Source organism: Eptatretus burgeri, chromosome 26, assembly GCF_056783735.1.
Source record: "Eptatretus burgeri isolate ZD-2024b chromosome 26, Ebu_testis_v1, whole genome shotgun sequence".
Classification (NCBI taxonomy): Eukaryota; Metazoa; Chordata; class Myxini; order Myxiniformes; family Myxinidae; genus Eptatretus; species Eptatretus burgeri.
In genome coordinates this window covers 1-72089 of record NC_140986.1, presented here as the reverse complement: position 1 = coordinate 72089, position 72089 = coordinate 1, and the positions used below count along the sequence as shown (strand labels likewise).

Genomic DNA, 72089 nt, shown 5'->3' with positions numbered 1-72089 from the left:
GGTTGAGGTGACCGGGGCACTGATGCTGCCCGTGTTGAACCTGGTTCCAATTGGTCCGACGGTGACAGGACCAATGCCAGTGGAGGTTGAGATGACCGGGGCGCTGATGCTGCCCATGTTGGGCCTGGTTTCGGTTGGTCCGACGGTGACAGGACCAATGCCAGTGGAGGTCGAGGTGATCAGGGCACTGATCGGGTGTCGAGTTGAGTCCACTCGTGCTACCCTCGCATCGCACGCGTATGCCGGTGAAGCGCTGCCGGCGGTTGGCGGGGCGCACGTCTTGGTTGCCCAGCGGGGTCAGCGGGTTGCGCTCCCGCGGTTCGTGGTGCGAGGGGTGGGGCTCGCAGTTCCTGTTTCGGAGTTCGTACCTCCAGGTGCACCGGTGCCTCCCTCGGAGCACGTACCTCCGTGTGGACCCGGGCCTCCCTCGAGACGCGAGGGTGAGGTTCCGGCGACGGGGGCCGCGGCGATGCAACGTGAGCTGCCGTTCATTGCTTCCTGCAACGTTGATGTGCGGTTCGGGAGCAACGTGAGCCATGCCAGCCACGATGAGCTCTCGCGCTTCGGCTGCGCTCATGATGCAATGCGCGCCTGTGTCGTTCAGGTGATTTCAACGGGGAGTTGCAGCGAGCCCGTCGCGTTCAAGAAGTTCGCGGATCGCGACTGTCAACGACAAGCAGGTCATCGCAACGTCGCGACGACAACCGGGAGACGGACACGTGATGTGGTTCATGGGTTGCTGTTCATTGCGTCTTTGATTTTCATTGCTCAAATGATGCAGTTTAACGTTGTTGAAATAAATGCCGACAGTTCGTATGTGAGAATATGTTTGGCTGGGATCAATCAATGGGATTTTCGTTATAACGGATGTGATGTGAAGGCTTTGGGGGCGATCATGGCAAATAAAGAGGTTTTATTGGCCTCCCGCTGCCACGGGCCACGGGTTGTTACTTTGTCGTGTGCGGGGATTTTATCGAGGAAACGCGCTGTACGAAAAAAGAAGTTTGCCATTGCGCAGATGATGTTCTTATTGATTTATGACAGGCCTGGGTTTGATGTGTGGTTTGTATGGAATTGCTACCGTCTAATTGCCGTGTGGGTCTCGGAGATCGACTCAGAGCCGGGGCTGGGTCGCTGTTCAGCGTTACCCCCACCTCTGGTTTCGGCAAAGTCAGACGTGCCTGGCGCCTGGGGCGCAACTCTCTGTTCTCGCCAGAGGCCGTTTGGGCATACGTTGGAATCTCAGCTGATGGTAATGCGTGGGTTGTTATGGGGTGGTTGGTACACACAGCCGACGGCGCTGTTCAGCGTCCCCACCCAAGGTCAGTCGGGTTTGGCATTGGCACCACGGCTTCCAGACAGCGGGCTTCCGGCCTCGGAATGTTTATCTGCTTCGGTTCTGTCTGGGGGAGATGTGCCGCCTTGTCGGCCGGGGGGGCGTTTGATGGTGCCGGGGGTTCGCCGGAAGGCGTGTAAGCATGAGCTGCCTGGGGGCGCTTCTGTAAGCATGAGCCGCCTGGGGGCGCTTCTGCTGCGTAGTGATGCTGTGCTTCCCGTCTTGCTTCTTGATATCTGTAATGCGGTCAGGGTTTTTGTGGGTTCGTTATGCAACTCAGTCTTCGGAGCCTGGCCATTGCAGTTCCGCTCGCTCGCATCGACACGTTATATGGTGTGATGACCTATGCTTTTTCTTTTTGGGGCTATTATCGTTTTTGTACCTTATCTGCTTTTATATCATAATATCCTATGCTGATTATGCTTATTATGATGATGGTCATTTAATAATCATGGTTTTAGGAGGGAGGAGTGTGGTGTAGTGGGCCTGCAGGGGCAGGGCATGATGTGGGGGAGCGTGGTGGAGGAGTGGTCGGCGTGATCACGTGCGTGCACGGGATATAGGAGTGCGCGCCGGCTGAGGCGTGGTAGTGGTTGCTGTAGCCATTGTGGCCTGGGAGCCTGTAAGTCGTGTGGCTCGTAGAGTGCATCGAGTACGTAATAAAGGGGAGTTACGGGCAACGTACGCTCACGCTCTCACTCGTGCAATAAAGCAGGGTTGAACTGTTCCCCGCTCGTGTCTGCCTTTGGAGCACCACTACCACGACACCACAGCTCCAGAGAGGGATACTCCAAAAAAGAGGACACTCCGGAGAGGGACACTCTGAAAAAGAGGACACTCCAGAGAGGAACACTCCGAAAAACAGGATATTCCGGCGAGAGGGAAACGGAGAGGGACACTCAAAGAGGACACTCCAGAAACACTCCGAAAAGAGAAACCCCAGAGAGGGACACTCCGAAAAACAGGATAAAAGAGGAAACCGGAGAGGGACACTCCGTAGAGGACACTCCAGAGGGACACTCCGAAAAAGAGGAAACTCCAGAGAGGGACACTCCGAAAAACAGGATATTCCGGAGAGCGACACTCCGAAAACGAGGAAACCGGAGAGGGACACTCCGTAAAAGAGGACACTCCAGAGAGGGACACTCCGAAAAAGAGGACACTCTGGAGAGGGACACTCTTTTCAAGAGTTTCCTTCACGTATTGAACAATCCTATCGGTGGTCTCATTAGTTGTGTTCCAACCTCGATTCATTTTGACTGCAAACCGCCGTTCTTGTCGAAATACTGAACATATTGTGCTTGTCCGAAAGCCTGGTGTTGGTGCAGTGGTTTGGGCAGTGGCTTGGGATCCAAAAGGTCCCGAGTTCAAGCCCCGTTGGACCACTGAATTAATACACCAGGGGGTTGACTCAGCCTGTCATCCTTCCGAGGTCGGCGAAATGAGTACCAGTATACTGGGCCGGTGTATACCCTGGTTAAAGTAGGTGTACCATATCCCTGTGTTGTAAGAGGCGACCAGGGTTGCGTCAGGAAGGGCATCCGGCGTAAAACATGTGCCAAATCACTATGCGGATCATACGGATGATCCGCTGTGGCGACCCCGAACGGGAGCAGCCGAAACAAGAAGAAGAAGAAGATTGTGCTTGTCCGAGTCCACATGAGATTGTGAATCGATACCATCTTTATTTTTTACACAGAGACCTCCAATCGTTCATACCAGTTCTACATAACTCGCACTCGGCTTCCCAATCTTCTCCACCTCTTCAAAAACACGGAGACATTGTTTTTTTGTTTTTAGATTTGCAGTTAATTTACACTTTCGTTTTGTTGTTGTAAAGAGCTGTTGAAGAAAATCAAACGAGTGTGTACAGTACGGTACGGACTCAGACAGGACAAGGAATCATGGAGTGAGCACCTCCACTGGATTCCATCACTGACAGGTTGGGACAGCGAGAGGATGCGCGACTGTTGATGTTCGAACACGTCCATTACGCCATGACGGAGTAGTTCGGACATGTACCAAACTGTCCTGGTCCAAACAGCACGGAACCAGATTTTATCACCAAAAGGAAATGTAAAAGAACGATTAAACCGTTTAAGTAATGTAAAAAGTATCCCACATCTTAACATTTATCCCTTTGAAAGCGCAAACGCCAAAAAAATAATCAAATAAATAAAAACTCAAAATGTCGGACATTTTCTGGAAATTATATAAACGAGTTCGAGTTGCGAACAAACCCCGTGGGATTTCATCCGTACAACTGTGAGGTGAGCGACGGCACGGACGAGGTATCGTTTTGATATTTGATAAGATTTTCATGGCGTCAGAACAAGAAACCAGAACACCTCACGAGAGTGAGGAGACTTTCATATCATCATTTGTGACTTCATTTTGCGTTGGGCGTCGCCCGGCGCATTTAATTTAAAAAAAAGAAAGAAAGTTTTACGCATTTTACATACAACACACTCAATTTGTACACATCTTTTCATTTTCACACATTTTATATTATACGTGTGATGATGACCCTCACCAATCCTGGCCAAGAATTGAGGGGAGTCAACTGAGGATTCTCGAATATACGGTTTATTGAAGTTCCACAGCACACTTACAAGCGGAGGTGGCACAGGGACCAACCACAGCAGTCAGAACCTGTACCACACTCAAGGTTACACTCCAAAGGTTTCATATATAAAACATATTCCTCGGTGGAGAAAAGCAAGGAAAGAAAGAAACAAAGATACAAGTGGGCTTTTTCCCGCTCCCTGCGGCCCTCGGGGAGAATTATCAGTAAACAGCTCCTTTGTCACGCTTCAGACAGCGAGAAAGCGCCGGCACATATTCATAAACAGGAGCAAATCCTTTGTAGATCTCCAAGACTTGTTGACACTCCACTGGAATTCATAACAGCCTGTAAAAGCTGCTCTCTGGCAAGGCCATGGCTGGCTTGTTGATATTACATTTTAACACATCCTACAGCAAATTGTAAAACGAGGCCAAAAGCTTGGAAACACAATTTGAAGCAACCAGGACAAAGGTTTGAATCCAGACACCTGATTAATGCAATTGATAAATGTTTAAATAAGTCAAATGTACAAATATGGGCCAATGGGGCCATCACCTAATATGTCATAACAGTATTCCCTCCTTGGTCACATTGTGGCCATATTTGGACATCAAACGACATAATTTAAATATTCTTGAGCAGGGGAAAAACATCACTAACAACCAATTCGATTTTACAGCCAAAAATTAAATTTATAAAACCCCAAATGATTATCTCACCCATGATCACCATACCCTGTTCCTGGAGGAGATAGATATGCATTACACCAGTCCAATTAACAATGGCAGTGAACGCTCAGAAAATACAGTCGAGGCACACCCCGTTGACCTGAGGGGAAGGTATATTTTTACAGGCAAGAACTTGGGCTTGTTGCTGGGTTGAAGGTTATGAAAAGGATCAGAGAGGTGACCCAGAGTCCCAGCCGAGTTCGGCCCCTTGTCGCAGCAGTTCAAAAGAGTTATGCATGTTGGATACAGTCACGGTGGCTGCACAAGCCCCCAGCCGCACCACTGAACACATGTTGCAGGGGACTCGCCGAGTGGCCGTCAGGGCCTTCGTTGTGCATTGAGGTAGCCACAGCAAGTGCACAATGTATTTGCAGAGCAGCACTCCACGTTTCCACACTTGTCTGGCCAGTCTCGCCTCACAAAACGGCGACGTCAGTTCTTGCCCAAGCTTCTCCTCAGTGGGGTTTTTTCACATTGTTCATCTAATCTCCTCAGGAAGGGGGTAGTTTAATGATCACGTGTTGAATGCCCAATCACCCAAATCTGGGTTCTCTCCATCGTCCAATCTTTTTGTTGAAATTCTTTCAAAGTTCCACTTGACGAAATCGTACAGTGCATCAAAGACTGCTTTCAACACTCCGAAACAAATAAAGCATCAATTAAACACCAATCAACAAACTTCGTGGGTTTATGTATTTCCACAACACTGACAAAGGTTCTTACAAAATGCATTCAACTTGCATTATTTGTCCTATCAATATTTTATCCCTTTCCTTGTTATTTTTTTCCTTTCCAAAACATGCTAAAATATACAGAAATCTCAGTTATACATATACTCAAAACATTCATCTCATTTGCTATTTCCATGTAAAAGCAAACAGTCTTTATCAGGGTTCCAATTTGTAATCAATAATTCTTTTCACCAAAAAAATATTCCATTATCTATACAAAAATATGAAAGTAAGCTACTTCTTTCAAGCACCGAAACCAACGCATTTCGATTTTTCACAGTTACCATTTTAACATTTGCAATCATTATCTGCTAAACAATCCACAGTTTCATTCACAAGCAGTTCCAGAGCAACTGCCATTATTTATTTATTTTTCCAGTTAACTTGGCACTTTTGTGCTGATGAAAGATGGTCGTCAGTGTTAGAAATACCTCAACTTACTAATGTAAACGTACAAGAAGTACCACTCAATAAAAATCATGCACTTGTCCAATAAATCAGAAGACAGATAACATAGGTAATATTTAAATTGGCTTGAAGCATCATTGCACTCTTTTCAATATATAATTCATATATTTTGACCGATTTAACATTTATTTCATCGTTATGTTTTCTGTACTCCGCATAATTCTCGTTTATTCTTTTATTTGTCTTTCCACAAATTGTAGAGTCATTTCATTTAAATTACAGTCAGGTCAGTATCATCTCCTAATCAGTGAGAGCAATACAGTAACAATACATGGTACAATTCCTAATTCCATTTAATTGATTTCATGATTTCTGTTGGTCTCGCCATTCTTTATCATCTTATATATTATTTCCGAGTTTGTGGTTTCGTGTCGCGCTATCTTCGACTTTGTTCAGCGCTCGAGTAACGTGATATTCGGCTTACATTATCTCAAAGACCATATGAGGTGCATGGTACAAAAAGTAAATAAAATGGTTCTGAAACAGTGAAATCGTATTCCACTTACTGCATTAAAGTAAAATTACTACTGATACTCTGCATCAGTTCCTTTCTCAAACACACCCACCCCAACATGTCTACGGTGTGTGTGCCGAGTGTCATCGGTCATCATAACAGTCATGGATGGCGGTGTACAAAGCGACCCTTGCCTCCCGGGTCGAGACCTTCTGCCGGTACGGTGTTTGGTACATGGCGTACACTTTAACGCCCCGGGTCAAGTCTTGCAGCCTGGGTACAGAGATCCCGGCGGCCCGGAACAGGAGATACTGCCGATGTTAAACCTGCCTTCAATTGGTCCGGAGGTGACAAGATCAATGGCAGGGGAGGTTGAGGTGACCGGGGCACTGATGCTGCCCGTGTTGAACCTGGTTCCAATTGGTCCGACGGTGACAGGACCAATGCCAGTGGAGGTTGAGATGACCGGGGCGCTGATGCTGCCCATGTTGGGCCTGGTTTCGGTTGGTCCGACGGTGACAGGACCAATGCCAGTGGAGGTCGAGGTGATCGGGGCACTGATCGGGTATCGAGTTGAGTCCACTCGTGCTCCCCTCGCATCGCACGCGTATGCCGGTGAAGCGCTACAGGCGGTTGGCGGGGCGCACGTCTTGGTTGCCCAGCGGGGTCAGCGGGTTGCGCTCCCGCGGTTCGTGGTGCGAGGGGTGGGGCTCGCAGTTCCTGTTTCGGAGTTCGTACCTCCAGGTGCACCGGTGCCTCCCTCGGAGCACGTACCTCCGTGTGGACCCGGGCCTCCCTCGAGACGCGAGGGTGAGGTTCCGGCGACGGGGGCCGCGGCGATGCAACGTGAGCTGCCGTTCATTGCTTCCTGCAACGTTGATGTGCGGTTCGGGAGCAACGGGAGCCATGCCAGCCGCGATGAGCTCTCGCGCTTCGGCTGCGCTCATGATGCAATGCGCGCCTGTGTCGTTCAGGCGATTTCAACGGGGAGTTGCAGCGAGCCCGTCGCGTTCAAGAAGTTCGCGGATCGCGACTGTCGACGACAAGCAGGTCATCGCAACGTCGCGACGACAACCGGGAGACGGACACGTGATGTGGTTCATGGGTTGCTGTTCATTGCGTCTTTGATTTTCATTGCTCAAATGATGCAGTTTAACGTTGTTGAAATAAATGCCGACAGTTCGTGTGTGAGAATATGTTTGGCTGGGATCAATCAATGGGATTTTCGTTATAACGGATGTGATGTGAAGGCTTTGGGGGCGATCATGGCAAATAAAGAGGTTTTATTGGCCTCCCGCTGCCACGGGCCACGGGTTGTTACTTTGTCGTGTGCGGGGATTTTATCGGGGAAACGCGCTGTACAAAAAAGAAGTTTGCCATTGCGCAGATGATGTTCTTATTGATTTATGACAGGCCTGGGTTTGATGTGTGGTTTGTATGGAATTGCTACCGTCTAATTGCCGTGTGGGTCTCGGAGATCGACTCAGAGCCGGGGCTGGGTCGCTGTTCAGCGTTACCCCCACCTCTGGTTTCGGCAAGGTCAGACGTGCCTGGCGCCTGGGGCGCAACTCTCTGTTCTCGCCAGAGGCCGTTTGGGCATACGTTGGAATCTCAGCTGATGGTAATGCGTGGGTTGTTATGGGGTGGTTGGTACACACAGCCAACGGCGCTGTTCAGCGTCCCCACCCAAGGTCAGTCGGGTTTGGCATTGGCACCACGGCTTCCAGACAGCGGGCTTCCGGCCTCGGAATGTTTATCTGCTTCGGTTCTGGCTGGGGAGATGTGCCGCCTTGTCGGCCGGGGGCGTTTGATGGTGCCGGGGAGGTTTGCTCGGGAGGTCGCCGCGACCTCGCCGGAAGGCGTGTAAGCATGAGCTGCCTGGGGCGCTTCTGTAAGCATGAGCCGCCTGGGGGCGCTTCTGCTGCGTAGTGATGCTGTGCTTCCCGTCTTGCTTCTTGATATCTGTAATGCGGTCAGGGTTTTTGTGGGTTCGTTATGCAACTCGGTCTTCGGAGCCTGGCCATTGCAGTTCCGCCGCTCGCATCGACACGTTATATGGTGTGATGACCTATGCTTTTTCTTTTTGGGGCTATTATCGTTTTTGTACCTTATCTGCTTTTATATCATGATATCCTATGCTGATTATGCTTATTATGATGATGGTCATTTAATAATCATGGTTTTAGGAGGGAGGAGTGTGGTGTAGCGGGCCTGCGGGGGCAGGGCATGATGTGGGGGAGCGTGGTGGAGGAGTGGTCGGCGTGATCACGTGCGTGCACGGGATATAGGAGTGCGCGCCGCCTGAGGCGTGGTAGTGGTTGCTGTAGCCGTTGTGGCCTGGGAGCCTGTAAGTCGTGTGGCTTGTAGAGTGCATCGAGTACGTAATAAAGGGGAGTTACGGGCAACGTACGCTCACGCTCTCACTCGTGCAATAAAGCAGGGTTGAACTGTTCCCCCGCTCGTGTCTGCCTTTGGAGCACCACTACCACGACACCACAGCTCCAGAGAGGGATACTCCAAAAAAGAGGACACTCCGGAGAGGGACACTCTGAAAAAGAGGACACTCCAGAGAGGAACACTCCGAAAAACAGGATATTCCGGAGAGGGACACTCCGAAAACGAGGAAACCGGAGAGGGACACTCCGTAAAAGAGGACACTCCAGAGAGGGACACTCCGAAAAAGAGGAAACTCCGGAGAGGGACACTCCGAAAAACAGGATATTCCGGAGAGCGACACTCCGAAAACGAGGAAACCGGAGAGGGACACTCCGTAAAAGAGGACACTCCAGAGAGGGACACTCCGAAAAAGAGGACACTCTGGAGAGGGACACTCTTTTCAAGAGTTTCCTTCACGTATTGAACAATCCTATCGGTGGTCTCATTAGTTGTGTTCCAACCTCGATTCATTTTGACTGCAAACCGCCGTTCTTGTCGAAATACTGAACATATTGTGCTTGTCCGAAAGCCTGGTGTTGGTGCAGTGGTTTGGGCAGTGGCTTGGGATCCAAAAGGTCCCGAGTTCAAGCCCCGTTGGACCACTGAATTAATACACCAGGGGTTGACTCAGCCTGTCATCCTTCCGAGGTCGGCGAAATGAGTACCAGTATACTGGGCCGGTGTATACCCTGGTTAAAATAGGTGTACCATATCCCTGTGTTGTAAGAGGCGACCAGGGTTGCGTCAGGAAGGGCATCCGGCGTAAAACATGTGCCAAATCACTATGCGGATCATACGGATGATCCGCTGTGGCGACCCCGAACGGGAGCAGCCGAAAGAAGAAGAAGAAGATTGTGCTTGTCCGAGTCCACATGAGATTGTGAATCGATACCATCTTTATTTTTTACACAGAGACCTCCAATCGTTCATACCAGTTCTACATAACTCGCACTCGGCTTCCCAATCTTCTCCACCTCTTCAAAAACACGGAGACATTGTTTTTTTGTTTTTAGATTTGCAGTGAATTTACACTTTCGTTTTGTTGTTGTAAAGAGCTGTTGAAGAAAATCAAACGAGTGTGTACAGTACGGTACGGACTCAGACAGGACAAGGAATCATGGAGTGAGCACCTCCACTGGATTCCATCACTGACAGGTTGGGACAGCGAGAGGATGCGCGACTGTTGATGTTCGAACACGTCCATTACGCCATGACGGAGTAGTTCGGACATGTACCAAACTGTCCTGGTCCAAACAGCACGGAACCAGATTTTATCACCGAAAGGAAATGTAAAAGAACGATTAAACCGTTTAAGTAATGTAAAAAGTATCCCAAATCTTAACATTTATCCCTTTGAAAGCGCAAACGCCAAAAAAATAATCAAATAAATAAAAACTCAAAATGTCGGACATTTTCTGGAAATTATATAAACGAGTTCGAGTTGCGAACAAACCCCGTGGGATTTCATCCGTACAACTGTGAGGTGAGCGACGGCACGGACGAGGTATCGTTTTGATATTTGATAAGATTTTCATGGCGTCAGAACAAGAAACCAGAACACCTCACGAGAGTGAGGAGACTTTCATATCATCATTTGTGACTTCATTTTGCGTTGGGCGTCGCCCGGCGCATTTAATTTAAAAAAAGAAAGAAAGTTTTACGCATTTTACATACAACACACTCAATTTGTACACATCTTTTCATTTTCACACATTTTATATTATACGTGTGATGATGACCCTCACCAATCCTGGCCAAGAATTGAGGGGAGTCAACTGAGGATTCTCGAATATACGGTTTATTGAAGTTCCACAGCACACTTACAAGTGGAGGTGGCACAGGGACCAACCACAGCAGTCAGAACCTGTACCACACTAAAGGTTACACTCCAAAGGTTTCATATATAAAACCTATTCCTAGGCGGAGAAAAGCAAGGAAAGAAAGAAACAAAGATGCAAGTGGGCTTTTTCCCGCTCCCTGCGGCCCTCGGGGAGAATTATCAGTAAACAGCTCCTTTGTCACGCTTCAGACAGCGAGAAAGCGCCGGCACGTGTTCATAAACAGGAGCAAATCCTTTGTAGATCTCCAAGACTTGTTGACACTCCACTGGAATTCATAACAGCCTGCAAAAGCTGCTCTCTGGCAAGGCCATGGCTGGCTTGTTGATATTACATTTTAACACATCGTACAGCAAATTGTAAAACGAGGGCAAAAGCTTGGAAACACAATTTGAAGCAACCAGGACAAAGGTTTGAATCCAGACACCTGATTAATGCAATTAATGAATGTTTAAATAAGTCAAATGTACAAATATGGGCCAATGGGGCCATCACCTAGTATGTCATAACAGTATTCCCTTCTTGGCCACATTGTGGCCATATTTGGACATTAAACGACATAATTTAAATATTCTTGAGCAAGGGAAAAACATCACTAACAAGCAATTCGATTTTATAGCCAAAAATTAAATTTATAAAACCCCAAATGATTATCTCACCCATGATCACCATACCCTGTTCCTAGAGGAGATAGATATGCATTACACCAGTCCAATTAACAATGGCAGTGAACGCTCAGAAAATACAGTCGAGACACACCCCGTTGACCTGAGGGGAAGGTATATTTTTACAGGCAAGAACTTGGGCTCGTTGCTGGGTTGAAGGTTATGAAAAGGATCAGAGAGGTGACCCAGAGTCCCAGCCGAGTTCGGCCCCTTGTCGCAGCAGTTCAAAAGAGCTATGCATGTTGGATACAGTCACGGTGGCTGCACAAGCCCCCAGCCGCACCACTGAACACATGTTGCAGGGGACTCGCCGAATGGCCGTCAGGGCCTTCGTTGTGCATTGAGGTAGCCACAGCAAGTGCACGATGTATTTGCAGAGCAGCACTCCACGTTTCCACACTTGTCTGGCCGGTCTGGCCTCACAAAACGGCGACGTCAGTTCTTGCCCAAGCTTCTCCTCAGTGGGGGTTTTTTCACATCGTTCATCTAATCTCCTCAGGAAGGGGGTAGCTTAATGATCACGTGTTGAATGCCCAATCACCCAAATCTGGGTTCTCTCCATCGTCCAATCTTTTGGTTGAAATTCTTTCAAAGCTCCACTTGACGAAATCGTACAGTGCATCAAAGACTGCTTTCAACACTCCGAAACAAATAAAGCATCAATTAAACACCAATCAACAAACTTCATGTATTTATGTATTTCCACAACACTGACAAAGGTTCTTACAAAATGCATTCAACTTGTATTATTTGTCCTATCAATATTTTATCCCTTTCCTTGTTATTTTTTCCTTTCCAAAACATGCTAAAATATATAGAAATCTCAGTTGTACATATACTCAAAACATTCATCTCATTTGCTATTTCCATGTAAAAGCAAACAGTCTTTATCAGGGTTCCAATTTGTAATCAATAATTCTTTTCACCAAAAAATATATTCCATTATCTATACAAAAATATGAAAGTTAGCTACTTCTTTCAAGTACCGAATCCAACGCATTTCGATTTTTCAGTTACCATTTTAACATTTGCAATCATTATCTGCAAAACAATCCACAGTTTCATTCACAAGCAGTTCCAGAGCAACTGCCATTATTTATTTATTTTTCCAGTTAACTTGGCACTTTTGTGCTGATGAAAGATGGTCGTCAGTGTTAGAAATACCTCAACTTACTTATGTAAACTTACAAGAAGTACCACTCAATAAAAATCTTGCACTTGTCCAATTAATCAGAAGACAGATAACAAAGGTAATATTTAAATTGGCTTGAAGCATCATTGCACTCTTTTCAATATATAATTCTTTTATTTTGATCGATTTAACATTTATTTCATCGTTATGTTTTCTGTACTCCGCATAATTCTCGTTTATTCTTTTGTTTGTCTTTCCACAAATTGTAGAGTCATTTTATTTAAATTACAGTCAGGTCAGTATCATCTCCTAATCAGTGAGAGCAATACAGCTACAATACATGGTACAATTCCTAATTCCATTCAATTGATTTCATGATTGCTGTTGGTCTCGCCATTCTTTATCATCTTATATATTATTTCCGAGTTTGTGGTTTCGTGTCGCGCTATCTTCGACTTTGTTCAGCGCTCGAGTAACGTGATATTCAGCTTACATTATCTCAAAGACCATATGAGGTGCAATGGCACAAAAAAGTAAATAAAATGGTTATGATACAGTGAAATCGTATTCCACTTACTGCATTAAAGTAAAATTACTACTGATACTCTGCATCAGTTCCTTTCTCAAACACACCCACCCCAACATGTTGCGTAGAGCGCGGGTTCTGCTAGTTCTGCATTATGGTTATGTAAATACCATGTTTTTTTCCTTATAACTTGATTTCTAATATGTAGTGTTGACCAATCTGTCGATCAATTTAATAACAGAGACCCTTTTTCAATATTATGTAAGTACCTTAACTTAATATATTATTATCTTGATTCAATTCTCAGTAACTTTTTCCTATACTCAATTAACAGATTATCAAAGTCCTAAGGTAAAGGATTCTCAATTTGCAATCTCAAAACAAAAGTTTATATCAATTATGACCAAAAGAAACATCATGGTTCGTTCCCAATTAGTTATTTTCCCCCAATTTTCCTATTTTTATGAGCTTAGTCTGAAAGTAACTAACACGGTTTCCATACACTATCTCTATTTTTATGTATTTGACAACCAATCCGGTAAAAGGTTTGTGAAAATCACTTTTCTGATTAATATCACATACAAACATTATCATGAGTATCACTTGTTGGTCCCATTGATCCTAAGATTATCCCCATCACCACCATTACAGGTCAAAACCACCACAGTTTGCCATGGATGCTCGCTTTCCATCAACCATTCTTTTTTTCCAACTTCAGTGCCAACTCACCCCCCTCTCCCCTCACTCTCACTCTCAAAGCAACCATCCCACTCTTCTCCCTCCAAGCCTCCCTCTCACCTCTTTCAAAAATTCCCCCCTCACCTTTCTCCCACCTTTCATCCCCCTCACTCTTCCTTCTCTAAGTTGCCCCCCCTCTCATCCACCAACCTGCCTCCCTCCACTGCCCTCTCACCTCCATCTCTTCACTCCACCTCCTCAAATCCTCAACTGCCATCTTCCTTGTCTCTTGTCCCCCCTCTCTCCCAGCACCACAGAGCCTTTTCTACTCCTCATTCGGCCCCCTCCCCTCGCTATTCTGCAATACCCCACACTCCTTCAGCAACCCTCCTTACCTCCCCCCCTCGTCCCTCGTCCTACCCTCCCCCGCCCCCTCCACCTCCTGCACCCAAAGCCTCCTCCCCTACCTCTTCATTAAAAGTGTGGACCTCAAATATCCTGGGCCTTCGCTCAAACCTTTCAGATCTTTCCATGCAGGTTGCCACTGACAAACCAGACATTATCTGCCTAACAGAAACTTTCCTCTCCCAAGACGTGTCTGACTCCCAAGTATCTCTCCCTGGTTACTCCCTCTTACGGTATGACAGACCTGAGCCTCGTCCTGGTGGAGGTGTTGCTCTCTTCATCAAAGACTCTATTCCTCACTCTCCCTGCACTGCCCTCACTCCCCCACACCCCCAGGAATACCTCTGGCTTCGGCTTCCCTCCACTCCCACCTCATGTTTATATGTGTACTGTACCGTCCACCGAACAGTGATGACTCCATCTACACCTCACTCTCCGAAAACATGGACCATCTTCTATCTTCTCATCCAAACTCTCTCTTCCTCTTATGTGGCGACTTCAATTGTCATCACGCCAGTTGGCTAGGTGTGGTTACCTCTCTCACCTGCCATGGGACATCAGCAAAAGCTTTCTGTGACTCATTGGGACTGACTCAATCGGTCAACTTCCCGACCCGGATCTCAACCAATGGTACTCCATCTCTTCTGGATCTGATTTTGACAAATTTCCCTGACAATATCTGCTGCTCTTCCTTCGCTCCAATCGGTTCTTCTGACCACGTCCTTATTAAAGTGGACATCTCTCTGGCTGTTATCAGAGAACCACCTCACCGCCGTCGAGTCTGGCATTTCACTCAAGCCGACTGGCAGGGTCTCCGAGCAGCCATCAAACTTACAGACTGGTCTCCTATCACTACTTTCTCAAACATCAACTCATCCTGGGAATTCTTTCAAAGAAACTTGCTCTCCCTCATGCACAGATTTATCCCCTCTCGTGTTCAGTTGTCTTACCCTTCCTCCCGCCCTTGGTTTACTGAAGCTTGTGGCGAGGCAGTTGTCCTGAAACAACTTGCCTTTGCCTCATGGAAAGCAAACCCAACTGAGGGCAATCTCAGTTCTTTCCACAAAGCTCGGAACAAGTGTGTATCTACCCTCAGGAGAGCCAGAAAACAACATCTTTCTCATCTCAAGTCTGAACTCTCAAACCTCTCTCCCTCCTCAAAATCCTGGTGGCGTTTAATCAAATCTGTTTCTGGTGTATGTTCCCCCTCCATCCCCTCCCTTACCTCAAATGGCCACACTGCTGATTCCACACGTGATAAAGCTGAATGTCTAAACTCGGTGTTTGCAGCTAAATCTTGTGTCCTAAACCCATCACTATCTCGACCCACCTTACCCAGTCGCACCCAACTGTCCCTGGACTCTGTATCCTTTTCTCCTGACAAGGTGGAGAGCTTGCTTTCAAACCTCGAGTCAGATTCTGCAACCGGTCCAGACGGCATCAGCCCACGTGTCCTCAAAGCCTGCTCTTCTGCTCTTGCTCACCCTCTCTCTGTTCTATTCACCCTCTCATTTTCCCAAGGTCATCTGCCATCTGCTTGGAAATCTGCTACATCACTGCCCTGCATAAAAAAGGTGCAAAAACAGATCCCTGTAACTACAGACCAATCAGCCTTCTCCCAATCATCAGCAAGGTTATGGAATCCATCATCGCCTCAGACATGAAATCCTTCCTCTTCTCCAATGGCTTGATTTCCAATCATCAATTTGGTTTCAGACCAGGTCACTCTACCCTGGATATGCTGCTACTGCTCTCCCATCAATGGATGGATGTCCTCAATGCCAGACAGGAAATCCGAGCCGTATCCCTGGACATATCACGTGCTTTTGACACAGTCTGGCACCCTGCCCTACTCACCAAACTCTCTTCCCATGGTATTCAAGGCCATCTCCACTCATGGCTCGCAGACTTCCTCTCCTGTCGCAGTCAACGTGTGGCCCTAAATGGAGTTCTTTCATCCCCTCTTCCTGTGCAGGCTGGAGTTCCTCAAGGTAGCGTTCTGGGCCCTGTTCTTTTTCTGGTTTTCATCAATGATCTCTCGGACTCTCTGGAAAATCCTCCATTTCTCTTTGCCGACGACTCCACCCTCTGCCGTACCATCTGTCATCCCTCAGACCGGCAAGCAGCAGCTTCTTCGCTCACTGCAGATCTGGATAAAATCACAAACTGGTCCAACAAGTGGAACATGTCTTTCAATCCAGACAAATCTCACACTCTCACTATGTCTCTTCGAAAGGACCGTTTACAAAACCCCCCCATCCACTTTCTCAACAATCCTCTGGAAGAAGTCTTTTCTTTCAAGCTTCTGGGTCTCACTATCTGCCATGACCTTTCCTGGGAAAGTCACATTTCCAACCTTGCCTCAAAAGCCAGTCGCCGACTGGGAATCCTCCGTCGTGCAAAGTCCTTCCTCGGCCCTCTTGAGCTCCTGACCACTTACAAAGCTTTTGTCCGTAGCCTGATGGAGTACTGCTCTCCCCTCTGGGCTGGTGCTCCTGCTTCCCACCTTTCTCGACTTCACGCTGTCGAAACCAGGGCATTTAAGATCATCGGCATCTCCCACAATGAAGCTGAGTCTTTGGGCCTCTCACTCAATCACCGCAGGTTGGTCGGTGGTCTTTCTGTCTTCTACCGACTCCTCTCCAGCCTTGCCCCCCCTGCTCTCTCTGCGATTTGTCCCAACCACATTTCCACAGGGCGCTCAAGGTCCGCCAACAACCCCCTTCTGGTAAAACTACCAAAATCACGAATCACTGCTCATCTTCACTCTTTCATTCCTCTTTTTTCCCGCCTTTGGAATAAACTTCCTCACTCTATTCTTTCCCATTCTTCCCTCCAGGCTTTCAAAACAGCTGTTCACCACCACCTCTTATCTTCCCCCATCCAAATCCTCGATCTTTTCTACCCCCGATAATCCACCCAAGCCCACTTCCTTCAATTCTCCTGCTTTCCTTCCTGAAAGTCCCTGTAATGTCCATCTTCTCCTCGCCATGTTCCCCGTCCCATCCCCATCCCTCTCCCTTCCACAGTTCACCTGTGTCTGTTCCCCAATGTTTTGTCCCTTCCACTCCCGCCCCTCTTGTCTCATGCCTCCTTGCTGTGAGTTGTGTGTTAGCTCTCATACGAGCCTCGACCAAGGTATACAAAAATAAATAAATAAATAAAAAATAAAAAAAACACTGGTGTACCGTGTCTAGGTGTTCGCAAAACATTGTGCAGATCACACCTGTGTGTTCGGTTATCATAATTCACAAAATAGATTCCCAAATAATTCAAAGATAAGTTATTCACAGGAATAATAATTAAACATGAGTAATTCACAGAAATATCATTGTCGTCACAGAATGATTCTATCCATCCATCAAACCCTTTCTGCTGTCCAAGCATTTAAATCCCCCTTAACATCCAATCGACATTATTCCAATACTCTACCATTGTGACAATAAACAGAATTATCCGATGAAATCTAATGAATTTACCGACAGGTAGAGGCCCATATAAACACAACAGACATGTTTTTTTTTTCTGTCCGTTTCCCGCACAGAAAGCTATGCAATGAATCTCAACGTATGAGGAGGCAATTAGGCCCATCAATCCTGTGTAATCATGGCGTGTGGTGTAAGTCCTCTTTGCTTCATTAGTTTGTGCTCTCTGGCAGTTTGTTTCACCTCCACCGCCACTCCTTCCTTCCAGATCGATGTCGTTGCTAAGCAACCATTCCTCTACATCCCATAATCCTCCGCGTCTGGGTCCCGCGTCGCTCACCATCCAAACTGTTGTCCAATGTCGGTAAAATTGTACAGTACACAAAGAGCACGAATCTTCGCAGATACGGTGGCCGTGTAGATATTAAAAAAACGCGTTTTAAAATACCAACTCCATGCGCATTTCAACCCAATAGCTACCAAACCATTAAAACTTGCTGGGTTGAGCAACCAGAAGATTACCTTCACAATGCCTGCGATAGCTCGCCCCCCCCCTCAAATGGACTTCACTTTCATCTCATCCCCGAGCTAAGCTGAGATTCAAACACATTGTGGAGAGGATTGGCCAATCACATCACACCATTACCGTCACCACTGAAGCATATGCTCACCTGCACTCACCACTCGCTCACCTTTTCTTTCCCACACCTCTCTCTAATTAACTATAAACTATGGAGGTTCAAAATGTACTAAAATGAACACAAAACCTCCCAACAGCATCCAACACCAGGAGCTTCACAATCAATACCCCTCTCGTTCGCCAACCAGCATGGCTACCGAAGCAAAACCACTCCACATTCAACCGTGTGATTTTAAAACCCTTCCATCAAACTCCCTACTGTGCATCCCTCCTTCAGTACACTGTTCTCTTGGCACAGCCCAGACGTTATACATGTGAAAACAGCAGACACTTTTTGATGAATTGTAGGTCATGACGCGTGATCACATGTCGCGCGGCTCACGCACGGGATAGATAAAGCCAAGATTCCGCGCTGTCGGGGGATTGTCCCTGGGGCATTGACATTTACGGCAGCGGTCCACTTGGTGCTCGTTGAATGGTCTGAATTGAGAGTATACCGGAATCCATGCTAATTGCTGATTTATTTTGCGGTGATCTACTGCACATGTATACATTGCTACATTTGTACTCCTTGCTGCACCTGTATCCCCTGATGTGCCCGTAGAAGCGGCTTCAATCAAGTGGAATAAAGCCTACACTCTGAAGGTTTTTCCCTCGCTTTCATTTCAATTTATTCCACTTGATCCCTTCGGCTCTCTCAACCAACGATGGACAAGATCTACAAACCGGAGAGGTTCGACGCAGACCCAAACGCGACTGACTCGGAAATGAAATGGGCGCATTGGTTCCGTTCCTTCTCACACTATCTGACCATCATTGAAGAGGGAGCCGACAAATTGGCCGCCCTTGTGAATCATGTCTCGCCCAGTGTATTCAGACTCTTCTCGGAGTTTGACACCTACGATGCAGCGATCGACGTGCTGCAGGCGCTCTACGTGAAGCGCAAGAACGAGGTGTACATACGACATCTTCTCAACACACGCAAGCAAGCAGCCGGGGAGACAATCGATCAGTTCCTGCAAGCTCTGAGGAAGTTGGGAAAAGACTTCAGTTTCCGGGCCGTAACCGCCGAGGAACACCGAGATGAAGCGACCAGAGAAGCGTTCATCCAAGGGCTCAGGTCAGCCCCCATACGGCAACGCTTACTGGAGAAAGCGCAACCCACTCTTGAAAAGGTAGCTGACCAGGCTCGAGCAATGGATACGAGTAGGGTAAGAATACTGGTTCTGGCTCACTTTTCCCCATGTAAATGAATGGGGGATTTTCAGCCATGAAATTTTTCTTTTTTTTCCCCTAAAAAAATAAATCCCACTTTTAGCCCAAGGTATATTTATTTGTCTCCCCTTTTAACCTGGAGCCTGGTGTTGGCTTAGTGGTTAGGGTGGCGGCTTGGGATCCCAGGGTCCTGCGTTCAAGCCCCGTTGGCTGCTGAATTAACACCAGGGGGTTGACTCAGCCTGCCATCCTTCCGAGGTCGGCGAAATGAGTGCCAGTGTACTGGTCCCGGTGTATGCCCCGGTTAGAATAGGTGTACCATATCCCTGTGTGTCGTAAGAGGCGACCAGGGTTGGCGTCAGGAAGGGCATCCGGCCATAAAACATTGCCTCAAGAAAAAGCCAAACCCCTGCACAGCAGGGAAAAATGGCTGTAAAAACGGTCATTTTTTATTTCCCCTTTTAACCTAGGGGCTCTCTATTCAAATAGCCCATACAACAAGATAAAGATTTGTTAAAGGTGATTCTAAAGAAATATCTGAAACGTCGAAGCCTCGGGGCACTCTCTATTCAAATAACCCATACAACAAGATAAAGATTTGTTAAAGGTGATTCTAAAGAAATATCTGAAACGTCTAAGCCCCGGGACACTCTTTATCAAATAACCCATACAACAAGATAAAGATTTGTTAAAGGTGATTCTAAAGAAATATCTGAAACGTCTAAGCCTCGGGGCACTCTTTATCAAATAACCAATGCATATTGTTTGGCTCACTCATTGAACCTATAAACATTTGTTCATTCTCAAATTCCTTCAATAGTTTAATTTTCTTTGCACAATAATCCCCATCTAAAATATTGAAAAACAAAACATTTGAATCTTTATATTTTTTAAGATACCCCTTTTGTGCCATTACGAAATGACAAACTTCTCTTAATGATCTCATCTGACCACCTCCTGAGTTGCATATCATTTTGATATTGTAGTAAATTATTTTTCCAGTGTTCAATTGATAACCATCAAATTTTTCAGTCCATTCAAACATATTTATTATTTTCTTTACATCCTCTAACTTATTGGTTTTTAAATTGATTCGCATATTTGTTTTATTTACCTTTGTTTTAGATATTTTTTCAATAAGACTTATTTGATATTTTTCACATTCATTATGTTTTCCATTTATATACCAAGACTGAGATTTTCTCCACTCTTTAGTTTGACTAATACTTGGTTCGGCCATTTATATATTGTGAAAAACGCGGCGGTAGCCCTTAAAAACCCTAACCCATCTTCCCATCGTTAAAACTTGTGTCCATATGGAACACAATCTATTCTATTCACTCTATCATACAATATCCATATGGAACACAATCTATTTTATACACTCTATCATACAATATCCATATGGAACACAATCTATTCCATTATCTAAAATAAATCTCTTATCATCAAAGGCTCCTAATGCCTTTTTATTTACTTCTTCACTATATATCTTATGTTTATAACTTCTTATTGTATTCATTTTCCTATATTCTTCTTTCTTATTCATCAAACAATTATAATAATTTCTAAAAGTTATTGATTTCTTTATTACATATTTCTTTATTCCCTTTAACCTTTTATCAATCTGATCGCCATACTTATAAGCATATGCCTTTGCTCTCAATCCAATAAACTCACTCATTACTTTTCCACCCAACTCATCCTTAAACTTGCCAATAACCTTTTCATTCTTTTTTGAAAATAACTCACTCTTCTTACTAAAATTACTTGTATCATATACTCCAATGTTTTTCTTCATATCTTTATAAACATCGTCAGTTTTTTATATCTAGAATAAAACTATCAGTGTCCATATACAACAATGAAGCATTTTCACCATACTCTTTCTTTAAATCATTATACAAATAATCATACATCAATATCTTTGATAAATCAAGAACTGCTGTTCCAATATAAATTGGTTTATCCATGACAATACTTTCCTTTTTCATATGAATAGCAGAAAAGTTCTCTGAAAAAACCTCTTCTCTCTCAAAACTTGGTTTATTTATCAATCTAGAAGCTTCTTTCCAAGATGTTGCAAATCTAATGTTTTGCCTGTTTCTAACATTCTCCATTGTCTTTCCAAAGACAGCATTATTCATCAATTTATAGAATTCCCCTTCAAATTTTACTTTTGTATTTGTTCTCATATCTGTATTGAATTTAATATACTTTTTCATCCAAGGACTTTGTTTAAATTTTAAAACTCAATGAATTTTAGCTACTCTCAACCCAGCAGATAAATATTGTCTCAAGTTCCTTTGATGCAAAACATATCCCTCTTTATCATAGAATGTTGTTAATAACTTTTCTGTTGATTTGCCTTTAATATTAAAGCTTTTATGATAATCACTGAACCATTCTTTCTTTGGGGTTTCTTTCTCACATGCAAAAGGAAGGTCTTTATGCTTATTATGAAGATCACTCGGGTACTTCAAATCAACTTCAAAATAATAACCTTCTTCTTTGTCATTCAATTTCTCTTGAGAAGAAATAACAATATTCATCAAAGCCTTTTCATAATCCTTTTCTTCCACCCACTCTAATTTACCATAAGGCAGAGATTGAGACATTGCCCATCCATACAAATTATTAGCATCAAAGTACATCAAATAATTACTATCTTTTTCACTCTCATAATTTGGAAGATATTTATTATTTGCTTTAGCATATCTTTTTGAACATACTTGTGATATTCCACCTCTCTTAGACTTCTCAATCATCAAAAGCATATCTACATCACTGACTAAATCTATATCTTGTTTTGTCATTTTCAACATTGCACTCCAAGCTAAACCAGGAGCTGTGAAATAGTGGGCAGGATCTAATCCATAACAATTTTTATTATGGCAGAGTGATCTAAAAGCTTCAAACACATCAGCTAACAATAAAACATCTGTTTTTAGATACAAATCATGATATTCTCCAAGGTTCTTTATCTTAAATATTTTCCAAATTTCTTGTGCGTGTTTATATTCCTTATCACTTATCTCTTCTTCAAAAAGGTTATTATAGAAACTTTCTTTTGAAGGAAGTTGTGTTTCTTTAAATCTCATAAATGAATCCATATAACCATAAGGATAAATTCCCTTACTTGTAAGAATTTTCTCTTTACTTTGAATTTCATTCCTTGTTTCAATTTCCTCTCTAGTTAGAATTCCCTCTTTAATCAGAATTTCATCTATAATCAGAATTTCCTCTTTAGTTAGAATTTCATTCTTTGTTCGAATTTTCTGTATAATTAGAATTTCATCTTCAGTAAGAATTTCTTCATTCATTTCCTCATTAATTAGAATTTCCTCTTTACTTTGAATTCTCTCTTTAATCTGAATTTCCTCTTTAGTTAGAATTTCCTCTTTTGGAAAGAATGAATTAAGATTTGGAAAAGAGCCCGTGGAGCTTAGATTTGATGCGAGGTTGGCTAGTGGCGTTCCCATAAACTTGTAAGAATCAAGAAACCTTATACGAGTTATAGGTTTTGTGAATATCATTTTTGTAAATGAAATATACTTTTGACTTGTGTTTGTTATGGCAGAAATATTCCCTGGTGTTTTTGAAAGTTCATTTATAAATAGATGTGTATCATAGTTGGCGCTGTTGTGAAGAAAGACTGGAATAAAAGAAGGTAATTTATAATTAAGATTACAACAGGAATGAGCGGGACCTCTATATTTACCAGTAAGATGACAATGATCCCTAACTTTAGACTCCTCAATTTCCTCCTCACAAATATGACAGATATTGTTCTTTCTAAATTCTAATTTTTCTTCTATGGTTAATTTCATCGGTTCATTTGTTTCTTTCATTAATTTAGTTAGTCTTATACAATCCTTTTCTAATCGTTTTACAAACTCTTGTGAAGCATTTTTTCCACTATACTGTTCAAGTTTATTATACTTTTCTCCAACAGATGATTTGATATAATAACAGAAACCACAAGGAATATGTTTTTGATATTTATTTGTATATGGTTCTTTTGGATTAGGAGAAGCAGTATTTATCTTTTTAAGGATACATTCAAAATCAGCGTATATCACACATGGGTGCATGATAGATTTATTATAATCTTCAAAAGAAATCTTTTCACCAGGTTTAGGCATTGCAATTACAGCTGATTTGTGATTACTACAATATTTTGAATGTTGTTCTAATCGTTCTTTTGTATGAAATGAATTAAGACATCGCTTACAAGGATATATTTTGTTTGCTGTTCTAAATACCTGAGAAGAGATTAATCTTGATAAATTATTGATGTATGTGTAATGTGAATTATTTCCAACACTAAAATATAAAAGATCAATGTGTGTTTCTTCATTTTTATAGTTGTTTGAAATTTTTAATATTTGAACTTTGTTTGTATCCGTTAATCCATATACATTAATAGAAAGATTATTCTTTTTCTCAAATTTAGGAATATCTGTTCGTGGCATTGGGAAATTAAAATCTTTAATGTCCAAGGTATTCTCATATTTCATATATTGTTTTACTCTTTCTGAATTACATTTTGGTGGATGTAAGTGAGCAAGAACAGACCAGAGAAAACATTTATTATCATTATTCTTAATATTAACAACTGCCTTCTTTCGTTTTATTTCTTTTGGTAATTCAATATAAGAAGAAGCTTTAAGAGGGTTTGATTTTAGAATGTGTATATCTAAAAAGATGATTTTTTTAATATTGAATCCACTTCCTACCAATGTATTATCAACATCCTCCTCTTGTCTTGATAGTTCTTCATAAACCCCACTATTCAAAAAATCTTGAAATGATGTTATAAAATGAAGATCTGTCCTCATATAAGGAATTTGTTCTTCATCTTGTCTTTTCATATTCATTTTCACTCCCATATAAAACTTTAAAGTTTTCATTTCTTTTAATGTCTTTTTAATAAATTTTTCAACATCAGGTTTCACTATTTCAATTGATTCAACTATTGATGATGGACCGGGTTCTCCAAATTGAAAAATCCTTATTTTTATATGCCCTTTAAATGCCCCATCAGTGTTTTCAATATAATAGTCTCCCTTTACTTTAAACTCATTTTTCTTGTGTGTTTGTGAATGAAGATGCCTATTATAACTACTCTTCAAAACATCCTTTGAGCAGGTATCGCAATGTTTTCTTTCCAACTCAAGAGGGGATATTTTGTGAAATAGATTAAATGTGTGTTTGTTGGTTCGGAGGTGTTTTCTATAATGTTTATATTCGTGATTACAAACATCGCAGTATGTTGTATTCACCATATTTATATAATAAAACTTTGCTTAAACTAAAATTTTCTTGATGAAAATTTCGTTTATTTTACAGGTGAATCTGTGCTTAAACTAAAATTTTCTTGATGAAAATTTCGTTTATTTTACAGGTGAATCTGTGCTTAAACTAAAATTGTCTTGGTGAAAATTTCGTTTATTTTACAGGTGAATCTGTGCTTAAACTAAAATTTTCTTGATGAAAATTTCGTTTATTTTACAGGTGAATCTGTGCTTAAACTAAAATTTTCTTGATGAAAATTTCATTTATTTTACAGGTGAATCTGTGCTTAAACTAAAATTTTCTTGATGAAAATTTCATTTATTTTACAGGTGAATCTGTGCTTAAAACCATTTTATCCTCCAACTTTTTCACTTAATAAATACAATGTTTCAAGACACAAAAGACAAGTTTCAATCAATCTCTTCATTTGTTAAAGATGCTGAGAAATATGTCAAGGATGTAAATTGAACAAAGATAAATATAACAACTATTGGATAAAAACAATTATGGTGGATATGATGAGTTCTTCAATTTACTTCAGTGGAAGGGCTTTTAGTATACCTGGAACAACATCAATTAAGGTATCTCTAACAAAAGTTTCTCCTCTCCTTCTGGCAATATATTCAAAACTAGAAAAAGCAATGAAACAAGAAAAGGTATCAAAAAATAAAAACCTTATGGATGAAGCTTTAGAAAGAAAAGATAAGACCATCTGTAATATGCAAGGAGAAATTTGTATTTTTTTTCAACAACCCTAAAGATATAAATCCTGATGAAATAAAGGATGTTAATATATCAGGTGAAATGACATTTCGTTCAATTGTAGTGAAGGATCATTTTAAAATTACCTTTAATATAAAAAATGTAGCAGTTGAATCTGTTAATGAAAAAATGTATGTCGATATCGATGGTAATGTTTTTTTCTACTAATTAAATGAGCCAATATTCAACTGAAGATTTTGAAGATTATGAGAGTGATTATGATACCGAGAGTTTGCATTCAAACGATAGTTATGACACCGAGAGTTTGTGTTCAAATGATAGTTATGAAAGTATAGATGATTCTGAAAGTATCGAAGATGATATCGAAGATGAATTTCAGTTTAAGTAAAGTTTTACTTTATAAATATGAATAGTTTACTCGATTTTGAGCCTCTTGAATTCCATGATTCTCCATATGACAAATTTGAGAATTGTCCTGCGTGTGAATGACGGGGATTAAACACAGAGTCAAAAGCCTATAAACAATGTATATTCTGTGATTATCTTCTAATTAATGATAATCAAAAATATAAAAAGGAAAATAATTCTTTTAGATTTACACCAAAAATGAATTACTTTACAAGATTGATTAGAGAAATGAATGTAAAGTACGAGGGTGATAACACACCTTTCCTTACAAGGGAAGAAACTGAACGTATTAGAGAAATGTTCAAAGGATTGTTGTTATATATTATTCATGGATGTGATTTTCAGGGAAATATCAACACAAGATATTGCATAAATAAAATAATGGATTATCTTGAAATTAAACCTGAACTTAGGATAAAATATAGAATTTCGAAAAAAGCCAATAATAAATTAAATAACCTGTTTTCCAAATATATAAATGAATGATTTTTTACCCATTTGGGAAAATAAGATAAAATTTGACAACCATAAAAATCTCCCAAATTCATTAAGATGCCTCATAGTTGGTTCAAGTGGATGTGGAAAAACCTGCTTACTTTTAAAGATGCTCCTCACTCCCAACTTTTTAGATTATGATAATTTAATAATTTTCACAAAGTCGAGTTTTCAACCAGAGTATCAACTACTCTCACAAGGTTTTAATGCTGGTCTTCAAAAAGAAGATATAATCGGTTTATTTAAACTTCAAAAAAACCTAAATGATTTTAACATTGAAGATATAATACAACTATTTTGTGATACACAGAGATGTAAAAAGAAATCAAAACCAATAACTTGTATTCTGAGTGATAATACGGATGATATACCGTCTCCCCAAGATTTGGATTAATCCAAAAAGAACCTCGTTATCTTTGATGATTGTGTTAATGAGAGAAACCAAACGGTAATGGACAGCTACTACACAAGAGGGAGACATTCTTCTTGTAATTGTATTTATCTTAGTCAATCGTACTTTCAACTTCCTCGTCGTTCCATCAGAAACAATGCTAATACTTTTATTTTATTCAAGTTAAATTCAATAGATATAAACAATTTTTGGAGAGACAATTGTTCTACATTATGTAGTAAAAAGGAATTTGGGGATTACATGAAACACACGACTGAAAAATATAAATATATTGTTGTGAAACAAGATGAGATATTAAATGATATTTTTCAATAAATAAATGGATGCGAAAGAAAGAGCAAGAAGATTTAGGGAACATCAAGAGTTGGTTTCAAAAGTTGTAAAACAGCAGGAAGACATAAAGAAGAAACGCAGACAGAAACTAACGGGCGAAGAAGCATTTGAAAGAAAACAAGAGAAATTTTTTAAACCACTTTTAAAAACTTCCCAAGAAAAAATGAAAGATGTTTCCACAGTTCCCACAGTAGAATATACTCCTAAAAACTTCAAATGTTAAAAGATTTTGATCAAATGACGGAGGAAGAATTAGAGCATTTAGGAGAATTAGAATATGATGATGAAGGTTTATTTCAACAACTGGAAGAGATTAATCGACCCCCTGATTATATTGTGAATGCTCTTCAAAACAATGAATATTCAGCGGATTCAAAAACCAAAGCAGGACTCATTCCAACAGAACAATCAGCAATATTTCATCTTGTTCAAGAAAAGGTATTGATATTTAATGATGAATTAAGGTTCTTGGGTTCTGCTCAACCCCCTGTTAAACTAACTCCGAGATGAATGTTTCTTCTCACAAAAGATGGAAGACAAGGTTCAACTGTGAGGGATGAATCAAAGTATATTGATAAACCATTGGATATGGAAAATAATGATGATAGAGTATATATTGATCTGTTGAACACTCTAAATTATAAGGTTATTCTTTCTGGTAAAAGTAGGAAGAATGAGAAGGAGAAACACATTATTCAGGCTTTAAGTATCCTTGGTTCAGGTGTTAGTTTTCTTCCAAATGACCCATCGCAGTTAGTTAATAGACTGTTATTGTTGTTAGGCAGTAAGAAGGCTGGAAATAACAATTGTTTTAATGAAGCATCAGCCATTTTAGACCAGTTGATGAACATGAAAATAATTAATAAATGTCAATATAAAGACATTTTATCTCATATTAAATAAGATGAGAAGCACAATCCTTAGTTTCAATTTCACAACAAGCGACCACACATCTTCATTCCCATACCCACTACAACTTGACACAACAAAAGAATATGAGGCATCTTTATTGTCCATGGAAACTTATAATACCTTATTTAATATAACCGAGAAAAATGACAAGTTTAGTTATAATCCGGGAAGTGGATACAAAATGATAACAGTCTCACCCGGAGCATATGAGATTTCTCAAATATCTTCCGAAATTGCTCGTCTTATAAAAGAACAGGGTGATGAACCAAAAAATATTGTTATAAACTTTCAAAAACATACTTCAAAATCAACGATTAAAGTTAAAAATAACTACAAGGTTGATTTCACAATTGATAATTCATTTAGAGAGTTATTGGGTTTCTCCTCAAAAAAGATTGAAACTAATGGGACGTTTTACAGTGATAATGTCATTCAAATATCCTCAGGAATAAATTCGGTGTTAATTCACTGTGATTTGATTGATGGTGCTTATAATGATGGGAAAAAAACAAATACAATATTTTCATTCAGCGCATACTCAACCCCAATTGGTTATAAATTCAATATGGAACCCAAAAATTTGGTTTATCTACCTGTGTCAGGAAAAACCATACACAGAGTAAATTTTAGGATAACCGACCAAGATAATCGTGTGATTTCTTTTAATGGAGAAGTTATATCCATCAGAATTCACCTACGTGAAGTTTTCCAATAAATAAATACGATGGTTATTGTGAGGAAACACGAGTTGGGAAAATATAAAATAATTACAGGGATGGGATGTTCCTTTCCCCATACTACAAGGGTGAAGGTATGTATCTTGGTAGAGGATACTATAAACCTAAGAGACAAAGGGGTGTTGGACATCAATTTAGAGGAGATGGGATAATTGATACTCTCATGGGTATTGGTTCAACTATTCTTAAACATAAAGATCTAATTGGTTCAACTGCTTCTGCTGTGGGAAATGTAGCAGGTGCTGTAAAGAGTATAAAAGATGCTCAGAAGGAATCTCATAAATTACAAGCAATAAAAGAAATTAAGAAAGGCAAAACTCAGTTGTCTCCCCAAGAACGACAGAAAATAATTCAAATACTTGGATCAGGGTTTCAAAAGTTTTAACATCTTTTTTCCTAAATAAATACAAGTATGGAAGCAATTGATAGTATCTATGATTTGGATGATACTATTATTATCTCAAACTCCACTAAAAAAGAAGATTACTTCAAGGTAAATGCAATAACTGGAACAGACTGGAATACGAATGGTACAAAAAGTTTTGAAATAAATAATCAACAAACCTATTTGAATCTCTCCGAAAGTTTCTTGTTGTGTAAATTTAAATTCACTAAGGCTGGGAATAACACAAACGCTACACTTGTAAATGATTTCTTCTGGAAAATGTTTGATAGTGTGCGTTTGTATATTGGAACACAAGAAGTTGAAGCGGTGGATTATGTCTCTGCTGTATCTGAAATGATAAAATTTACACTCTATACATTCAGTGATAGAATGGGAAAGGGGTCTGTCGAAGGTTTTATTCCTGATATGTCAACGGGAACAAACACAGACCCTGGATATACTCAAAGGAAAGGAATGTATAATGATGATACAAAAGCAGAAAATAGTTTTACTGTGGCAGTTCCTCTTAAAGGTATATTTGTATTTTGTGATCATGATAAAGTTCTGTATGGCCTTAAAATTAGATTTCAACTACAAAGGAATGATAATGAAAATCGATTGCTTTTTGGTGTTGGTAGTGCTTTTGGTGATCAGAATAAATTTGTAATTGAGGAAATGAGTTGGTATATCAGTGAATATACTCCTAATCTTAAAACAGAAGAGATGTTGAATCGAAGACTTAACTCAAAGAAACCACTCAGTGTATCATACCTCAAAAGAAGATGTCAACACGTTAAACTCAATCAAACTACTTACACGTGGAATTTGGGTGTTCTGGAAGGAAAGCCACGATACCTGTGGATCATTTTTAAAAAGCCAGATGGTGATACTGCGACTGATAAGAATAATGCATTGAGTGATAATGCTAAGGTGAAACAACTTCGCGTTTCTCTAGATGGGACATTTTACCCACGAGATAGATTGGAAATTAATTGGGAAAAAATGATTTTGCTGAAGCATACAAGTCTTACCAAAAGGTGTGTGAAAGTAATGGAAATAAAGAACCTATTTTGGATATGACAGCATTTAAAAGTTTGTATACAATCTATGCGTTTGACCTGAGCGCTCAAAAGGAAACTATAAAGTCTAATCGAGTGGATACTTCCCTATACATTGAAAGAGGAGAGAGTGAAGAAGTTGATACATATTGTTTGCTTTTGGAAGAAACAGAATTGCAGATTAATACAGATAATGGTGTGATGATTAGTCTCACATAATTTTTTGTTAAATAAATGAGTGGCAAAGTACCAACTGGGGTATATGTTGATCAAATCAATCTTCATAAACTATCATCTTGTTTTCAAAATCAAAAGCCTTGTACGATTAACGTTAATACAATTCAGAGAAAAGGAGCAGTAAGAATTGATGTTTTTCTCACAAGAGAACAGGTTAAAATCTTGAATGACACTGGCTCACTTAAAATTAAAATGACAAAACCAATGTTGAAAAAATATTCAATAAGAGAGACAAGTGGAGGATTTCTCCCATTTCTAATTCCTTTATTTGCTGGTTTAAGTGCGGTTGGAGCATTGACGGGTGGTATTTCAACAGCGGTGAAAACTGCCAACGAAAGGAAGGCTCAACTCCAGGCTCAAAAAGAATTGGAAAGACATAACAAAGAGTTGGAGAAACAAATTAGTGGAAGTGGTGTAATTGTAGATTTTGCTGAAAAACTTGAAGGTCTGCCTGATAAAGCGAGATTGTTAGTTGGAGATATGCTTTCTTCTATAGCACAAGCAGGTGTAAAATTAACGAAAAGAGGTAATGGATTATATCTTTCTAATAAATAAATGAGCATTGATGAGTGGTTGAAAGAATTTGGAAAGAATACAACATCAAATTTACAACTTGCCAAATATTGTAAGAAATTAAAAATTCATAATGTGGTTATTTGTATGAGAGATGAATTAACAAATGTGCCAAAACATACAAAGAATATTATTACGAACTTAGAAGATAATAATGGGAACGGTTCTCATTGGGTTTGTATTTTTAATAGTCAAGACAAATATTATTTTGATAGTTTTGGTCTTCCGCCACCTGTTGAAGTCATAAAATTCTTACAGAATGGTGTTTATCAAACATTTCAAGTCCAAGAATTAAATTCCAAGTGTTGTGGCCAATTATGCCTATATGTGTTATTTCAACTCAACAAAAATAAAACATTTTATGATATTATTTTTAATCTAATATAAATGACTTATGTTGGTAAAGATGGTTCTATCTTTGGTGTATCTCAAGAACTGGATATTGATTTATCAAATTATTACACAAAGGCACAGGCTGAACGACATAAATATAATATAACCAAAAATATTAACATGAAAAATGCTTATAAATTAAAAAATTATCCAACCCCAACTGAATAGAAGCGAATGACTTGGTGAGATTAAGTGATTTATCACAATATATATACTTAAATAAAACGGCTGTGTATTCCAAAGATACAGAAGTGTTGATATTATCTCCAGGTCATACAGAATTCACAGTTCGAATTAAAATAAATTTTTATAAAGAAGGGCGTATCGTTTGTATGAGAATAGAACAATGGGGGTATGATATGAATGATTTAGGGTATAATTGGTCATTTAAAATTAACCTCGAAGACCTGGAACAATTAAATCAGTCTCGTAAGGAAGAATATTATCCACTTGGTATCGAGAATGAGTTTTGTGGGGCTACGATTAGTAAACAACAAATAAAAGAATTTAATAAGGGTAAATATAATAATGGTTTTGCCCTTGTTTATCTCATGAAAACAGAAAAAACAGGATTATATATAATAAGTAAGGAAATACAAAATGATTTAACTATGGGAAGATGGGGAGGTGTTTTGTGCCATAATATTATTCTAACATATATTTCTAATACATAAATGACAGCAAGAAGGCTTCAAGAAAATTATCATTTCTGTGTTCAAGCATACCTTCAAGAAAAGGGTATTCGGTATTTTAATAAATATGTTCTACAACATAAGAATGAGGTATTTTCAATAAAAGATTGGCATTATGCTGATGTTGATAAACCGACAACTTTAGATTTAATTAGAATGTTAAATAATGAAAAAATTATAAAGTTAAGAAAAGGTAAGGCTCTTTTAGAAATTCGAAAGAAATTTTATTGGTTTCCTGTTGTAAAAAAAATTTATTTTGGATACAGGAATAACAAGAAATCCTGATGAATATATGTATAATATTCTATGGGGTGTAAGCGATTCAAGGATAGTAAGGGATGAGGAAAGAGTTGAAGAAGAGAGGGAAGAGGAGGAAAAGGAGAAGAGAGAGGAGGAGAGGGAGAAGAAAGAGAAGGAGGAAAGTGAGAAGAGAGAGAGGGATGAAAGGGAGAAGAGAGAGAGGGAGGAAAGAGAGAAGAGAGAGAGGGAGGAGAGGGAGGAAAGAGAGTGGATGAATAAATATCAAAATATGGAAACCAGTGAGATTCAAAAAAGAATAGGGGTATTACAGAAAATAACTCAACCCACCGAGGAGGAAAACAAAGAATTGATAAGTCTATTTACAATACTTTCGACATCGAGAAGATATGTATTTTAATTCAAGTTTTTCATTTTTTTTTTCTTAAATAAATGGGGGAGAGAGTGAAGGCATTTCTAAGGATTCTTTATGTTTTAAAAATCAAGATTCAAATGTGCATGTTGGAAACTAAAAAGGTTTTTGCACTCTGCAGGAATTTTTCTCATAAATAAATGAGTTATTGTCTCAAATGTAAAAAGAAAACTAATACTAAAAATATTTCATATATTAAAAGTAAAAATGACAGGGTTATACAAAAAGGTATATGTTCGGTGTGTGGTTCAAAAAAAAATCAATTTATCTCCCAACACAAACTAGGAGGAGGTATACGAAAGTTTTTATCAGGAAGTAAATTTACAACTACTGGAATACCAGGGGAATTACATCTTCCAGGGTATTCTTTCTGTGGTCCAGGCACAAACTTGGATAAAAGATTAGATGAGGCAGACAATCCTAAATCCTGGAGTAAGCCTATCAATAGAGTTGATGAAGTGTGCATGAGACACGATATTGATTATGGGAATACCACAACGTTGGATGAAAAGCATGAAGCCGATAGAGAAATGTTGTATAATTTGTCTCTGATACAAAATCCAACCTTGAGAGAAAAAGTTGATCGGTTCATTGTGAAGAAGATGATCAGTGCTAAATTGAAACTTGGGCTTGGAAATTCAAAAAACTTATAGGCTCTAATGATGTCATTAAGACTGAAGAGCAATTAGCTGATGAATTACATAAACCAATATTCACAAAGTTTCAGAGAAGGAAAGTTTATTCCAAGGAAGTTGATTATATCTGGTCTGCTGATTTGATTGAACTCAATAATGATAAGGGGTACAAGTATGCTTTAACCGTTATTGATTTGAGGAGTAGATATGCGTGGGTTGTCCCTTTAAAAAACAAAACAGGTAATACTCTTATGTTAGCTTTTCAACAGATATTTAATAAAAGTAAGAGAAAACCTAAAAAATTGTGGACTGATGAGGGTAGAGAGTTTTATAACAAGACATTTATGAATTTTCTAAAAAATAACAGTATTACATTATACAGTACCTTTAATGAAGGGAAGGCAGTTGTTGTTGAACGTTTTAATCGTACCTTAAAAGAGAGACTATATAAAAAATTCACACAACTCGGTTCACAACAATGGTCATCTTTTATTCAGGATATTGTGGATAAGTATAATGACACGATTCACAAACCCTAACGGCAACAAATATGAAACCATCAGAAACATTTACAAAATTAAAATATGAAAAAGAGATTAATGTCAGAAAACCTAAGTTCAAAGTTGGTGATATCGTAAGAATATATAGGTGGAAATCTCATTTTGAAAAGGGTTTTACTAAACGATGGACGAAAGAACTTTTTAAAATTGTTGATGTAATAGATACGGTTCCTTGGACTTATAAGATATATGATTTGGAAGGGGAAGAGATTTTAGGTTCATTTTATTCACAGGAATTACAAAAGACAAAGATAAATTGAAATTTTTTGACTCCGCCCCTTTTTGGCTCCACCCACACAAGCCCCCGCCCACACAAGCCCCGCCCACACAAACCCCACCACACACAAACCCCTCACAAGCTCCAATAAATTGAAATTTTTTGACTCCGCCCCTTTTTGACTCCGCCCACACACGCCCCTCCCACCGAAGCCCCGCCCACACAAACCCCACACAAACCCCACACAAACCCCACACAAACCCCACACAAGCCCCACACAAGCTCCAAACAAAAACTCCACACAAGCTCTACACACACAAACCCCACACAAGCTCCACCCATATTCATCATATTCACATAATTAGTGATTAGTTAATTAGTTCCCCACACACACAACATGTTTATTTAATTAAAAATTATCCACCCATCCACACAAGCTCCACTCATCCACCCATCCCCCCATCTCTCCACCCATCCATTTATCCACACAAACCTCATCCACATAAGCCTCATCCACATTCACCCCTCCCACACAAGCTCCACCCACATAAATCCCTGCCCACATAAACCCTGCCCACATAAACCCCTCCCACATAAGCCCTGCCTACACAAGCTCCACACAAAAACTCCACACATAAACCCTGTCCACATAAACCCCTCCCACACAAGCTCCACCCACATAAACCCCGCCCACACAAGCCCCGCCCACACAAGCCCCACCCACACAAGCCCCACCCACACAAGCCCCACCCACACAAGCCCCACCCACACACACCCCGCCCACACAAGCCCCTCCCACACACACCCCACCCACACAAGCCCCACCGAAGCCCCGCCCACACAAGCCCCACCCCCCCCCATCCCCCCCGTGCGCCCCCACCTTTGACCCACCACCTCCCTCATCCCACCCCCACCCTTCCCCACACACACACATGGGGAGGGGAGGGATGGGATGAGGGGGTGATGGGTCATTGGGGGAGCGCACCTACCCCCCCTCCCCCCCTCCCTCTCGTTCATGTCTTGATTCTTTTTTTGTAATTCAGAATCAAGTAATTGTAAACAAAACAAATATAATTTATTAATATTGAAAATATTAAATATTCATTTGCGAGAATGTATAATCTTTCCCAGCAATCTTCTTCAGATGTCTTGTGATTTCGAAACTCAGACACCATATTCTGTTTTGAAACAAAAAGTGGATATTAATTAGGTTTTATAAAGATAATTACATGGTAATATGAGTAAGCCTCGTTGGCCACTGAATTAACACACCAGGAGCCTGTCATCCTTTCAAGGTCAATAAAATGAATTCCAGTGTACTGACAAAACCACGTCCAAACTAATGATGCAACCAACATAAGGCGACATTCTAAAGAGAGAGTGATAATAATAATAATTCAGAAATATTTACCTCCAGAAAATCATGTGTTGTACGAGTGATATTAATAATAATTCAGAAATATTTACCTCCAGAAAATCATGTGTTGTACAAGATTGCTTCAACAGCTGATGTTGTGCGATAGTGCTGAAAAAAAAAATAATAAGTCAAAGGTATAGATGAAGAGACAGACAGAGAGAGATACAAACAGACAGGGAAAACAACACACACACACACACACACACGCACACACACACACACACACACAAACATACACACACACATAGACACACACACGTGCCTCACCATTGGTTTAATTCATTTGAGATCAGAGACCAGTCATTATAAATCATTGACCTCTTCAATAAGAGCAGAGAGAGGTAGGTAGAAAGACAGACAGAGAGAGAGAGACGCACACACACGTGTCTCACCATTGGTTTAATTCCTTCGAGATGAGAGGACGTGATAAGACTTCGTGCCACTCATTGTAAATGTCTTTCAATTCTCTTCTAAAATCATTGATCTCTTCAATAAGAGTATTAATTTCATGAACCACGTCGTGATATGTAAACTCAATTTCTTCCAATGCCCTGTCAGGGAAAAAATATATATATCAGAATTATCATGATTTAATTAATAATCATTTGCTTCATCGTTCAAAGAGAAAACCATACACAAACTTACCAACTCTGTAGTGGGCTGTTGTCTTCATCGGAAGAAAGATCGCCCATGCCTCAGTTGTAAAAATGAAAATCCCGTCTGGCAGAAACTTTGTCTGGCGAACCGCTTATAAAGCAACGATGAGGAGATTGCTTAATCATTGGGTGTGGCCACAGGAAATGACAAGCTTCTCTTAATGATCTCATCTGGCCACCGCCCGAGTTGCAAATCATTTTTGTACATAAACCACGCCATAAAAAAAGTTTTCAGTTCGTGTTCTGAGATAAAATATAAACACGAGACCTTGTCTCACAGAATAGTTCCTATTTTTCCACAGCATGACAGTCCAAAACCACTTCCTCATTCACACAGCACGGCCGTGTCAAAAAAACACTTCCTCATTTTCACGGCATGAACTGAAAACATTTGAAACAAAACTTTTTTTATGGCGTGGTTTATGTACAAAAATGATTTGCAACTCGGGCGGTGGCCAGATGAGATCATTAAGAGAAGTTTATCATTTCGTAATGGCACAAAAGGGGTATCTTAAAAAATATAAAAATTCAAATGTTTTGTTTTTCAATATTTTAGATGGGGATTATTGTGCAAAGAAAATTAAACTATTGAAGGAATTTGAGAATGAACAAATGTTTATAGGTTCAATGAGTGAGCTAAACAATATGCATTGGTTATTTGATAAAGAGTGCCACGAGGCTTTGACGTTTCAGATATTTCTTTAGAATCACCTTTAACAAATCTTTATCTTGTTGTATGGGTTATTTGATAAAGAGTGTCCCGGGGCTTAGACGTTTCAGATATTTCTTTAGAATCACCTTTAACAAATCTTTATCTTGTTGTATGGGTTATTTGAATAGAGAGTGCCCCGAGGCTTCGACGTTTCAGATATTTCTTTAGAATCACCTTTAACAAATCTTTATCTTGTTGTATGGGCTATTTGAATAGAGAGCCCCTAGGTTAAAAGGGGAAATAAAAAAATGACCGTTTTTACAGCCATTTTTCCCTGCTGTGCAGGGGTTTGGCTTTTTCTTGAGGCAATGTTTTATGGCCGGATGCCCTTCCTGACGCCAACCCTGGTCGCCTCTTTCGACACACAGGGATATGGTACACCTATTCTAACCGGGGCATACACCGGGACCAGTACACTGGCACTCATTTCGCCGACCTCGGAAGGATGGCAGGCTGAGTCAACCCCCTGGTGTTAATTCAGCAGCCAACGGGGCTTGAACTCAGGACCCTGGGATCCCAAGCCGCCACCCTAACCACTAAGCCAACACCAGGCTCCAGGTTAAAAGGGGAGACAAATAAATATACCTTGGGCTAAAAAGGGGATTTATTGTTTTAGGGGAAAAAAAAGAAAAATTTCATGGCTGAAAATCCCCCATTCATTTACATGGGGAAAAGTGAGCCAGAACCAGTATTCTTACCCTACTGATACGGCTCAGCAGCAATCTGAGTCATATGGGACACCGATGCTGTTAATGAACGCTGCTACGACGGAAACTCAAGGAACCCCCCGGGGCACCTCCGACACTGAGGATGGAGAAAAACCCGAGGAATCGGATACCTCGACCTCGACAAACTCCTCAGCCACTACTTCGGTTGGTAAATGCTTCTTTTGTGGGTATAAAAGACACCTCCGCAACAAATGCCCCGCCAGGGATGCCACATGCATGAACTGTGACAAGAAAGGGCATTATGCCAGGGTATGCAAATCTACTCTTAGGAGAAATAAACCCACTTCTGCGGCCCTCTACTCACAAAAGAAACTAACTGCGGCTTCACTGGGAAATCTATCCAAGGTTATCATCGACGTGCGAATTAATGGGCATATGGCTGAGGCTCTGATTGATACCGGTAGCTCTGAAAGTTTCGTCAACAGCTCGCTAGTGAAGGGCAGGAAATGGAAGATCCACCCAACAGACAATACGGTATGCATGGCCTCCACATCACTACAGTCCCGCATACGAGGGTACTGCAATGTTGAATTGGACGTAAAAGGGTACACGCATCGGGATGTAAGGGTACTGGTGCTTCGTGATTTATGCGCAGACGTAATTCTGGGTCATAATGTCCTCAAGCAGCACACGAGCGTCGAAATACCCTTTGGAGGAAGCAAACCTCGTCTAATTCTAAATGCTCTGACCACCGCAGAGGTATCGTCCCCCCAGCTGTTTGCTAACTTGTCGCCGGACTGTAAACCGATGGCGATCAAATCGCGACGATATACCACTGCCGATATGAACTTCATCACTTCTGAGACCAAGCGATTACTGGAAGAAGGTATTATAGAACCGAGCGATTCCCCATGGCGCGCGCAGGTGTTGGTGACCAGCAGCCAGAACCACAAGAAACGAATGGTTGTCGATTACTCTCAAACGGTCAATCGCTTCACCCAACTCGATGCCTACCCTTTGCCGCGCATAGACGAGATGGTCGAACGCGTTGCCAATTATAAAATATTCAGCACCATCGATTTGCGAAGCGCCTATCATCAAATTCCCATCCAAGAGGAAGACAAACTTTACACCGCGTTCCAGGCAGGTAGACGCCTCTACCAATTCAGTAGGATTCCGTTCGGTGTCACGAATGGAGTAGCTTGCTTCCAACGAGTTATGCACGACATCATCTCGGATGAAAACCTCAAAGACACTTTTGTTTACGTGGACAATGTCACGGTGTGCGGTAAAGATCGGGGGGAACATGATATGAATCTGGATAGATTCTTGAGCATTGCTAGAAAATACAATCTGACCCTCAACTACGAGAAATGCGTATTCTCGGAAAGGTCAATTAATCTTCTCGGCTACACAATAGCTGACGGCACGATTAAGCCCGATCCTGAACGATTGCGCCCACTTCGTGAGCTACCCCCACCTCATGACCTGCAGACAATGCGTCGGGTGATCGGGATGTTCGCTTACTACGCGAGATGGATCCCCCAATACTTCGAGAAAATACATCCCCTAGTGCATTGCAAAAACTTCCCACCAGATTCCGCTGTTGTAAAAGCTTTCCACAGCCTCAAAGACGATATCAGTAATTCCGTGGTATTATCGATCGACAGCTCGGTGCCGTTCGTGGTGGAAACGGATGCTTCCGATCACGCGATAGCTGCGACGCTCAATCAGTCCGGCCGACGCGTCGCGTTCTTCTCGAGAACTCTCTCTGGAAGCGAGCAGAGACACTCGGCAATAAAGAAGGAAGCGTACGCTATTGTCGAAGCCCTGCGTAAATGGAGACATTATTTACTGGGAAACCACTTCACACTCGTCACGGACCAGCGATCCGTTGCATTCATGTTTGATGGGAAAAATAACGGGAAAATTAAGAATGAAAAATAATGAGATGGCGGATAGACCTACCTTGCTACAGTTACGAAATTGTTTACCGGCCCGGGAGGGAAAACCCTGCTGCAGATACCTTCCCTCGGGTCTACTGTTCGGCGACAATCAGTCGGGCTTTGCAAGACCTCCATGTGTCTCTGTGCCACCCGGGGGTAACCAGAATGGCACATTTCGTGCGCAGACAAAACCTTCCCTATTCTATCGAAGATATTAAACAAATGAATGCTTCATGCCCTGTTTGTGCTGAACTAAAACCCAGATTATATGGCGCGGCATTTGGCAGGTTGATCAAGGCCACTTCACCCTTCGAGAGACTAAATATCGACTTCAAAGGGCCCCTGCCGACCGAGACAGACAACAGATACATACTCACTTTTGTTGATGAATACTCAAGGTTCCCTTTCGCATTTCCGTGCTCAGATATGACCTCGGGCACTGTCGTGAAATGTCTGTCTGACCTCTTCGCTATGTTTGGGAAACCTTCGTACATACATTCAGACAGAGGGCCGTGTTTCATGTCGGCCGGGCTAAAACAGTTCCTATTTAAGCACGGCATAGCAACTAGTTGAACGACGGGTTACAACCCACAGGGTAATGGGCAGGTGGAACGGTATAATGGAATCATTTGGAAAGCCGTAACTCTGGCGCTGAAATCGAGAGGGCTGGGGCCCGAGCGGTGGGAGGTTACCCTTCTCGACGCTCTGAATTCCATACGCTCTTTGCTCTGTACGTCCACCAATGCTACTCCTCACGAACGAATGTTAACTCACCAGCGACGTTATGTTGACGGCCAAACGGCGCCCAACTGGCTAAGCTATCCCGGAACAGTGTTCATGAAACGCCCGGTACGACAAAGCAAGTATGAACCCATGGTGGAGGAGGTCGAACTCATCGATGCTAATCCAGAGTATGCTCATGTCAAGCTTCCTGATGGCAGGGAGACCACTGTGTCGGTTCGCCATTTGGCTCCCTCAGGTAGTCCTCCCGCAGGTGCACCACCATCTGGCACTCCTCCCTCTGACATTCCCTCCCCAGGTGTTTCCCCCCCAGGAACTCCACCCGGGAATGGTGGCGACGGAGCTGCCGCGTTCCACCCGAGCGATCGAGGAGTCATCCCCGGCACGAGTCGAGGCTCCCCAAGAGGATCGGAAGCCTCCCTCAAGTGAAACCGCCATTTACTCCCGGAGAGGTCGATGGATAAAACCCCCTCGCCGACTCGATCTGATAAGGGGATTATCGGCATCCTCGATGCTCATGCTCCTATATGCTCATTATATCATATATCGATGCTCATTACCATGCTCCTACAACTCAAAATAATCCTCACTGCTTGGCATGTATGCTTCTGCAGTTTAAATAGTTCGCGCTGCTTGAAATGTATATTCCCATAGCGCTGAAGTAATCATGGTGCGTTAGTTGGGCCTCTAGTTACATTTTAAAGACGGGGAGAATGTGGTGAATTGAAGGACATGACGCGTGATCACATGTCGCACGGCTCACGCACGGGATAGATAAAGCCAAGATTCCGTGCGGTTGGGGGGATTGTCCCTGGGGCATTGTCATTTACAGCGGCGGTCCACTTGGTGCTCGTTGAATGGTAAGAATTGAGAGTATACCGGAATCCGCGCTAATTGCTGATTTATTTTGCGTTGATCTACTTACTGCACATGTATACATTGCTACATTTGTACTCCTTGCTGCACCTGTATCCCCTGATGTGCCCGTAGAAGCGGCTTCAATCAAGTGGAATAAAGCCTACACTGAAGGTTTTTCCCTCGCTTTCATTTCAGTTGGTGGGCTCCTTTTTTTCTCCTGCACGGGGTGTCTTGTTTTGTTCCCTTTCAAGGAACTTCGACACAGGAAGCGACCATTAGGCCCATCAAAGCATATGTCATAATTACCTCCCTCTGGTTGTTTGTCCGTTCTCTATCCTTTTTAAATGCTAAGCATCGCGCAAGGAAGCAGCACATACAATTTTAGAAATCTTTAGTTTGACACCAGGACAGGGTTTGCACCACTGACCTCACAGATTCAGAGAGGATACTCTAACCGTTATAGCACCAAGCATGGCACAAGTTATCTGGCCGACCCCACAAGAAACTGCGAATAATTTTGGTGGAAGTAGTAGTGGTAGTAGTACCATGTCAGTACCTGGTCAGTACCTGGATGGGAAACTGCCTGGGAACACCGGGTGTTGTCGGCTTTCTTTTTTCTCCTGCACGGGGAGTCTTGCTTTGTTCCCTTTCAAGGAACTTCGACACAGGAACCGGCCATGAGGCCCATCAAAGCATGTGTCATTATTACCTCCCTATGGTTGTTTGTCTGTTCTCTATCCTTTTTAAATGCTGAGCATCGCATAAGGAAGCAGCACATACCATTTTAAAAATATTTAGTTTGACACCAGGACAGGGTTTGAACCACTAACCTCAGATTCAGAGAGGATGCTCTAACGGTTATACGACCAAACATGGCACAAGTTTTCTGGCCGACCCCACAAAAAATTGAGAATAATTGGGGTGGAAGTAGTAGTAGTAGTAGTGTTAGTAGTACCAGGTCAGTACCTGGATGGGAAACTGCCTGGGAACACCGGGTGTTGTTGGCTTGTTTTTTCTCCTGCACGGGGAGTCTTGTGAAGTTCCATTTCAAGGAACTTCGACACAGGAAGCGGCCATTCGGCCCATCAAAGCATGTGTCATTATTACATCCCTATGGTTGTTTGTCCGTTCTCTATCCTTTTAAAATGCTGAGCATCGCGCAAGGAAGCAGCACATACCATTTTAAAAATCTTTCGTTTGACACCAGGACAGGGTTTGAACCACTAACCTCAAAGATTCAGAGAGGATGCTCTAACGGTTATACGACCAAACATGGCACAAGTTCTCTGGCCGACCCCACAAGAAACTGTGAATAATTTAATTGGTATGGAAGTAGTCGTAGTAGTAGTAGTAGTGGTAGTAGTACCAGGTCAGTACCTGGTCAGCACCTGAATGGGAAACTGCCTGGGAACAACGGGTGTTGTTGGCTTGTTTTTTCTCCTGCACGGGGAGTCTTGTTCAGTTCCATTTCAAGGAACTTCGACACAGGAAGCGGCCATAAGGCCCATCAAAGCATGTGTCATTATTAACTCCCGATGGTTGTTTGTCCGTTCTCTATCCTTTTTAAATGCTGACAATCGCGCAAGGAAGCAGCACATACCATTTTAAAAATCTTTCGTTTGAACCACTGACTTCACAGATTCAGAGAGGATACTCTCACGGTTATACCACCAAACATGGCACAAGTTCTCTGACCGACCCCACAAGAAACTGCGAATAATTGGGTTGGGAGTAGTTGTAGTAGTAGTAGTAGTGGTAGTAGCACCATGTCAGTACCTGGATGGGAAACTGCCTGGGAACACCAGGTGTTGTTCGCTTCTTATTTTCTCCTGGACTGGGAGTCTTGTTTCGTTCCCTTTCAAGGAACTTCGACACAGGAAAAGGCCATAAGGTTCATCAAAGCATGTGTCATTATGACCTCCCTTTGGTTGTTTGTCAGTTCTCTCTCCTTTTTAAATGCTGAGCATCGCGCAAGGAAGCAGCACATACCATTTTAAAAATCTTTAGTTTGACACCAGGACAGGCTTTGAACCACTGACCTCACAGATTCAGAGAGGATACTTTAACCATTATACCACCAAGCATGGCACAAGTTCTCTGGCCAACCCCACAAGAAACTGCGAATAATTGGGGTGGAAATAGAAGTAGTAGTAGTAGTGGTAGTATTACCATGTCAGTACCTGGATGGGAAACTGCCTGGGAACACCGCGTGTTGTCGGCTATCTTTTTTCTCCTGCACAGAGTCTTGTTTCGTTCCCTTTCAAGGAACTTCGACACGGGAAACGGCCATAAGGCCCATCAAAGCACGTGTCATTATTACCTCCCTATGGTTGTTTGTCCGTTCTCTATCCTTTTTAAATGCTGAGCATCGCGTAAGGAAGCAGCACATACAATTTTAAAAATATTTAGTTTGACACCAGGACAGGGTTTGAACCACTAACCTCAGATTCAGAGAGGATGCTCGAACGGTTATACGACCAAACATGGCACAAGTTTTCTGGCCGACCCCACAAGAAACTGAGAATAATTGGGGTGGAAAGTAGTAGTAGTAGTCGTGGTAGTAGTTTTAGTCGTACCAGGTCAGTTCCTGGTCAGTACCTGGATGGGAGACTGCCTGGGAATAACGAGTGTTGACGGCTTCTTTTTTTTCCTGCACGGGGAGTCTTGTGTCGTTCCCTTTCAAGGAACTTCGACACACGAAAAGGCCACAAGGCCCATCAAAGCATGTGTCATTATGACCTCCCTTTGGTTGTTTGTCCGTTCTCTATCCTTTTTAAATGCTGAGCATCGCACAAGGAAGCAGCACATAACATTTAAAAATCTTTAGTTTGACACCAGGACAGGGTTTGAACCACTTACCTCACATATTCAGAGAGGATACTCCATCGGTTATACTACCAAACATGGCACAAGTTCTCTGGCCAATCCCACAAGAAACTGCGAATAATTGGGGTGGAAGTAGTAGTGGTAGTAGAAGTAGTAGTGGTAGTATTATTAGTTATCGTAGTACCAGGTCAGTACCTGGATGGGAAACTACCTGGGAACACCGGGTGTTGTTGGCTTCTTTTTTTCTCCTGCACGGGGAGTCTTGTTTCCTTCCCTTTCAAGGAACTTCAACACAGGAAACGGCCATAAGGCCCATCAAAGCATGTGTCATTATTACATCCCTATCGTTGTTTGTCCGTTCTCTGTCCTTTTTAAATGCTGAGCATCGCGCAAGGAAGCAGCACATACCATTTCAGAAATCTTTAGTTTGACACCAGGACAGGGTTTGTACCACTGACCTCACAGATTCAGAGAGGATACTCGAACCGTTATACCACCAAGCATGGCACAAGTTCTCTGGCCGACCCCACAAGAAACAGAGAATAATTGGGGTGGAAGTATTGGTAGTATTATTGGTTGTCGTAGTACCAGGTCAGTACCTGGTCAGTACTTGGATGGGAAACTGCCTGGGAACACCGGGTGTTGTCAGCATCTTTTTTCTTCCGCACGGGAAGTCTTGTTATGTTCCCTTTCAAGGAACTTCGACACAGGAAGCGGCCATTCGGCCCATGAAAGCGAGTGTCATTATTAGCTCCCTCTGGTTGTTTGTCCGTTCTCTATCCTTTTTAAATGTTGAGCATCGCGCAAGGAAAAAGCACATACCATTTTAAAATCTTTAGTTTGACACCAGGACATGGTTTGAACCACTGACCTCACAGATTCAGAAAGGGTACTCTAACTGTTATACCACCAAGCATGGCACAAGTTATCTGGCCGACCCCACAAAAAACTGAGAATAATTGGGGTGGAAGTAGTAGAAGTAGTCGTGGTAGTAGTGTTCGTAGTACCAGGTCAGTTCCTGGTCAGTACCTGGATGGGAAACTGTCTGGGAACAACGGGTGTTGTTGGCTTCTTTTTTTCTCCTTCAGGGGGAGTCTTGTTTGGTTCTCTTTCAAGGAACTTCGACACAGGAAGCGGCCATAAGGCCCATCAAAGCATGTGTCATTATTACCTCCCTATGGTTGTTTGTCCGTTCTCTATCCTTTTTAAATGCTGAGCATCGCGTAAGGAAGCAGCACATACCATTTTAAAAATCTTTCGTTTGACACCAGGACAGGGTTTGAACCACTGACCTCACAGATTCAGAGAGGAAACTCCATCGGTTGGACTACCAAACATGGCACAAGTTCTCTGGCCGACCCCACACGAAACTGCGAATAATTGGGGTGGAAGTAGTAGAAGTAGTAGTGGTGGTAGTAGTACCATGTCAGTACCTGGATGGGAAACTGCCTGGGAACACGGGTGTTGTTGGCTTCTTAATTTCTCCTGCACGGGGAGTCTTGTTTCGTTCCCTTTCAAGGAAATTCGACACAGGAACGGCCATTCGGCCCATGAAAGCATGTGTCATGATTACCTCTCGATGGTTGTTTGTCCGTTCTCTATCCTTTTTAAATGCTGAGTATTGCGCAAGGAAGCAGCACATACCATTTTAAAAATTGTTAGTTTGACACCAGGTAAGGGTTTGAACCACTGACCTCACAGATTCAGAGAGGATACTCCAACCGTTATACCACCAAGCATGGCACAAGTTCTCTGGCCGACCCCACAAGAAACAGAGAATAATTGGGGTGGAAGTAGTAGTAGTAGTACCAGGTCAGTACCTGGATGGGAAACTGCCTGGGAATATCGGGTGTTGTTGGCTTCATTTTTTCTCCTGCATGGGGAGTCTTGTTTTGTTCCCTTTCAAGGAACTTCGACACAGGAAGCGGCCATTAGGCCCATCAAAGCATGTGTCATTATTACCTCCCTCTGGTTGTTTGGCCGTTCTCTATCCTTTTAAATGCCGACAATCGCGCAAGGAAGCAGCACATACCATTTTAAAAATCTTTAGTTTGACACCAGGACAGGGTTTGAACCACTGACCTCAAAGATTCAGAAAGGAAACTCCATCGGTTATACTACCAAACATGGCACAAGTTGTCTGGCCGACCCCACAAGAAACTGCGAATAATTGGGGTGGAAGTAGTAGAAGTAGTAGTAGTGGTCGTTGTACCATGTCAGGACCGAGATGGGAAACTGCCTGGGAACACCGCGTGTTGTCGGCTATCTTTTTTCTCCTGCACGGGGAGTCTTGTTTCGTTCCCTTTCAAGGAACTTCGACACAGGAAATGGCCATAAGGCCCATCAAACCATGTGTCATTATGACCTACCTATGGTTGTTTGCCGTTTTCTATCCTTTTTAAATGCTGAGCATCGCGCAAGGAAGCAGCACATACCATTTTGAAAATATTTGGTTTGACACCAGGACAGGGTTTGTACCACTGACCTCACAGATTCAGAGAGGATACTCCAACCGTTTTACCACCAAGCATGGCACAAGTTCTCTGGCCGACCCCACAAGAAACAGAGAATAATTGGGGTGGAAGTAGTAGTAGTAGTACCAGGTTAGTACCTGGATGGGAAACTGCCTGGGAATATCGGGTGTTGTTCGCTTCATTTTTTTCTCCTGCACGGGGAGTCTTGTTTCGTTCCCTTTCAAGGAACTTCGACACAGGAAGCGGCCATAAAGCACATCAAAGAATGTGTCATTATTACATCCCTATCGTTGTTTGTCAGTTCTCTATCCTTTTTAAATGCTGAGCATCGCGCAAGGAAGCAGCACATACCATTTAAAAAATATTTAGTTTGACACCCACCAGGACACGGTTTGAACAACTAACCTCACAGATTCAGAGAGGATGCTCTCACGGTTATACTAACACACATGGCACAAGTTCTCTGGCCGACCCCACAAGAAACTGCGAATAATTGGGTTGGAAGTAGTAGTAGTAGTAGTAGTAGTAGTGGTGGTAGTACCATGTCAGTACCTGTTCAAAAAAGCCGTGTTCATTTATAAAAATCCGTGTTCATGTTCAAAAAAGCCATGTTCGAGTAAAAAAAAGCCGTGTTCGTGTTCAAAAAAGCCATGTTTGTGTTTAAAAAAGCCATGTTTGTGTGAAAAAAAAGTCGTGCTCGTGTTCAAGAAAGCCATGTTTGTGTTAAAAAAAGGCCGTGTTCGTGTTTAAAAAAGCCGTGTATGTGTTAAAAAAAAGCCGTGTTAGTGTTCAAAATGCATGTTTGTGTTTAAAAAAAAGACATGTTTGTGTTAAAAAAACGCCGCGCTCGACCACGTGTTCAAAAAAGCCATGTTTGTGTTAAAAAAAAAGCCATGTTCATGTACAAAAAAGCCTTGTTTGTGTTAAAAAAGAAAAAGCCGTGTTCGTGTTCAAAAACTGTGTTCCTGTTTAAAAATCCGTGTTCGTGTTCAAAAAAGCCATGTTTGTGTTAACAAAAAAGCCATGTTTGTGTTTAAAAAAAGCAGTGTTCGTGTTCAAAAAAAGCCATGCTTGTGTTAAAAAAAGCCATGTTTGTGTTAAAAGACAGCCGTGTTTGTGTTAAAAAAAAAGCCATGTTTGTGTTTAAAAACAGCCGTGTTCGTGTTCAAAAAAGCCATGTTTGTGTTAAAAAAGAGCCATGTTTGTGTTCAAAAAAGCCATGTTTGTGTAAAAAAAAGCCGTGTTCATGTTCAAAAAGGCCATGTTTGTGTTAAAAAAGAGCCATGTTTGTGTAAAAAAAAGCCGTGTTCATGTTCACAAAAGCCTTGTTTGTGTTAAAAGAAAGCCGTGTTAGTGTTAAAAAAGCCATGTTTGTATTTAAAAAAAAGACATGTTTGTGTAAAAAAAAGCTGTGTTTGTGTTTAAAAAAAGCTGTGTTTGTGTTAAAAAAAAGCCGTGTTCATGTTCTAAAAAGCCATGTTTGTGTTAAAAAAGCCATGTTTGTGTTTAAAAAAAAGACATGTTTGTGTTCAAAAAAAGCTGTGTTTGTGTTAAAAAAAAAAGCCGTGCTAGTGTTCAAAAAAGCCATGTTTGTGTTAAAAAAAATGCTGTGTTCGTGTTCAAAAAAGCCGTGTTCGTGTTCAAAAAAGCCGTGTTTGTGTTCAACAAAGCCGTGTTCATGTTCAACAAAGCCGTGTTCGTGTTCAAAAAAGCCGTGTTTGTGTTCAACAAAGCCGTGTTCATGTTCAACAAAGCCGTGTTCGTGTTCAACAAAGCCGTGTTTGTGTTTAAAAAAAATCCATGTTTGTGTTAAAAAAAAAGCCATGCTCGACCACGTGTTCAAAAAAGCCATGTTTGTTTTTAAAAAAAAAGCCATGTTCGTGTTCAAAAAAGCCATGTTTGTGTTTAAAAAAGCCCTGTTCGTGTTCAAAAAAGCCATGTAAAGTCGTGTGTGTTCAAAAGCCATGTTTGTGTTAAAAGAAAGCCGTGTTAGTATTAAAAGCCGTGTTTGTGTTAAAAAAGCCGTGTTTGTGTTAAAAAAAAGCCGTCTTCATGTTCAAAAAAGCCATGTTTATGTTTACAGAAAAGCCGTGTTTGTGTTCAAAAAAAAAATAGAAGCCATGTTTGTGTAAAAAAAAAAGCCGTATTCGTGTTCAAAAAAGCCCTGTTTGTGTTTAAAGAAAGCCGTGTTTGTGTTCAAAAAAGCCAGGTTTGTGTTAAAAAAAAGCCGTGTTCTTGTTCAAAAATGCCATGGTTGTGTTAATAAAAGCCGTATTCGAGTTCAAAAATGCTGTGTTCGTGTTAAAAAAGCCGTGTTTGTGTTTAAAGAAAGCCGTGTTCGTGTTAAAAAAAAAGCCGTGTTCGTGTTCGAAAAGCCATGTTTGTGTTTAAAAAAAGCCATGTTTGTGTTATGTTTGTGTTAAAAGAAAAAGAAGCCATGTTAAAAAAAGAAGTGTTCAAAAAGCCGTGTTCGCGTTCAAAAAAGCCGTGTTCCGTGTTTAAAAAAAAGCCGTGTTCGTGTTCAAAAAAGCCATGTTTGTGTTTGCAAAAAGGGCCATGTTTGGAAAAAAGCCGTATTCGTGTTAAAAATGCCGTGTTCGTGTTAAAAAAAACCATGTCGCCATGTGTGTTAAAAAAAAGCCATGTTTGTGTGCCATGTTCGTGTTCAAAAAGCCATGCTTGTGTTCAAAAAAGCCGTGTTCGTGTTCAAAAAAGCCATGTTTGTGTTAAAATAAAGCCGTGTTTGTGTTAAAAAAAGCCATGTTTGTGTTTAAAAAAAGCCGTGTTCAAAAAAGCCATGTTTGTGTTGTGTTGTCTTTGTGTTCAAAAAAGCCATGTTTGTGTTAAAAAAAAGAAGTGTTCGTGTTCTGTTTGTTCAAAAAAGACCGTGTTCGATGTTTGTGTTTAAAAAAGAAAAAAGACATGTTTGTGTTAAAAGAAAGCCGTGTTTGTGTTAAAAAAAATCATGTTCGTGTTCAAAAAAGCCATGTTAGTGTTAAAAAAAGCAGTGTTCGTGTTCAAAAAAGCCATGCTTGTGTTCAAAAAAAGCCGTGTTCGTGTTATAAAAGCCGTGTTCGTGGTATTAAAAAAGCCGTGTTTGTGTTAAAAAAAAGCTATTTGTGTTTAAAAAAAGCCGTGTTCGTGTTCAAAAAAAGCCATGTTTGTGTTTAAAAAAAAGCCATGTTTGTGTTTAAAAAAGGCCGTGTTCGTGTTCAAAAAAGCCATGTTTGTGTTAAAAAAAAGCCAGATTTGTGTTCAAAAAAAGCCGTGTTCATGTTGAAAAAAGCCATATTTGTGTTAAAAAAAAAGTCGTGTTCGTGTTCAAAAATGCCATGTTTGTGTTAAAAGAAAGCCATGTTTGTGTTCAAAAAAGCCATGTTTGTGTTAAAAAAAAATCATGTTTGTGTTTAAAGAAAGCCATGTTCGTGTTCAAAAAAGCCATGTTAGTGTTAAAAAAGCAGTGTTTGTGTTAAAAGAAAGCCGTGTTCGTGTTATAAAAAAACAGAACATTGGAAAGATTCCTTGGTGGATTTCATTGTTGTTCTTGAGGAAATCCTGGAAGAGAGAAAAGCACAATTAGGAAGTTTAAAATCTTGAAACAGAACTGTATATTTTGAATATTTAGTGCTTTTCATGTTGCGAAAACCTCTCAAAGAGTCATTGGTCTTGAAGAAATGAGAGTACGACTTGTATACCTGCAGAGCTTGTAGAACACGTTACCCCACGCAGCATTCAAGTATCTACTGTACTTCAATTAAAGTAGGATACAGTATTTACCGGTGTATAAACGGCACTTTTTATTTTCCAAAAAAGATAAGAGTTAGAGGTGCGGTTAATACATGGGTTTAAAAAAATAATTCAGTCTTAAAATCGATCAATGCTCAATTTCAATGATATTCCTAATGAACACTTTTGTTGCAGTCGGAACTGCTGTTAAGCTCAAGCTCCGTTTAAATATTGAAAATCGGTTCAGGTTAATAGTTGGTACAGTATTTTATTATCCGTGTTGGGAAATTAAATAAATAAATAAATAAATGGAGACACACACCGGTAGAGTTGAGGTGTGCCAAATATATAGAGCAGCTAATGCAGCAGCTAATGTTCGGAGCTGATGTGATGATGAACTTGTCTTGACTGGAGAGAACGGATTTTAAGGAAGACCCATCAGCTTTCGCAAATTGCCAAACAAGTCTGTGCCTTGGGGATTCTACATTCACTGTCCAAGAGATGCCCACAATATATATATATATATATATATATATGTATATATATGTATATCTATATATATATATATATATATATATATATATATATATATATATATATATATATATATATATATATATATATATATATATATATATATTGTTGTGGTTACCAAATTCGCAAACCACCATTCAGGTCCCTTAGGTGAGATATCTCGGTAAGTACATGTGTAGTTAGGCCCAAACCCGTTGTCTAGTGGGAATACATGTCATTTATGCGTGCTGCGACTCTTCAGGATAGCCGTTTTTCTTTTACTATCTTTAATTTGGACCAACCGCCATTGTTACCACCACATCAACCACCCACCGCGGCGCCGCTTCACGTCACACCTCGCAACCGTCGCATCGCCACCGTTCTTGCGCCGCTTGTGGGTACCAGTGTTGGACTCGTGCAGGGCGCGCGCCGAACAGCGTGTACAAAACCACGGATTTTCCACTTCAAAAACGGATCAAAAACGACACACGCCCACTTTTGTTCCGTCCAATCGGTGAGCGAGGGGCGATTTGGCCCCGCCCCCAGGGCGTTGGAGGGCGATCGATATATGCAAATTTATGGATCAAAAGCATTCACGCCCACTTTTTCTCGGGCCAATGGGGAGCGAGGTGAAAGGTCGAAGGGAGGGGTCAAAGATGAGAGAGCGAAGCCACGGGGCTGATATAGCGACCGCGTTCGTCAGTCAAGTGGGACAGAGAGTTAAGACTTCGCGGGCGGTGGAGTTGGGAAGAAGGAGCAAGAAGGAGCTGGTCATCGTCGTGTGCGTTGGAGTCGGAGCGGAGGGACGGAGCTGTGGAGAGGCGGCGAGGGCAGACGAGGGGGTGCTCGCGTCGTGCAGGGAGCTGCACCCCAGGGAGGCCGACGGCGCGACCTGGCCGAGGTGGAGACGCTCGTCGCGGGACTCGAGGCAGAGTAGGAATCCTCTATACCCCGAGCATCAGCAAGCCCCTTCTGTTTCCCCCGCGCTGAGATAGTGCGACCAAGGGGGCCCCTTTCCCCCCCCTACCAGACACTGTCCGCGAGGCCCGCGGAGTTGAGGCACCATCGCCGCTCCGCGTCTCATCACCAGACGGGTAGGCCCGACCCGGTCTCGGCCTCAGGCCCGCCTCATCTTTGAGGGTGTTCTTTTCCTTGGTTTTGGGTATGTGTTGTCGGCGCCGTCTGTGAAGTAAAATTGTATAAGTGTTGCCGTGTGCTCGCGTAATCGGTATTAGATCTGCATTGTCGCATTTGCTTTTTGTGTAAAATTTGCATTGTGTTTCTTTTCCTTTTGTATGTGCTTTTGGTGGAATTGTATATGTGCGCTTTCCGTTCATCGCGAATAAATGTGCTTTGTGTTGAACTGTTTCCCGCTTCGCCGTCATTTCTTTCATTGAATCCTCATCTTGCTTCACGTAAAGGGTTGGTAGTGGGCTGAATACGCCCGATAATGAATCGAACCGTCGAGGTCGACGAATAACACCGCTCGGTTATCCCGATAGTACGGAACGGGTCGCTTAAGTGGCCCGTGTCCGAAGTCGACCTGCGGCGAGGTGCGATCGCCCGGTCTACCCTCCGCGTGGGTACTTAGGTAGGTCGAATTTGGCGAGCAACCCTATCCCACGCGGGGGCTGATTGGCTCGATCGCGGTGAGACCGAAAGGTCCACCCGTGACTGGTTCCCGGCGTTAGTCCGAGAGGGTCACGACTGGATTGTCCGTCCGGTGGGCGACGTGCCGCGATTCGAGTTACGTGGCCGTCAGCACGCCGGCGGGCGCGAATCCGCAACAATATATATAAAATATATATATATATATATATATATATATATATATATATATATATATATATATATATATATATATATATATATATATATATATATATATATATATATAAAATATATATATACATTTATGGTCTGAGCTCATAGAAGAGCGAGGAAATAGAACAGATCAGGACAGAACAGAACAAAGTGAACAGAAGGAGAAAAGGGAAACACCAGCAGCAGGGTGGAAGGAGAAATGTAACGATACGGACAAAGGATGCAGGTAATGATAAGGGGCAGGGAGAATGCAAGTGGTGGACAAGATGGATAAGTCAGCAAAATTTTGGGAGGGGTCGGGGTGGTTTAATGTGTGTCAAAAATATTATGGTTTTGGATGAGGGATGACTTGAGATGGTGGTGAGCAGCTGTCTCGTAGACCTGGGGGAAGAGTGAGATTGCAGAGTATGGAAGGTGGTTCCACAGGCATGAAAAAAAGAGGAATAAATGAGTGGAGGTGGGCAGTGGTTCTGGATAAAGGCAGTTTCATGAAGAGAGGGTTGCTGGTGGACCATGTGCGTCCCGCAGAAACCTGGGGTGGGGGTTGACAAAGCACGGAGATAGCAGAGGGTGCAAGACCAGACATGAAGCAAAAGAAGACAGAGAGACCACCGACCTGTCTGCAATGGCAAAGTGACAGGTCCATAGACTCAGCTTCATATTGAGAGATTACAATGATCTTGAAAGCCTTGGTTTCTAGGGTGTCAAGCTGAGCCAGATGTGAGGCAGTGGTGCCAGCCCAGAGGAGAGAGTAGTCCTCCATCAAGCGATGGATTGAAGCCTTGTAGGTGGATCGGAGCTCAGGTGTGCCAAGGAAGGACTTTGCATGATGGAGGAAGCCCAGTCGGTGTCTGGCTTTGGAGGCCAACTTCGAAATGTGGCTTTCCCAAGAGAGGTCATGGCTGAGAGTGAGACACAAGAGTTTGAATGACTGAACCTCTTTGAGAGGGTTTTAAAGAAAATAGATGACAGGGTTTACGGAACGGTCCTCTTTGGAGAGAGAGTGTGTGTGCGATTTCTCAGAATATTCCAAATGTTTGACCAGTTTGTGATTCTACCTCAAGGTTTGAGGAGAGGGAAGAGGCCGCTGCATGTTTGTCAGAGGATGAGGGATGTCATGGCAGAAAGTTGAGCCATCAGCAACAGGAAAATGAGGGTTTTCTCGAGAGCCAGTGAGATCATTGATGAAGACAAGGAATAAAATGGGGATTTGAACAATGCCTTGCGGTACTTCAGTCTTGACAGGGAGAGGATATGAAAGGGTTCCGTTGAGAGACACACATTGGATACGAGAGTGGAGGAAGTCAGGAATCGAAGAGTGGAGTTGGCCTTGGATTGCATGGGCAGAGAGTTTGGAGAGCAAGGTGGGATGTCAGACTATCGAAAGCTCAATCAATATATGTCCAGAGTCGGCCCTAATCTCATGTCTGATATTAAGTGCCTCCATCCATTGTTGGGAGAGTAGAAACAGCATGCCCAAGGTGAAGTGACCAGATCTGAATCCAAATTTATGATCTGAGATGAGGCTGTTGAAGAAAAGGAATGATGTTACGTCAATCAGTGCGATGATAGATTCCATGACCTTGCTGATGATTGGAAGCAAGCTAATTGGTCTGTAGTTAAGGGGATACCGTTTTTTGCACCTTTTTCGCTCTGTAATTATGTGATGTTAGCTGATTTCCAAGCAGGTGGAAGATAACCGAGCACAAATGAAAGGGTGAAAAGGGCAGAGAGGGGATGTGTAAGAGCAGCATAGCAGGTTTTTAGGACACGTGGGCTGATGCCGTCTGGACCAGTTGTAGAATCTGAGTCGAGGGTTTCCAGAAACTTTTTCACCTTCTCAGATACAAAGACACAAAACTCAGTTCCAGCTGAGTATGACTGGGAAGGATGGGTACAGAGAGCGAGGGGTGAGGGACACACGATTCTGAAGCAAACACAGAATTGAGGAATTCAGCCTTCTCACAAGTGGAGTCAGCTGTGGTGCTACTGAAGTGAGGGAAGGGATGGAAGGGTAGTTTCCACTAAAGACAGACTTTACAAGGTGCTACCCGATTTTATGGGAGATAGACCAATTTGAAAGGTCATTCTTGAGATAGGACAGATGTTGTTTTCTGGCTCTCCTGAGAGTAGACACACACTTGTTGTGGGCATTGTGGAATGATTTCAGGTTGCCTTGGGTTAGAGTTGTTTTCCAGGAGAAGAATCCAAGTCTTTTTTTAAAGCAAATGCCTATGAGTTAACATCAGGGGTAGTTGATACTTTTTGTATACCTTGTCGAGGCTCATATGAGAGCGAACACACAACGCACAGCAAGGGGGCATGAGACAAGAGGGGCGGGAGTGGGAAGGATAAAAGAGTGGAGAACAGACACATTAGGAGATCTATGGAAGGGAGAGGGATGCGGCCGGGAACATGAGGACATTACAAGATGGACATTGCAGGGACTTTCAGGAAGGAAATCAGGCAATTGAAGGAGGTGGGCTTGGGTACATTATCGGGGCAAGAAAAGATCGAGGATTTGGATGGGGGATGATAAGAGATGCTGGTGAACAGCTGTTTTGAAGGCCTGGAGGGAAGAATGGGATTGAATAGAGTGAGAGAGTTTATTCCAAAGGTGGGGAAAAAAAAGAGGCTGAAAGAGTGAAGGTGAGCAGTGATTCGTGATTTTGGTAGTTTTACAAGAAGGGGGTTTTTGGCAGACCTTGAGCACCCTGCTTATCTCAACACATGGTCAAAAGAGCCTGGAGGAGCTGAGGAAGGACAGGAAAAGTTTGAGAAAAAAGTTTGAATTAGAAGGTCCAGTCATGAATGGTTGCCATTTGGGGAAGTTTTTTTGGAAAAGAAAGAGACTGAGTAAGTCATGTCATTTCACAGAACGACTGAGCTGCTCACCTTCATAGATAACTATGTGAACTAACAGTAATTCAACTGGCATGTGCCAATTGCATGAGGAAAAGTGAACATGGTTGAGCAGAAAGCAGATACTCAATAGTTGCGAAGAGAGCTTCGCATGGAGTCAATGGCTTTTTGGAGGGTGGGGGATCGCAGAGAGTGGGGGGGGGTATACCACAAAAATAAAGACTTTAAGCAGAGGCACACAAGACTAAATCTGTGACATAGACATGGGGGTGAGCAGTGAATGGCACAGATTGTGGTGAAGGGAGAAACGAACATACACCACCACCAGTTGTGGAATCAAGCCTGTCACAGTGGAGGAGACAATAACCAGGGAAACACAAAGAAGAGTCTGGAACATCCTGTGAACGAAATGTTTCCATAAAACATGCATTATTTATATCTGGGTTATCTGCAGAAACCTGGATGGACACACTGGTGAAGCTGGAGTGGACCTGACCGAAGTTTAGAGAGGGGAAAGCACAGAGAGGCGAACAATGGCGGAGTTGAGAAGGGACGGGGTGAGTGGAGATGCAATGCACAGGGACCGGGTGAGCAGGGACAGTGTGTTTTTTGACACGAGTTGGCCCTCACGACAAGTCTGATTACATTTCTGTAAACCCAGTTGTAATCAGAGGAAAAACAAACAAACAAACAAACAAGAAAACGGAGTGAAAACTGAGTGCTCCCTTCCTCCGGCGCCTGGCGATGGCGTCATGCATTGTCTGGATCTGGAATTGGGAAGGAGCGGAGTGCAAAAGGCCCATAAAGGGAGTAACTGCTGAACCTCAAGGCCCATTTTAAAGGGGAGTCGAGCATCAATGTCGCTTGAGTGTGAGCGAGGATTTGTTGGGAATATTTTGAAAGAGTCTGACACATGTTCACTTTTGCAAGACGGCTGAAAATATTTGCATGTCCCATGACTCCCAACAACACGAGAAGATGTTTCCCCAAAATAACATTGTAAGCCATCTCCAGATGGCTCGCCGTACCTCCAGTAAGCTCACCGTACCTCCAGAGAAGACCGAGTCGCTTCCAATCGCCTTTCCACTTTGAGAAGAGACACAGCTTCTTCAGGAACCTCGAGGCCCATTTTCATGAAGAATTTTGTTTCTTGTGTTTTGTCAAAAATTTGTGGGTCAAAGTTCACCAATAGCTGTCCCGTTTGAGGGTGTCGCACAAGAAGTGTGGCTTGTAGTGCTGGAGGATGTGACAGCATATAATCACAATCGTCATTGAAGTATACTTTGCAATAAATAAATTCATCGCACGTTTCCTGAGGATTAGGCCAACTCCCAAATACTTTTATCATGTGCTACGTCGTCCTTGAATGCACTACTAGTACTACTTCGTTAACCGTCCTAATTAGTCCCAGCATATTTCCACATTTCCGAGCCAAACATCCTCAGGAATACGGTTCAGCAAACGGGGCAAAAGAACAAAGTAATGAGTTCAAAGGATGCATGGCGTTGTTCCTGCAACTCCCTCCTGCCTAAACTCCCAGAATCCAGGCTGACTGCACAACTCAACTCGTTTTATTCCTCTTTTCTCCTGTTTGTAAAAACTGCCTTTTTTTTCTCTGCACAACCACAGACTGGGGAAGATCAATCTTCCAGAAGTTGAAGCAGGCTGTGCACTACCACCTCAGGCCATCCCTCATCCCAACCAGCTATCTTTTTCTCCCACCATTAACCCGACCGAGTCTTAATCCACGAGATATTCGTACCTTCACACAGATTCGGTGGGATTGAAAAAAAATGGCTACAGTGTCGCCAAAAACGTTGTAATCGAGCAAAGGAAGATGCTTCAGAACTGTCAGCCGTGTCAGCCACCCTCAAGCATCGATGCTCTTACCCCCCTCCCCAAAACCCCCCACAACCCATCAGAAGTCCTCCCCCAAAACCTCTGATATGGCATATAATGGCACTTTATTCATCCAGAACTAGATGAAGTGTTGTCCCAGACATCAGTGTCCTTGGCCGCCTCCAAGGTTAACGGACCTGAATTTATCTGCTGTGAAGGGCACAGTCCCGAATGCTTGATTAACCTCCGCAATCTTCGAAGATGGATGGAGGTTACTGTTTTCACTCCTTTCTGTTTGTTTGTTTGTTTGTTTGTTTGTTTGTGAACAGTATTACGGAAAAACTCCTCGACGGATTTTGTCGAAACTTGGTGGGGGGTGAGGTATGGTCCAAGGATCTGCCATTAAATTTTGGACTTAGACCCCCCCTCCCCCCCAAAAAAATTGTTTGAGAAAAAATTTTTTTTTTTTGCATTTTTACATATTTTAAGTGATTTCCAACCCCCCAAAAAATTGTTTCCCCCCAAAAAAAAAGTTCGAGAATTTTTTTTTTTTGCATTTCTACATGTTTTAAGTGATTTCCAACCCCCCCCAAAAAAAAAATTGTGAGAGAAAAAAACACTTTTTTTGCATTTCTACATGTTTGAAGTGATTTCCAACCCCCCCCAAAAAAAATGGTTAGAGAAAAAAAGATTTTGCAACTTTTTTTTCAACAAAATTTCGATTTTTTTTTTTGCATTTCTCCATGTTTTAAGTGATTTCCAACCCCCCCCCCCCCCCAAAAAAATGTTGGAGAAAAGAACTATAACTCTGTCAGCACTGTTGACATATTTAATGAATAAGATATCAGGTTCACTTGAGTGACCCAGCAGTATTGGCGGCGGAGGTTTTGCACTCTCCCGAGTGCTCCCCCTCTAGTTCAATATGTCAGCATGGGTTGTAGGTGCCATTGATGAACCGATTCCAGACAGTTTTGTGCCCCTACCGAATTTGAAGTGCTGTCCATTTGTCAGGACATCATTCAACTCGCTTTGAGGGGTCAAAAACAAACGCCAAAGTCTGTGAGTTTGATGATGACAATCAGACATTTTATCCGGTTCATCATAGCTGTTGAATTTGATGAACAGTTATGGTCACTGTGCATCACGAGACTGTTGTACGTCTTGAAACTTGTTTCGGTTAAGTAAGAATTCACAAGCTCGCTAATAACATTCCAGCTGGATTTTCAAAGAAGACCCCGACAAGAATAGTTTGGGATAATATTGATTTTGGCGAGGAAACCCAAACTGGACATGGCGCAACACCACCGCACGAATGGTCTGGAGGTTCAGCGGGTGGTGAATGCTCCGCAGATGGCTCCGAAAGAGTATATTTGAAGAAGGGAAACAGGTCGCTGAAGATTCCACCATTGAGTATTATATTCAAAGGAAAAGACATGGCCCCTTGAATCCTGGCATCACACCGGAATGCTCGTTGAAACAGGAAAAGCATGACGTGGTTGTGAAGGATGCCATTCCCATTGAAATGGCATTCATCCGCTGTAAATATGTCGACACCGGGCTCCGCTTGATCCTGGGATGGTCTGGGTTTCATACAATCCTTCAGGCAGACGAGGTTCTCGATGAGTCTGGCCAACTTTATCTGCCCGTCGGCGAATCTTCACCGATTGATTTGTCAACAATTCATACAATCCTGATGAAAAGTTTGGAGATGGCCAACTCTTTCCAATTCAATCACGTTGTAATTGTCTGTTACAAGGCTATATATGCGAAAGTCCAGGAGACTTGTTGGAGCAATCACCGGTTATCTCACAATGTCGTGGCTGGAATGCGTGAACTCCACACCTGCATGGCATTTCTCGCAGTGATCGGAAAGCGTTTCATGTGATGTGATGATTGAAGCCCAGGCAATCATAGGATCCGGGAATGGTGTCATCTCTGGCCACCGCTACAATCGGTCAATCTGATGTCAAAATTTCTGAACGAAAGTCTTCACCGCTTGAGGTTCCACAAATTCCTTGATTCCTTATCGGATGGTGAAGTGAGCCACATCATCGCAGTGATGCAGGAAATGCTGCGTTCGTCGATCGGACGGAATTTGAAGCTGTTCTGTCCATGCATGACACTTCTGGTGAGAGATGGGGACAGACAAATCCTGCATTCACCTTCTCGTCTTCCTCCTGGGAAATGGTCGAGATACTTCTCTTCATTCGATCCACTTGTGAATCTGACTGGGGCCGACATCTTGCTGCGGTCAGCTCATGTTGCCAAGGTATTTTGCATACGATCGTGTGAACTACACGAGGTATTTGACATTGTATTGGGTCGAGATGGTCGCAATGTGCACAACACACCCTGCGTGAACGTGGTGAGTGGACTGTTCGGCGTCAAGACAAACAGGCATTTGCTTCGATTGCCTGCCATCAGGCTGTTGAGCAAACTGTAAATTGAGACTCAAAGACATCCACAGGCATCACGAACTTCAGTCTGAATCGCGGAGCTGTTCATCAATGGATTCCAGTGGAAAATGAGCGTGCCGTGATTGCCCGCCGCCGTCAAGATCTGGCTGGATGCCATTAAGACCCTCGTAATCAGAGAAGGATTTAGACAGGATCCAAACTAAGAGGGATGAGGGTCATGTAGAAAGCCTGATATCAACAACAAAGTCCATTGTAAACGCTTTGAACCATGTGTGGACCTGGTGTGCATAAGTTCAGGGGTTGTCGCCCGTCGTGACATCAAAAATGATATCTGAAATGCCCATGAATTGGGTGAATGTCTGCGAGAACATTTTGTGAATTCTCGTTTAATGACCACCGGATGTAAACTTTTACTCCATCCTGAAAAACCAGAAGCTGAAAACATTCACTTCACAGGTGAAAACAACATTCTCAAGTAAAATCAAGCAAAGAGATAATTTTTCATTCTGATCGCACTCTGGTCGCGCGGCTCCTCATTATCCGTAGAGACTCGCCAATTAGATAGGAGATAAGTTTCATCATATTCTCTCAGTCCGGTTTCGCTCCCTCTTGCGGGTTCAGATGGCGGCATGGCGAAGACGGACAAATCTGTTTGACTGCATTTGATGGAGAGCAAGGTGGAGAATGTTGTCGTCTCATTCCCGAGTGACACAGCTTTAATTTTCGATGGCATGGCTTTTGTTCAATATCTCAACATTTCAGAAGTACAGTGGGTTGTTTTTATGTATGGTTCATGACTTCTCCACCGGGATTAATTTGGAATCAGTGATGTATCAACGAGGGTGGTTGCGGATTAGTTGTTGATGAAAAATCGCTGTTTTTCCATCATGATAATTATTTTAATAAAGCAAGGACAACTTCACTGTTTTGAATTTTGAAAGTATGTTCTCCACTCTTCTAGTTCAATGAGTACAGTCACTCATGTATTAGTGGTGTTGGAGATACGAGTCCTTAAAAATGGTCGAATTGCTAAAAGCGGCTTTTTGGACCCTGGTCGCAAAGTTCAACACCCCACGGAGCCGTGTTTAACGGAGATTTCACCGGAGAACTTCATACCCAGGGAGACCATCACATCGTTGTCTATTCATCTGCGAAATTTCAAGGAGCACCTTCGGTCATGGAACGAAACCCCATTTCCCACCCGCTGCACACGACCTGTGTGTCCATTCCTCATGGAATCAAAAACATCTTGGCTGACCTCCATGAAATTTTTCATTTGTGCTTCGGGTTTTCTTCTGTTGAAATTCTCCCTAAACGAGGCTGAGGAGCCTCGAAATGTGAAGCGCGACAGAGAAAAAGGAGAAGAAGATGTTTTTCGTCCTGGCAGGGTGTCACCCCACCAGCAAAGCCACTTAAGGGTGTCGGTTTAGTGCCAAGAGTCAGGTTATGAACATAAAATAAATAATCCCCCTCGACCCCTCCCCCAGCAACAGTGCGGGGAGACGACTTGCGATTTTCACCTGTTCAGGTGAAACAGTGCAAGTGGTTGATCCATGGACCCTGCCAGAGGGACGGTGTATTGTGCGTGGGGAAAGGATGATGATTCGGAAAACAAATCTTCCCAAAGGGAGTGGGTATTGACTCGTGTAGAGAATAAAAACATCTTACCAAAGGAAATTGGTCCAAATCTCTTCTTCCAATCTGTGTGATGCGAATCCACGTAACGCTTCAGAACATGTGCAGTGTTGTCGTGCATCGCGAGAGCCTTCTTTCCACTTTCTGATGAAAGCACCAATGGCATTTTCTGCAAACAAGTTGTGTCAATAACAGTGCAAATATTATTGTACAAGTGCGTTGATGCTTTTCAGCTGAAGTATTACTTTGTTAGATACTAGGACATCAGCCAAAGGGTGATTTCGTCAACCTGTCTGTCAGGTCAGGTTCGATCTGTGACCTGCTACAGGTACCATGTAAACCTGTACTAACCTGTTCCATGATCGGGTTGTCGGCGACTAAACCGTCTCCTCCACCAGGTTTTCTGGTGAGGAGGGTGTTTGGATATGGACACCCAGCAGGATTAAAAACAAAACCTGTCAAAGGGCGGAGGAGCTCATTGTGAGCCAACGGCCATCCATATCTAGTGCCCAACTGTGTCTGCGGACGTCCTCCTGCAGTTGGGTCACTTCTTATTAGGAGGTTGGTGGCAGGATTTGCACTCCGGCCACCGTAAAACCCTTCATTCCGCAAAACGCAAAAACGCAAAAAATCTGAAAACTCACTCCGTGGGAGTACCTCCTGTGCAGCTTCCCTTCGCAGGGCAGCTCACCGGATGACGGGATTGGGGCAAAGCCTTCGGGACCCCCAATCTTTGATAGGAGGGAAACCACGGGGTAACATCCCTGGGTCAGATTGCGGGAGAGTGTGTCGGAGTGGTGCTGAGGTGTCGTCCACCAGACGGCGGTCTCCTTGGGTTAACCTGAGGCGGTCCCTTCGGGTGGGTGCCTGGAATGTCCTATCCCTAAGAGAGGATGATCACCTGTCTCTGTTATCATCTGAGCTCAAGCGTTTGGACATCGGGATTGCAGCTCTCTCTGAGGTTCGGAGACCGGATTGCGGCGAGATAATGGTGGGTGGTTACACCTACTATTGGTCTGGCCGCTTTGATGGTTACCATACCCAAGGAGTTGCTGTAGCTGTGTCCAATAAGCTGACCCCAATGATAATTGAGGTAACACCGGTCAACGAGCGTATTATGAGATGAAGGATTCGTCACTCCTTAGGTGTCATTTCCCTGGTCTCTGTTTATGCTCCGACTGAGGCGAGTGATCTCACCGTGAAGGATGCATTCTACGCCACACTCGAGTCTGTGGTTGATCAGTGCCCCAGACGAGATACACTTCTAGTCTTGGGGGATTTCAATGCATCGACTGGAACTGATAGGGACGGTTATGAGGTGTGTGTTGGTCCCCATGGGTCAGGAACTATGAACCAGAATAGCACTAAGTTCCTTGACTTTGCAAGAAGTCATGGACTTAGGGTGGCTGGTTCATGGTTTCAGCACCCACAAGCTCATCGCTGGACTTGGTATTCCAACGCTGGCGGTGTGGCAAAGGAGATTGACCATGTCCTCATTGACGGTCGTTGGAGGATGATCCAGAACTGCAGGGTCTACCGGAGTGCTCAGTTCCTCAATACTGACCACAGGCTTGTTGTAGCAACTCTAAAGCTGCACCTTAAATCCTGGAGAATGGTACCATCCCAGCCGAGGCTGGATGTTGCCAAGCTCAGGGATGAGAGAGTAGCTGAGGAGTTTGCGAACAGGCTGAGTGGACACTTGGGGGGTCTGGGTGCTTTGGGGGGTCCTGAAGAGTTGTGGAGCGCCTTCAAGACCACCGTCCTTGATGTTGCCGGTGGATGCCTTGGAGCTCACCGCAGGGCAAAGAAGAATTTTGTCTCTCAAGGGACAATGGATACCATTGACCAGAGTCGCAGGGCCAGGCTGAATGGCAGAGCTGAGCTGTTCAGGGAGCTGAGGTGTAAAACTGTACGTGCACTGAGGGTGGACAAGGAGGCCTATGTGCGAGGAATCTGTGAGGGGGTAGAGCATCACCTGTGGACAGGTGATTCTCGTTCCGCTTACAGGGGAATTCGCGCATTACGTTCATCCAAGCCCATCCCTCGGAGCACTACAGTTCGAGCAGAGAGTGGTAGGCTCTTGACAGAGGAGTCTGAAGTGAAGGCCCGCTGGGCCGGTTACTTTGAGCGGTTGTACCAGGCTGATCCCCCAACTGTCGAGTTGGACGTCAAGGGTGTTACAATCCCTGTTGCTGACCCTCGAATCAACTGTGGTCCACCTACGCTTGTGGAAACACGGGCTGCGGTGAACCAGTTGAAACGGGGCAAAGCTCCAAGGATCTGTGGCATCCATGCTGAACTTCTCAAGGCTGGTGGAAACGCAGCACTCGTGTCGTTGCATGCAGTTTTGTGCTCTGCCTGGAACACAGGCATCATCCCAACTGACTGGAAGAGGGGTCTTGTTGTCCCTCTCTGGAAAGGGAAGGGTGATCGCCAAGACTGCAACAACTACCGAGGGGTGACGCTGCTCTCAGTGCCGGGCAAGGTCTTTGCTCGGATAATTCTCGATAGGGTTCGCCACCATCTGCTTGAGCACCAGCGTCCAGAGCAGTCAGGCTTTACACCAAAGAGGTCAACGATTGACCGTATCCTTGCACTTCATGTCCTCACCGAACGCAGACGAGAGTTTCGGCAGGGGCTGCTTGCAGCCTATGTTGATCTCTGTAAAGCGTTCGATTCAGTGAATCGGGATGTCCTCTGGAGGATTCTTGGTCTTCGTGGGGTGCCACCAAAACTGATCGATCTGATGTCTGAACTCTACTCTGGTACTGAGAGTGCTGTGAAGTGTGGTGGTACCACCTCTGACTTATTTCCAGTTGTTACTGGAGTTCGTCAGGGATGTGTACTTGCCCCCACACTTTTCAGCACTTGTATGGACTGGATTCTAGGGAGGATGTCGGAGAGATCAAGTTGCGGTGCGTCATTTGGGAATGTCAAGATCTCGGACCTTGACTTTGCAGATGATGCAGTCATCTTTGCGGAGACTTTAGACATCCTCTTGGGGGCCCTCGAGGTGCTGAATGAGGAGTCGGAGCCGTTGGGATTACGGGTTTCTTGGGTCAAAACTAAGATCCAGGCTTTCGGTGACATCTTGGATGCTGCTGTCCTGTCTGTGTCTGTTTGTGGTGAGGATGTTGAGGTCGTGGAGAGATTCACTTACCTTGGCAGTGATATTCATGTCTCTGCTGGCTGCGAGTCAAAGGTCAATAGACGTCTGGGTCGGGCCTGGGGAGTCATGGATTCACTGGATCATGGGGTGTGGCGTGACCGGTACCTGTGCGGGAGGATGAAAGTCCGAGTCTTCAGGACCTTGGTGCTTTCAGTCTTGCTCTACGGATGTGAGACTTGGACTCTGACCAGGGATCTGAGACAGAGACTTCAATCCTTTTGCACCAGGTCTCTTCGGAGAATCCTTGGCTATCGCTGGTCGGATTTTGTGTCCAACGAGCGGTTACTGAGAGAGACTCAAATGAGATTTGTTACCTGCATTGTCCGTGAGCGTCAGCTGCGGCTGTATGGACATGTGGCTCATTTTCCTGACGCTGATCCTGCTCACCAGATTCTCTCAGCGAGGGAGCCTCGTGAGTGGAGGAGGCCGATGGGCCGACCACGATCCTCATGGTTTCAGCAGGTTGGTCGGCATCTCAAGGAGATGGGGATGGGCCAGGCATCTGCCTGGGGGATGGCCAGACGGAGGACCCTGGAGTACCGGAGGAAAGTGGACGCAGCGACGCGCTGCTCCGGCGCATGCTCCCATACCTGACCTGACCTCACCTAAAACACTTCCCTATTCCCACTGAGGAATGGGATCGGGGATCATTTAACATTACCTTTCACGTCCATACAAAGACTTAGACACGACAGAGCGATTTTTTAAAAAAAACATTTTTTTCAAAATTTTCAAAAAATTCAAACCAAAATCAGACAACATGTCAGAAATCCATAAATTCAGCATCTGTGAAAACCTACATGGAATTGTTCTTGCGGATATTTAAGGTGCGCGATGAGATTACGAGCCCAAAGTATTCTTCCTTCAGTTGGAGTTGTATCTCTTTGACGTGGAGGATCATGCTTTTCGTTTTCAAAAATCTGTGTTTTTATCAGAGGATGGGAGAAGGACATAAACATATCAATGTGGATTCATGTGTTAAAATGAATTAAAGCTTTTTCATTGCAATTTTGGTGACAAAAACCAATTGAACTCCAAAATAATAATTTTTACACCACTCCAAGGAAGTGCAAGAGTGGAAATTGGGTGTTTGGGTTAATTAAAACACCTGCTCTTGATCCACCTGCCACATTCTCATATAGCAGCGGCCAAGGGCTGAAAAAACCACCATACCCCTCCCGACGGTAGAACAAAACAAGACCTCTTTTAAATTATTCACATGGATGTTTATTAATGGAAAAGGATGGTTGTCCATTTCCAGAAGGTGAGTAATCATTTCAATTAACCCCTTCTATCCCAGAGCCTGTCAGATTACGGGTGGAATTATAAAAGCATTTTCACATTAGTACAGCAAAAAAGAACCAAAAAAAACTTTCATGATTTTCTTTGTCGGACATGACAGGAAACAGAATTATTCTGATTACATACCTTAAAATGCTTTTTGGCATGTGCTTTAACACTTCAGTAAGTTTTTGAATTTTCTGACATACTTTTCAAATCATTCTTTGGAAATTTTCCATATGTGTGATAAATGCAGATCTCTTGTAACTTAGACAGAGGACGGACATCTTATGGCACAACTGAGGGTAATTCAAGGGTAGCATGTGGTATTTAAAGGGATTATTCAGCCCATTATTTCAGGGATCGATTTCCTGATAAAATCTGGCGAGGCAAATGATGTCATCCTGGAAGCACAGATAAGATTTGTTTGAGATAATATAGATAAAGTAAAGCCACAACTGCTAAGGTACATGTTTTAAAAAACACTGGATCTCATGCCGATTCACCCTTTACAATCCAAACTAACTGCAAAATATGTTGCTTTTTAAATTTATCGCCATGTCCCAGGAACTGCAATTGAACTTCATATAAACAGTTCCTCGTGTCTACAAATTCAGTGTGTCCATTGAGAGACATGTTCAGTGGATCTACGGTGATAGAATTACCTGCATGTACAGCATATCTTTTCAGCATCTAACACATTGGACTCTTCAGGTTCGAAACCGACTGGAAGAGCAACAGAATTTGGGCAGTCGACACAGTCACATATTTCAATGCATTTCAGTCCTGCAAGCAGACGTGGGCACTTTGCAGCATCCTTGCAATTACCATCTTTACAAAAAGAGGTGTGTTACATCTCGGACTTCGGCGGGGGCAGAATCCTGTGTCAACATGATCATCTGCATGCCATTTTCACCCTGACTGTTGACTGTTTCATACCATTTCACCCTGACTGTTTCATCCACTGTTGCATGGTTCATCCAAATTTGGCTTTGGGATGTGACTGCTGCACCAGATACGGGTTTGGAATCTGGCTCTGAGAGCATGCTGTCGGAATGCATCTTCCGTGGGATGCAGTGGGGCAGCCGGTTTATCACTTGTAGTGGGCAAGTCGGTACCTTAAGTCATTTCGTGTTTGAGAGCACCTTCCCTTACGACCATACAGCCAAAGTGCAGAGGTGCAAGCACTTTCCAACCACTTCTCCTGATCAGAGCCAGAGACATCACGAAGTCCAGCAACCAAATGTCCAGACTCGCATTGACTTGACAGTGTAGAGAATGCAGTTTTCTTCCCTATCCGGAAAAGTGCGCCGGTCGAGTCACATCCCGTCAGTGCATGAACTGCAGGAAGGCATTGGAAAATATCACTGCCAAGGTTTTCAGCAATGGAATGTACAGGGATAAACCGCTCTGTTGTGGTGTATCTTCCACCATGGCCAGCGTGCATGAACACCTGCTCACTCAAAAGTCCTTGGTTCATATAATACAGGAGTATCATGAGTACATCAGTGTCATTGCTGCGAATGAAGGTCCTGGATACTTGGGAAGAGAAGCTTATTGCGTGGAGAACCATCCTTGTATCAGCCTCTTCTTGTGTACTGTAAAGATCCAGCAAAGACTCATGGCCAGTATTGGAAACTTTCACCACTTCTTGACTGTTCCGAAACCTCCCTGCTACAACAATGGACTTGCCATATGGAATTCTGTCCTGCCCATTTTCAGTCACATACTGACTGACAAATGCAACAAGATCTGACTTGTTTCCTGGTCCCTTCAGAAACTGTCTGAAATGGGGTACTGTCCTGTTGCCAAGGATGAGGTGTGTCTGCACGACACTGGTCACTGAGCTGCCTCGACGTTCTCTTTCGCTGGCTTTTATGGATGATGTGTTGTCATATCTGTCAAATACGAATGTGACTGTATTGGCTCCAAACACTTGGTTTTTCAGAATTCTGACCACCCTCTTGAGAAGTCATGATGCATTTGGACCCCAAGACCAAATGTAAGTGGAGTGTGTGTTGAGCAGGAGAGGGAAATAATATTATGACATATGGCTGGTACTCGAAGAAAATCATTTCCTGTGCTACCTTCGGAGACACCAGATGCATCATCAAAATCATGTTTGGATGTACACCAGGAAATAAAATCTATCAACAGGTCGGGAAACAAAATATGATCTGCATTTCTCAATCTGTAACCGGTTACTCGGTTCATACTTACGCGACTGAAATGTGATGCCATTCGCAGCTTGGCGTATTATACCTGCAGCTCTGCGTGGAATTAAATGACTTTGATTGCCAACCTCTTGTGCATCGTTTACCGGTCCAAATTCTCCTTGCTCACTCACTTCGACACGTAATTCATGCACCCTTCTGAGTGCATCCCCAACAGTCACCATATTTGAACACACAAAGTCAGATTTCCCTGTTTGAGAAATAAACACGATCCTATCACCATCATGGCGTCTCGGTTTTTCAGCTTCAGCTTCCATGATAATTCTTGCCCTTGGTTATGTCCACTTGCTTGTAGGATCTCGACAAACCTGTTTTGTAACTCAGACAACAATATTACTGACTTTTCGTGGGAAAATACCGGATGTTCCAGTTCCTTACACAGCTGGAGAAAGGCACGGTCATAAGTGAAGGGTTAATTCAGACAGTTTTACACGTTTTAGAAGTGGACAACCATCCTTTTCCATAACTGGACATTCATATTATTCATTGAAAACAGGTCTTGCTTTGTTCTACCACTGGGAGGGGTTACTGATTTTTAGGGCCTTTTTAGCTCGCCTGTTCGAAGAACCGAGAGCTATAGCGATACCCCGGCGTGAGCGTGAGCGTGAGCGTTAGCGTGAAAATGTTAAATTTTTTGTATTACGGAAAAACTCCTCGACGGATTTCGACGAAACTTGGTGGGGGGTTAGGTATGGTCCAAGAATCATGCCATTAGATTTTGGACTTGGTCCCCCCCCGCAAAAAAAAATTGTTAGAGAATTTTTTTCTTTTTTGCATTTCTATATGTTTTAAGTGATTTCCAACCCCCCCCCCCAAAAAAAATTGTTGGAGAAAAAATGTTTTTGCAACTTTTTTTTTCAACAAAATTTCGATTTCTTTTTTTCTACATGTTTTTAGTGATTTCCAACCCCCCCCAAAAAAAAATTGTTGGAGAAAAATTTTTTTTTTTTTGCATTTCTCCATGTTTTAAGTGATTTCCAACCCCCCCCAAAAAAAAATTGTAAGAGAAAAAATGTTTTTGAAACTTTTTTTCAATAAAATTTCGATTTCTTTTGTTTCTACATGGTTTAAGTGATTTCCAACCCTCCCCCCCCCCCACCCCAAAAAAAAATGTTAAAGAAACTTTTTTTTTTTGCATTTCTACATGTTTTAAGTGATTTCCAACCACCCCCCCCAAAAAAAATTGTTCGAGAAAAAAAATGTTTTGCAACTTTTTTTCAACAAAATTTCGATTTCATTTTTTTGCATTTCTACATGTTTTAAGTGATTAGGATTTCGACGAAACTTCGTGGGGGGTTAGGTATGGTCCAAGGATCATGCCATTAGATTTTGGACTTGTTCCCCCCCCAAAAAAATTTTAGAGAAAATTTTTTTTTTTTGCATTTCTGCATGCTTTCAGTGATTTCCATCCCCCCCCCAAAAAAAATTGTTCGAGAATTATAAAAAATATTAATTATTAGACGTCTTAAAAACGATAAATGTATAAACAGGCGAGCATTGGGTGGCTTTGACACCAACTCTGGTTCATGGGCTGGCCGCTGCACTACCAGCCTTGCCGGCTCCACTGATTCTCCCACTTCTTGCCCCTCATCCTACCTCTGCTCTTAGCACTTCAATGTCTTCTACTTCAGTATCAGCTCCCCCTCTGTTGTCCCAAACTGTGTGGTGTTCTAACATCTGTGTTCTCCATTCTAACCTAACAGATATCTCACTCTCAATCGGTACACTCATCACCACAAACATGCTCCTTCCTTCCTCTCAGCACACGTCCCCCTCTTCCCAACCCCTCAAATCTTGTACCTCTCCCTACCCACTCCCTTCTTCACCATACCTCCACCAAATCGTTTCCCTCCCTCTCAAAGCAACCTTCACACTCTTCCCCCTCAAGCTTCTCAGGACAATGAATCACGTGCAGCATTTATTTATGAGAAGACTAAAACAGTTTGTGCACAAGTGAAAAAAAAAGAGAGTAATTCAGTGTCCATACCTTTTTTATGTTCTCAACTTCATTGAAATAATGTTGCAAGATCCGTTCAGCGACACGGATTACTTCTGGCAAAATGCAAGGAATGTTCAGATGTTCAAATCTGAGACAAGGAAGATTTCCCAATGGGAAGTACATTTCCAGTGATTACTCATTTGCATAAAATAATAATGCCAGGAAACAAATGATACTCACTAAGTTATAGTCCAACCAAACCGGTGTAGCATGAGAAAACAATCACGCGTCATCAAATCGGAGCATCATTGATCAATACATTCCTGGTCAATCACCGACCTTCGCAGCAAAAGTAGAGATTGTGAGGTTGAAATAATTTTCACAAAGAAAGACTTCATGAACTCTTGAAGTTGGATCGACATGAGATGTAAAGAAAGAATGAATAAATTATTCGTTCAATGCTTCATAAAGGATAACTCCAAAATTGAATCCACATTTTCAATTTTAAAATGCTCCATTGTTCGTAGCAGAAGGGCACTCGGAAGAGCGCACACCTCCGCCAGGTAACGCCTGACCTCCGAGAACACACCGGGCCAAATACATGTTTGAAATATCGACCTATGTGGGTCGTTTTTGGCCCGATCTCTCAATGGTGAAGAATCACTTTAAAAATTAAATAATTCTTGTTTCCGGATTGGGATTCGGATCTTCACCAAAATTGAATCAATTCCTCCTTGTCGCCCAATGTGTCCAAGTTTCGTCCGAATGTGTCCACAACTTTTTGACATCTGTCCACAATCCCAACCCTGAAGCGTGCCGGAGGTGTCGCACTTTCGTCATACCGGCTGCGATGACGAGTTCAATCAAGTCGCAACTTCTGGGAATGTGGGAAAAGAGAGAGAGTTGTAAAATAGGGGATCCTGAGTAAATTTTATTTTTTGGTATACACTATCGGGCTCGTATTAGAGCGAACACACAGAAACGTACAACAAGAGTAGAAGTAGACAAGAGAGGAGAGAGAGGGAAGGTAAAAAACAGTGTGGAACAGAGACATGAGGAGGTCTGTGGAATGGAGAGGGATGGGGTGGTGTACACGGGGTGTACAAGGTGGACACCACAGGGACTTTCAGGAAGGAAAGCAGGGAATTTGAAGGAGGTGTGTTTGGGGTGGATTGGTGGGGATGAAAAATATCATAGTTTTGGATGGGGGAAGATGAGATGGTGGTGAACAGCTGTTTTGAAGATCTGGGGAGGAAAGTCGAAATGAAGAGAGTGTGGGAGTTTGTTCCAAAGGTGGAGAAAAAAAAGAGGAATGAAAGAGTGAAGGTGAGCAGAAATTCTTGATTTTGGTAGTTTTACCAGAAGGGAGTTGCTGGCGGACATTGAGTGCCCCGCAGAAATATGGGAGGGACGTATCGCAGACAGAGCCGGGGGGGGGGCGAGACCGGAGAGGAGACGGTAGAAGACAGAAAGACCACCGACCTGCCTGCGGTGAAAGAGTGAGAAACCCAAACACTCAGCCTCTTCACTGGAGATACCGATGATCCGAAATGTCATGGTGTCCACAAAGTGAAGCCGAGAAAGGTGAGAGACGCGAACACCAGCAAGAGAGGAGAGCAGTACTCCATCAGGCTGCGGATGAAGACTTTGTTTGTCGTCAGGAGCTCAGGTGGGCCGAGGAAGGACTTTGCACGATGGAGGATTCCCAGTCGGTGACTGGCTTTGGAGGCCAGGTTGGAAATGTGGCTTTCCCAAGAAAGATCATGGCAGATCGTGAAATCCAGAAGCTTGAAGGAAAGGACTTCTTCTCGAGGATTGTTGAGATTGGAGATGGTGTGGGTTTTCCAGACGGTCCTTTCAGAGACATCGTGAGGGTGTGAGATTTGTCCGGATTGAAAGACATGTTCCACGTGTTGGACCAGTTTGTGATTTTATCCAGATCTGCAGTGAGTGAAGAAGCTGCTGCTTGCCGGTCTGAGTGATGACAGATGGTACGGCAGAGGGTGGAGTCATCAGCAAAGAGATAAAGAGGATTTTCCAGAGAATCAGAGAGATCATTGATGAAAACCAGAAAAAGAACAGGACCCACAACGCTGCCTAAGCCTTAAGGACCTCCAGCTTGGACAGGAAGAGGGGATGAGAGAACTCCATTAAGGACCACACGTTGGCTGCGACAGGAGAGGAAGTCTGTGAGCCATGAGTGGAGATGTACTTGGATACCATCGGGAGAGAGTTTGGTGAGCAGGGCAGGGTGCTTGGCCCTATCGAAGGAAAGAGATATGTCTGGAGGAAGGAGAAGAGGAAGGATTTAATGTCTGAAGCGATGATGGATTCCATCACCTTGCTGATGATTGGGAGAAGGCTGATTGGT

The 72089-nt window shown here is 42.8% G+C and overlaps 2 protein-coding genes across 5 annotated transcripts in view; both read right to left on the bottom strand.

Moving 5' to 3' along the window:
* Positions 1 to 18639, bottom strand: part of LOC147007759 (dynein axonemal heavy chain 17-like) — a 552046-nt gene extending 533407 nt beyond the window's left edge. Inside the window, exon 1 of one of the 2 annotated variants that reach the window (XR_015053906.1) lies at positions 17632 to 18639. The gene's annotated coding sequence lies outside the window, so the exon portion shown is untranslated. The remainder of the gene's footprint in view (positions 1 to 17631) is intronic. The other variant, XR_015053908.1, reaches the window with a different exon arrangement.
* A 16299-nt stretch (positions 18640 to 34938) lies between these two features.
* Positions 34939 to 72079, bottom strand: LOC147007758 (dynein axonemal heavy chain 8-like). Of its 3 annotated transcripts, XM_085866438.1 has the most exons (8): positions 70058 to 72073; positions 69767 to 69866; positions 65065 to 65184; positions 61129 to 61264; positions 56253 to 56440; positions 35791 to 35949; positions 35449 to 35506; positions 34939 to 35159 (listed from the first exon to the last, which is right to left on the bottom strand). In XM_085866438.1, the coding sequence occupies exons 1-6, from the start codon at positions 70138 to 70140 to the stop codon at positions 35932 to 35934; spliced, it is 645 nt and encodes a 214-aa protein (XP_085722564.1). In that variant the 5' UTR covers positions 70141 to 72073; the 3' UTR covers positions 34939 to 35159; positions 35449 to 35506; positions 35791 to 35931. The 3 variants fall into 3 exon arrangements, with proteins under 3 accessions (XP_085722564.1, XP_085722565.1, XP_085722563.1); XM_085866437.1 differs by lacking the exons at positions 34939 to 35159; positions 35449 to 35506; positions 35791 to 35949 and adding an exon at positions 49301 to 49834 and having other exon boundaries at positions 70058 to 72076; XM_085866439.1 differs by lacking the exons at positions 34939 to 35159; positions 35449 to 35506; positions 35791 to 35949; positions 65065 to 65184 and adding an exon at positions 49285 to 49834 and having other exon boundaries at positions 70058 to 72079.
* Positions 72080 to 72089: the final 10 nt, after the last annotated feature.

Excerpts from the sequence above, each read along its gene's own strand:
- LOC147007758 (XM_085866437.1), bottom strand. The coding sequence starts at position 70,140 with ATGTCGATCCAACTTCAAGAGTTCATGAAGTCTTTCTTTGTGAAAATT. Across the intron at positions 61,265-65,064 it reads ATCCGCAAGAACAATTCCAT|AAAATGCCATTGGTGCTTTC; the intron begins GTAGGTTTTCAC and ends ACTTGTTTGCAG. Across the intron at positions 49,835-56,252 it reads CGACTCGGTCTTCTCTGGAG|GATTTCCTCAAGAACAACAA; the intron begins GTACGGTGAGCT and ends TCTCTCTTCCAG.